Source organism: Musca vetustissima, unplaced genomic scaffold (genome assembly GCF_032173495.1).
Source record: "Musca vetustissima isolate MV318-11 ecotype Yass unplaced genomic scaffold, APGP_CSIRO_Mvet_v1 utg75646, whole genome shotgun sequence".
Lineage (NCBI taxonomy): Eukaryota > Metazoa > Arthropoda > Insecta > Diptera > Muscidae > Musca > Musca vetustissima.
In genome coordinates, this window is record NW_026887754.1 from 1 (window position 1) to 72,089 (window position 72,089).

The 72,089-nt window shown below is 34.0% G+C and overlaps 3 protein-coding genes across 3 annotated transcripts; all 3 read left to right on the plus strand.

Annotated features, from left to right (window-relative positions):
* Positions 1 to 1,105: 1,105 nt before the first annotated feature.
* On the plus strand, positions 1,106 to 2,081 carry LOC133335459 (uncharacterized). The gene has a single exon (XM_061543733.1). It carries the CDS (start codon positions 1,115 to 1,117, stop codon positions 1,979 to 1,981), a length of 867 nt encoding a protein of 288 aa, XP_061399717.1. The 5' UTR covers positions 1,106 to 1,114; the 3' UTR covers positions 1,982 to 2,081.
* Positions 2,082 to 27,166: 25,085 nt separating this feature from the next.
* On the plus strand, positions 27,167 to 28,077 carry LOC133335462 (uncharacterized). The gene is made up of 2 exons (XM_061543736.1): positions 27,167 to 27,661; positions 27,718 to 28,077. The coding sequence occupies exons 1-2, from the start codon at positions 27,167 to 27,169 to the stop codon at positions 28,075 to 28,077; spliced, it is 855 nt and encodes a 284-aa protein (XP_061399720.1).
* Positions 28,078 to 50,496: 22,419 nt separating this feature from the next.
* LOC133335461 (uncharacterized) lies at positions 50,497 to 71,471 on the plus strand. The gene is made up of 3 exons (XM_061543735.1): positions 50,497 to 50,643; positions 54,280 to 54,535; positions 71,179 to 71,471. The coding sequence occupies exons 1-3, from the start codon at positions 50,500 to 50,502 to the stop codon at positions 71,469 to 71,471; spliced, it is 693 nt and encodes a 230-aa protein (XP_061399719.1). The 5' UTR covers positions 50,497 to 50,499.
* The last annotated feature ends 618 nt before the right edge of the window (positions 71,472 to 72,089 follow it).

Genomic DNA, 72,089 nt, shown 5'->3' on the forward strand with positions numbered 1-72,089 from the left:
ACAACAATAACAACGCAAAAAAAAAGAAAAAGTTACAAAGAAAGCTATGAACATTTAAGGAAGATTGCTGGTCTTGAAGTCTGAATTCATTTTTATGGATGAAACCCAAAAAAAAAAAAAAAAAAAAAAAAAAATGGAAAAGAAAAAAGTGCGAGCACATCTATACAAACACTTGTAAAAGCCAACTAACTAAACAGTAATAACAACCTGAAGCCATTGAAAGTTGATAATGTTACATGAATTTGTTGCACTTAAGTTTTGAAGAAAACCATAACAACAACAACGGCAATGGCAACCCGAAATGAAAATAAACAGTTTTAGCGAAAGCATTTTTGTCGAACGGAATAAGAGAAGAGCCTAAAACTGGTTTTCCTAGTGAGATATTTTGCCAAAAAGTCAATATCACAAAACCATCAGCAACAAACAACAACAAAGACACATGAGTGTGTGAGTGTGCGAGCGAGCGGTAGCAGCAACGGCAGCATTAAAATTCCCCCCAAAAGAGAAGATTGAGCCAAAACGAAAGACTTAAGTTACAAACGCGAATACGTTAAGCTGGCGTTGCGTTACCGATGACTTTGACTTTGGTTTTAACGTGTTCGCTGTCGTTGTTGTTGCTGTTTCTGCTCACCAACACCATCTGCCTTTCCCATGGCAGAGAAATACCACTGCTGGGCTGCCGGGTTGGCTGGCTTAGCTGACTGCCATAGCTGCTTGCTTGGCTGAATGCATGAATGAAAGAAGAAAATGTTGTTGAGCAACTCTGGCTTGGCATGAAGCTGGCTAGCTGACTGTCTGGCTTTATGCTTATGGCCATGTTGAGCTCATTGCGTTAGGCTTTCGTATATAAATTGTTTAGACCATGGGGAAATTGTATCATTTCATCCTTACTCGTTCAAACGTTAACACAAGCGTTTCGGCCAACCAACCCCAAAAAGAAAGCTAGCGACGGTGTGTTTATCGTGTTTTACGACGAACGGTTACGAATCAGAGAAAGTGTCGTGTGGTGGTGTCATTTACAATTTCAAACAAAACAAGGACTATAACGAAAGAGTTTGCTTAAAAACCAAACGCAATTACACAAAAACAACAAAAAATAAATAAATAAAGAAAAATGGCTCACAAATTTGTTACAATCAGTGTTGTGTGTTTAATCTCACTGGCAGCAGCCCTACCCGCCGAAGAGACCCGTGGCCATGCCCGTAATGCTGTCGGCTCCGACAACGATATCGTGGATAGTATTTACAATGATTGTCTGCGCAAGGATTCCGTGTCTTGTGTGAAATACAAGCTGTTCAACTTTGTCGACAAGGTGTTGGGAGCTCGCGATCAATTCGCTTTGACCGAAGGTGTTACCGTTGTACGCTCTCCTGATGCTCCCGCCCAAGATGCTGCCGCCCGCTCCATCTCCGGCAACGAATCTTTCGAATCATTGGCCATGAACCGCATCACCAGCTTCTTGAACAGCCACACCATCAAGGTTGAATTGAACGGTGCCGATATTGTCAACGCTGTCAGCTCAACTGGCCGTGCCTTGGAAGATGTCAGCGAATCTTTGTTCGGTTCCGATGACCCCAACGCTCCCGAGGAAAGCCGTGGCAAGAAGAAGAAGGCCGCCAAAATCTTGGGCCCCATTGTTGCCTTGATTGCCTTGAAGGCTGCCGCTCTCTTGCCTTTGTTGTTGGGTGCTATTGCCTTGATCGCCGGTAAGGCCTTGTTGATCGGTAAAATTGCTTTGGTTCTCTCCGCCGTCATTGGTTTGAAAAAATTGTTGTCTCAAGAGAAACACGTTACCTATGAAGTTGTTGCCCATCCCCATCACAGTGCCAGTCACTCCGTCAGCCACGATTCCTATGGCAGTGGTTACAGTGCTGATGTTGGTTCATCCGGCTCTTATGGCAGCTCTGGTCATGGTGGTTGGGGCCGCTCCTTGGATGCCCAAGATTTGGCCTACAATGCCCAAAAGCCCAACAAAGCCTAAGCGTAGCAGAGGCCCACAACAGTCATCAGATTTTAAGAAAATTGTCACAACGCTAAGAAACCCAACGACAAATCTAAAGATGATAACGAACTTTGTGTAATACAAAACGAACAAACAAAAACAGAAAAAAAACTAAAACGATGACCAGGACGACTACAATGACCTACGATGACGCGACGTGATGAGAGAAGAGAAAGTTTTATGCCACCAATTAAATTAGCCAGCAGTGATCCAAAATCAAGGTGAAACGTAAGTGTTGCATTTATCAAAACAACATTGAGCTTAAATTTTGTTTTTAACACAATTTTTCAAGAGTCTTTGTTTGTTTGTGTGTGTGAATGTAGCACTGGTTTATCCTTGCATTGCTGGCGGATGATTTGACTGGTGGAGAAACTCATATCAAACTCCTCAGACCATAAAGAAACTAGACTTTTTATTACTTTACGCAACTTAAGTTAAAACTACAAACAAAAACGATTAATGTTTTTTTATAAATTCTATTTTTTGTCAATTTTGTTAATTTATTATATTTATTTAATTTATTTTATTTATTATAATTAAATCACCTCCAAGCCACATATACATATATAAAGAAAACAAAAGAAAAAACCATACAACGCATGCTTACTACAATGAGATCTAATAGATCTCCAAAAATAATCACAAAAAAAAATGAAGAAAATAGTACTGAAGATGATGACAAAGAAGCCAAGATGTATAGAAGAGAAGCCAAGCCAAGAGTCAAGAAGCCCCTGTCCACTTCGAGACAATCGATCGATATTAGTCGATGCGAATTGAAACTCGGAATCACATAGTTACAAAACAGATAAGTGTGTGCATTTTTCTCTCTATCTCTTTTATAATATTTATATAAGAGTTTTTATGTATTACATAATATATATGTGTATGTATTAGTTAATATGTGAAAACTTGAGTATTTATGAGAAGAGGAAAAAAACCGACAAAACAAAAACACATCAAGAAAATACTCAGTTCAATTTAGAAAAGGAGTAAAAACAAAATCAATTACATAGAAAAACTGAATAGAGAATGGCCTAACTGCAATGTTCGTTTTTCCTTGCCTTTAAGGAAAAGCGTGCATTGATTTTTCACTTTCCATAATACTACTTTCTCTTTTAACTATACTTTCACTTTCTCTTAAACTTGTTTACAATTTCTTATTCTCTCTATTTCTAACAGTGAACACTTTAAATTTCTCTACTCTTTTTCTATTTTCATATCTAAACTTGTTTCTTACACTTTTTAACTTTTTAATTCTATCTCATCGCCTATCTAACTCTATCTCTCATATATTTTCTCTTTATTCTATATTTCCTTTTTCTTTGTCATTTATTTATATATTTTTTTCATTACTATTTTTTCGTTTCATATTCTTTAACAACTATCTAGTCTTTTATTCTATCTTTCTATATTCTATTATTTTCTCCAATTCTTCTATTCTATCTTTCACTACTTTTCTTTTGTAATTATCTGTTATTTTAATTCTAGTCTTAATAATTATAACAATATTTTTTTGTTTTATAATTTCCATAGCTTTATTATCAAATTTCCAAACTCTTGCTTTCTTTCTATTCTCCAAAACTATCTCTCTTTCACAAATCCTTCCTTTCTCTCTCTATCTTGCTATTACTTATTCTTCCATAGTTTCTTTAACTATTTTCTATTCATTTCCATTTTTATTTTATAACTCTCTTTTCATTTCATTCTGCTTCTTCTTTTTCTAATTTTTTCATTTCTTGTATTATTTCTTTTTAGTTTTGTTTCCCCTGTGAAGCAAAACGCCATAACTTGCCATAGTTTCTCAGCTTCATAAGAACTAAATTACTCTCTAAGCCTATAATGCAGAGTTCAGCATTGCTCTCTTACTCATTTAGCAATGTGTGAGAGGAAAGCTTTCTTTTGCCAAACTCTGCTATACTCATTAGCTAAATCTATCTCTAAAACAAAACTAAATACTCTACAACAAAACTCTTTTGTTCTCGCTACTTTCTATCTCTTTCAACTATCACTTGCATTCAATATTTCTCATTTCTTTTTACTCTCATTCTCTTCTAAAATAACTCTTTTCAAACTGGCACTATTTTCCATTACTATCACTCTCTTACTGTGACTATCTCTTAACAACTTACCTTTGAATCTTCGCATCTCAGTCTCTTTTTCACCCCTTTCTCTTTCACAACTGATCCATAGCCGCTCAAACCTAAAAAAACACACAAAGACAAAAAAAGAAGTAAAACATTTTAATACAAAAGAAAGTTGTAACAATATTTGTTTTAAAATAGTTGTAATAATTTATTAATTATTATTTATTTGTGTAATAGTTTATAGTTCTACCAGATACAACCACAGAAAAAAACACACACACATGCATATTATTATTTATTGAATAAACAACAAAATACAATTCTTCTAACAATAGAATATCATAAGTTATCAATTTGTCATAAAATTGCATTTCATTCTAATATGAAAAAAATCATTACAAAAAAATTCACAAAAAACGAATAAAGTAATTTATTGTAAAAAAACATTTTTTAAAAAAGCATTTTTATTGGTAACACGCAAAGCAAAAAAATCTAAAAATATATATCAACTCCTAAAAATGATTACTTTGGAAGCAAGGTAGATATTTCCCAGATTATTATTGAAGAGGTTCATTTAAGCGCCAGATTTGGTGTCTTGAAAAAAGGTGTCTTGATCTCAGCAAGAGTCAATATTTACGCCTTTTTCAAAATATCGCAAAAAGGCTTTAAATATATTTTTGAAAAAAAACCATTAATATATTTTTAATAAAAATCAAAAATTTATGTATTATTTTTTTGTAAATAAAATGCCTCCCAACAATCCCCTCTAATTTTCATAAACAGACTTTCTGGAATTTTCTAGAAAAAAAACAAATATCTCATAAAATGTCGTAACATGATTTCGAAAGTGGCATTGCTCAACCATCACGTAATAAATATTTCATGGCTAATAAAATTTAAAAAAAGTTTATTTTTTACATAATACCCTCAGCAAAACCTTTTGATTTTTTGTGTTTTTGCTAATCATTGTTTATCATTAATAACAAAAACAACACAAAAAACTTCCACTTCCAAGTCATTAAAGTCAATTCATTAATAATTTCGTAAGCCAAACAAAAAAAAAAAAACGAAAACACAACACCTTTCATTTCATTTCCAATTAACAGAAAAATGCCAAAAAACGACTAAACAAATGAAGATAACCAAAACGATAGAGATTCACGAGGAGGACAGACTCCTCAAAGTGAAACTCGTTCATTCATTCAAAAAAACTTTTTTTAGGCATTAACCCAACCATCCATATACCAAAACGGCCGTCAATGGCTTTGCTTTTTGTGATGTTGACGGCGACGATGATGATATTTTGTGTCTCTCTCTCCTCGACCATGGCCATTAATGACAATAACGTTGACAGTGAAAGTAGTTTCTCACCTGGATTTCAAGTCAAGACCCCAACGGTCATAGAGGTTGATGGTCTTTACCAACCACCACCATCATAACCATTATCATCCGCATATTTTGTCTGCATGCTGTCCATCCATTCACTTGTTGTTCATTTGTTCGTTCCATAAATGTCAGCTGACAAAATGTAAAAAAAATCATTTACTTGTATTAATAATTGAAGCTGTTTCGCAGGGGATGGATGGTAGCACGGGATTAATAGAAGCAAATGGTTAGCTGTCACTAGTTCGTCTTGTTGTTTATGATTTGTGAATAAATTTAAGTTTGAAATTTGAAAATGAAATCGTGCCATCCAGTTTTATAATGAAAGTTTTATTTACATAGCAAACATACAGTGGCTCACATGTTAATATGTATGCTTGACAGATAATAAATTTTATATGAGGAGACATGTGGATTTCACTGATATATTATATATTATGCATGTCCGTCTGACCATGTTAAATTGTTAACTAAGTGCAGGTACCACTTATTATCCGAATTAGATGAAATTTGGCACAGGCCAAGGACGAACCCTATTGAAATTTTTGGAAAACGGTTTAGATTTAGATAAAGCTCCCATATATATTTTCGTCGATTTTTAGCAAATGGTGCACCAAAGAGTTAAATTAAGGTCGATTGACACCAAACTCTTTTTCTTGTATTTGACACCTAACATGTGTTAAGTTAAGGTATTAAATTGTGCCAATAATACTGCGTTTTGTAATTTATTATTTTGTGTTCTCGTTGTATAGTACATCTCCATTTTAAACATTATTAATATTGACCGAAGTTTCAGGTTAGCCCCAATATATGGCATTTTGGAGATTATTGACACGTTACTCAACCGGATTGGCTGTAATTTAGTATTTTAGGTTCTCAATGTATATCACATATTCGTACAAAAAAATTATAAACCCTTCTGCACAGATTCACATTCTACCCCACAAAAGCAATTTGTGGGCCAATTTGACCCAATAGGAAAAACATATCAGTACAATGGTAAACTCAAAATTTTGTTAGATATAAGATACATACAAATCGAAAGTTATTTTATACAAGATCATTTCATTCTTTTATTTGAATAAAAATATATCATTTCTGGCAATTAAGACACAAAACAGCATGTTGGTTGCAAATAAAATTTTTGCATTTATCGCAACGAAGTGAATGCTTGTTGGAGTTTTTTGTATGTGGACAAAAAAATCATTGCCTTTTATCAAATAAGCATGACTGTGTTTTGTATTACCGCCTCCTGTATCTTTTCCACGACTATTTTCGCAGAAGGACCATACGGCAATGTGCGGGGTTATCAAGGATGTGGCCAAGTCGGCGTTTAACATTTTTATTGCTGTTCCATTCGGGATTAAGTTCGGTCCATACAACATACGCGTTATATCCCGAAATATCGATTATATTCGAGAATCAGCCACCGGCCAGCGCATAGTTTGACGTTTACATGTGTAAGTTGCAACTAACTGGTCCAGCGGATGAACACCTGCTTTAGTAGCATTATAATGATGAATAATTTCGGGTTTCTTTTTCCTATCATCTCTAACTTCATCTAGAACACCGAGAAGAGTATTACCTTGGTGGTCAAATTGACCCACAGATTGTATAAGCGTACGTAAAATGTTTAAAATATAATAAAAAAAAGACTTTCCTTGTAAAATGTTTTAACGTTAATTCCTTCATAAGACCCTGACTGCGGATATGAAAAAGTTTGATAAACATGTAGGTAAAAAATAAAACGCTAAGCATCTATTAGGTAATCATCTTTTTCGGTATATTCAATGTCCTACCATAACATGAGCTTTCTCCTAGAAGCCCCCATTAATTTTACAAATTTTGAATGCCATCCTCATGGTGGATGGTATAAAAAGTTCGCCCGGGCTGAACTTAACATCGATTTAACTTGTTTAGTATAACCCCCATATAACGGTACCTCAAAATTGTTAGTATTTTAAAAAGTTTTGACTCGTTTTCTGCCGCATTGGTTATAATTTAGTATATTGAATTATAAATGAGTGTGAAATGTCACTAAAAATTCTCAATATTGATGCACTTTATAAGATAACCACATTGAATCAAATTTTACTATAGGGCTCAATGACGCTACCCTCTACATTCCGGTATTTTGGAGACTATAGGATCGTTTTATACCATATTTGCAAAAAATTATAAATTTAGGACAAAGTCTCTATATAAATATATAGCCATAGTTTCGGTATTTTGAAGAATATAGACACATTATCCCCTTTAATTTGATTTAATTTGGCGTCTCGGGTTTTGCAGTTTTTTTTTTTTTTTTTTTTTTTTTGCAAAAATGTGTCTACATAGGTGTATATTTGATCATAGTTCCCATGAAAAGGTTGCGCCCCATTTGCATACTTTTAGTCCATTTTTCCATTTGGTTTTACTAGCTGGCAATTTACAATAATATATATATGGAATTTACGACCTTTTTAAGATAGCATATATGCAAAATAAGATCATGTGTTTCGATAGGTAACATGTTATTTTTGGAATGCTCAGTTTAAAGCTCAATTTTCCAAGCCGAGTTTCTGCAAATGACATATTTCTGCAAAATGCAAAATTTCGACTATTTGCTGAAATTGGTGCCGACTATCAAAAAAGTCGGAAATTATCAGTATCCGCGTTATTTCCAATCGAAGTGACTAAAATATTCGAATTTCTTGCTACACTTTTCGACAAATCACACATATAACGATAACACTGAATTTTTGATGTTCTAACATTCTGGTCCTCTTTTAATATTTTATTGGCTATAATTTGGCATCACTTTTTCTTTGTCGGATATAAATCAAAATCAAAACGGTATATCTGTCCACATTTTCCTCTAGCTATAATTGTAAGTTGTTTACAGTTTTCAGTCAATATTTTTATTGCATAGACTTTCTCTTCACTAATAATCTCAATACTTATTAACGTTTTAGTATAGTTCATACATGAAGACACTTCCCCTTTTTATTTTTATTTTATTGTTTTAAGGTAGATTTCCCAAACTACCTAGATTTTGTTGAATTTTTTTTCCAATTTAGCCCAATTTGTTCATCTATTCCTCCCTGCATTGGTGTACCCCTTCTGTGGTTATTCTTAATATGACTTCTTCTAATTTCAAATCTTTATTGTACTTTAAAAACATGTACAATTTCTAACCAACATTGTCATCTTTTGATCAGATGTATGTTTATTATTGTTTGACCTACCGCAAATAGTTTTTTTGTTACAAAATTCTCTCTTGTTCTAATAAATCGTTCACCTATTCTTTTCATTCGTACCCATGTAAAAGCATTCACTCAGAGCCACTGTATATAATGCCAGTTCATTGCCTAGTTCACATAATATGCTATGTACATATAATGGTGTTAATTATCATTCATAATATTATTGTTGTTGCTTCTGGTTTCTTTTCGACAGCCAAGAAACCAACAAACAAACAAAAAACTATGTACACAGTATTATTGCTTTTGCACTGGCAGCACATCATTAATTTATTATTAATTTAAAACTTTTCTTTTTCGCTATCACAAATGTTACACGAATTTTCAAATTCGTCCGATTACGAGGAAATATTAAAAATAGAATTGTTTTACAAGTAGTTGAAGTAGATAAACATGTTCAAAATAGACAACGTAATGAATATTGACTGAAAGGTCTTAATTAATTTTGTATTATAAATTTGGTGTGGGTATTTATTTTCATTAGAAGAACACGTTTCTTTTTTATTTATGTGGGTCGGAACACAGAAAGTTTTATTGTAATTAATTTTGTAAAAATAAATCAAAACATTGATATTGTTAGGCAATTAAGAAAGAATGTAAATTTGAAATATATATATATAAATAAAAAGTATAGACAATAGAATATACTTTTCTGTGGAATTTCAGTAGAAATTAGGCAAAATTCTCGTTTTCATAATGGTAAAAATGTGTGATCATAGGGTAAAAGCAATTACCACCATTACACTTGAAGGATTTTTTTGTAAACTTTTTTGTTGAAACATTTACTAGAAATCGGACGAAAATGTATATGGGAGATTTATCTAAATCTGGACAGATTTTAAACAATATCAAAAGTTTCTTGAGCAAAGCAAATGAGCTGGGTCAAATTTTATCACATTTAGATCATAAATGCCATCTGTATTACAATTTTACATCAACAGGCAGACATAGGGGAGACTGGGGCACATTCGGCACTTTTTGTTTAGAGCTCTATATCTCAGTACTTATTCAACATATATAAAAACTTTATGGCTGATTATTGTCCTCCGACATTTAATAATAAAAACTAGTACCAAAAAAGGTTAAAAATTTTTACAGTTCTGTTAAAAAGTCAAATTCGCCGAATGTACCCCAACCCGGTGTAGCTTCGGCATTTGATGAGGCACATTCGGCACCATAGTCATAGCCTGGTAACTGTCATCGCTATCGGTCTGGTTGAAATTCAGCTCCTCTAAAGGCTCTATTTGGTTTAAATACGCGACACAATGTTTGAATTTTAGGGCTATATTTTGTAGCGGCGGACGTTGAAATCTCAAGGTCGCACGCACCATAAGAAATTGTTTTTTTCTATCGCATTTTCGTCAATACAAGCACATTTAGTCTTATATATGCAATTTCGAACCCTATTAAAGGATTATTTTGAAAGACAAACTCAAAAACATTTTAAAGAAATAATATTGCACTATCTGTATATGGCCGAATGTGCCCCGAATGTACTTTTTATAGATTTTTTTTTTCATTATACCCTTCACCACACTGTGGTACAGGGTATTATGTCTTTGTGCATATGTTTGTAACAGGCAAAAGGAAACGAGATAGACACATGGTTCCTTTTGAGATTATGCATAGAATCACTTTCTGAGTCGATTTACGCATGTCCGTCCGTCCGTCCGTCTGTAGATGTTAAATTGTAAACAAAGTACAGTACGCATTTATAATCCGATTTGGATGAAATTTGGCACAAGTCACTTATTTGGCCCAAGGACGAACACTATTGAAATTGGGAAAAATCGGTTCAGATTTAGATATATCTCCCATATATAGTTTCGTCCGATTTAAGGTAAATGCGGCACCAAGGTCCCTCTATATCTTTCGATTTGCATGAAATTTGGCACAGAGTACTGAATTAGGTCCATAATGATGTGTGCCAAGTTTCGAGAAAATCGGTTCAGATTTAGATATAGCTCCCATATATAGTTTCGTCCGATTTAAGGTGAATGGGGCACCAAAGTCCCTCTATATCTTTCGATTTGCATGAAATTTGGCACAGAGTACTGAATTATGTCCAGAATGAGTCTGCCAATTTTCGTGAAAATCGGTCCAGATGTAGATATAGGTCCCATATATAGTTTCGTCCGATTTCATGTAAATGGTGCACCAAAGTCCCTCTATATCTTTCGATTTGCATGAAATTTGGCACAGAGTACTGAATTAGGTCCATAATGGTGTGTGCCAAGTTTCGAGAAAATCGGTTCAGATTTAGATATAGCTCCCATATATAGTTTCGTCCGATTTAAGGTTAATGGTTCACCAAAGTCCCTATATATCCTTAGATTTGCATGAAATTTGGCACAGCGTACTGAATTAAGTCTAGAATGATGTCTGCCAAGTTTCGTGAAAATCGGTCCAGATTTAGATATAGGTCCCATATATAGTTTCGTCCGATTTCATGTAAATGGTGCACCAAAGTCTCTATATATGTTTCGATTTGTACGAAATTTGGCATAACGTACTGAATTGAGCCTAGAATGATGTCTGCCAAGTTTCATGAAAATCGGCCCAGATTTTGATATAGCTCCCATATAGTTTCGTCCGATTTCATGTAAATGGTGCACCAAAGTCCCTATATATCTTTCCATTTGTACGAAATATGGCATGACGTATTGAATTGAGCGTAGAGCGATGTCTGCCAAGTTTCGTGAAAATCGGTTCAGATCTATATATTTTTTTTTTGTCCGATTTAATTTAAATAATGTGCAAAAGTTCTTATGTTGCATAGCGTACTGAATTTAGTCTAGAATTTTGTGTGCCAAGTTTCGTAAAATTCGGTTGGGATTTAGATGTAGCTGATATGAAGTAATTGACGAACCAAGAAACCAATATATGGCTGATAGGAATTAAACGTACCGAAATTAGTATAACTTAACCTGTGACAAGTTTCGTTGAAATCGTTTCATATTTGGGTATAGCTTCTATATATACTTTCGTCCGATTTTAAGTAAATTGTACATCAAACTCCTTATGTTTGTCAGATTGACATCAAATTTTGCACAACGTACAAAATTGAGACTAGAATAATGTAGTTACGTTTTCTAGAAGCACAGACATAGCCCAACGGATGACATATTGATATTTGTTTGAAGTCGATTTTCATACTTTTGACCCAAACGAATGACATTTTTATGGATAGATCTAGTCCGATTCACATTTAGATAAATATCACATATTTTATTTCATTCAATTTCATGTTAATAATGCTATTGAATATACCCATACTGGTGAAGGGTATCATATAGTCGTCCGACTTTACTACTTTCCTTACTGGTTTTTTCTATCAGTCTTGTAAAAAAATATATTTTTAAATATTTCTATAATACACATCGTAATTAACCACTTTTTAATAATATTGTCGTAAAATTTGAAAAGTTTTATACACGAAATATTTACGAAATGGAAGGGAAATATTACAAAAACATGTGTAAAAATACAAAAACCCGTGCATCTAAATAAGTTTATTAGCTAGAAAATTCCAACTTTGTGACAGATATTTATTTCGATATTCGATACCTATGTATCGAAACTAGTGATTTACGGTGAGAGCTTCATATCGAAAACGCGATTGCCGAAGGTGTCCCAGTCTCCCCTACTCTGCCTGACTTTGGTCTTATATTTACTAGTTTTATTTTAAAATATAAAACCAACTTTACCGCAACACAAAATTCATCAACATAGAAAAACGCCATTAAACACAATTGTCAAAATACTCACATGTTCAACGATAATTAACAAATTAACATACAACACCTTTCATTACACATTGTTTGTAATTTGTAATGTACATGTGTAAGTTGCCTGTTAATTGTCCGTGTAAATTTAAACTCAAAATAAACAAAACAAAAAATTAAAGTTTTTATTTCACTTAACACCCATTAGAGAGGTAAGTAAACAAATAACTTAATTTACAACCACAACAACAGCAACAAATTACACGCATGAGAAGATAAACAACTCAGGCAGAAGAAACAATGGTGGAAATCAAATACTGTGACATTTCAACTAATTGTTAAGAGTTTTCATTTCGATTTTGGTGTTTTTCCAAAACCACAAAGAGTTTTTTGTTGCCACCGGCTTCAACCTAGCGGCAACAGGCACTGCCAATAATGTCATTACATGGTAAAATGACATTTAAATTAATTGCAATTTGTTTGCTCTATAAACCACGTGCAACAAAAGGGTTTTCATTAAAAGCCTGCGAAAATTGCAAAAAAAGTTTTAAAAAATAATTGAAACTGTATTATTTGTTTAAACTCAATCCTAAATTGCCCATTTCTACTATCCCACGATCACTCAATCAATACGATACGAGTCTGTAATCGCAATTATAAAATGATGTAGCTAATTACTATTGTTTGCTCTAACTCCAACATACAAGTTACCATACTCGCCTTGTCATTATTTGGTTTTAATTTAGTAACCGGTTCCGTGGCATCAGAACTATCATAATCAGAACACCAATCGATTAAATACAACGGAATTGAAAATTAATCAAATTACTAAACATAAACTAAGCCATCCATCGATGTGCCGGTCATATGACATCAGGTAGTTGTGTTTAGAGACGGTAGCACTGTGGCATTTGTAATGATGGTTGCCTCACAGGTGGAGAATTCATTGCCCAGAACATTGCACCACTTTCATATTTAACTTGATTCGTGTTCTTGTTGTTGTTGCTATTGCTGGATTTGTTTGGATGGATGTTCTGCTGACATAGTTTTATGCACTCGTGCATAAAGCTGCCAATGCACTTGCATGGATTTGTTTTATTAACTTGTGTGGCATTTGTAAGAATAATTTAAGAGTTGCCAAAGTGTAGGGAATTAGGGTATAGTCAGTAGAGTTCATAGATAGAAACACGTTAAGGGACGTTCCAGAGTACTTCTTCAGATTGAAGGTCATTGAGCCGTCTTCTTCCGATGAGGGTTCTTCTATACATAATGAAACAATTCTGAGGAGTCTTCTGCAGATAGAAGTCCGTTGAAAGGTCTTAATAGAGTCAATGTGATTGAAATTTTCTATGGATAGAAGGCTGTTGAGGAGTCTTCTGAAGTAACGTTAAGAGAAGATATTCATATTTTCTATGAGTTGGCGAAGGGCGTTTGTATGCCATCTTAAGAGATTTACTATAGGTAAAAACCTGTTGAGGCGCCTTCTTTCGATTTAATATCATTGAAGATCCTTCTACACACAGAAGGCTGTTAAAGGTTTTCCCTAGACATAATATCGTAGATAAATTGTCTATATCAACATTGCTGGCTTAACTTGTAATGGCAACAAGTCCATTTTGCTAAAAATTTGGATTTTCATACAATTAAGTATAATAGGGGAAAATACATCGATTTAAAATATAAAACCAGTAAGGAAAGCAGTAAAGTCGGGCGGGGCCGACTATATGATACCCTTCACCACTTTGGGTATATTCAACAGATGAATGCTAACAGACGTCGAGTTCTGCAACCTATACTAAATTTTTCATTTGTTCAGATATAGGGTTGCTTCTTACAATGGGACAAAATTACCAAAACTCGAGAGAAAATATATATAGAAGCTCTATCCAAATCTGAACCGATTTCAAAACTTTAGTACGTTGTGCAAAATTTGTGTCATTTGTGTAGAAGCTATATCAAAATCTGAACCGATTTCAATGCGAATTGCAGAGATTAACTTATATTAACTACAGTTTATTGTGCAAAATTGTGTGGCAATCGGACAAACTTTGGGTCTTTAGTGCACAATTTAATAAAATCGGAAGAAAAAAATATATAGGAGCTATATCTAAATCTGAACCGATTTTCAGGAAACTTAACACACATCATTCTAGACCTAATTCATTACGCTATGCCAAATTTCGGGCAAATCAAAAGATATATAGGGACTTTGGTACGCCATTTACCTTAAATCGGACGAAGATATATATGGGAGCTATATCTAAATCTGAACCGGTTTTCAGGAAACTTAACACACATCATTCTAGACCTAATTCATTACGCTATGCCAAATTTCGTGCAAATCGAAAGATATATAGGGACTTTGGTACACTATTTACCTTAAATAGGACGAAAATATATATGGGAGCTATATCTAAATCTGGACCGATTATTCCCAATTTCAATAGGGTTCGTCCTTGGGCTAATTTAGTGACCTTTGCCAAATTTCATCCAAATCGGATCATAAATGCGACCTGTACTTTGTTAACAAAATTACATAACTCGACTCCAAAAGTGATTCTATGCATATTTTCAAAAGGAAGCATGGGTCTGTCTCGTTTATGTTTGCCTGTTACAAACATATGCACAAAGATATAATACCCTGTACCACAGTGTGGTGAAGGTTATAACAATGAGGGGAGCAGCATAGTCGGACGAGGCCGACCATACGATACCCTACACAACTACCACGGAACTCTAACTTTCTGTGGATGTTAATTCCGAACCTAGGCAATATTTCGTAATATTTGCACCCTCTTGCCCGATTAGAGGTCAACAGCATCTCATCCTTACACTGACAATCCAAATATTACTAATATTCAGTACAGCCCTTCTAATTACTTGCGCAGATTCCCTTCACCGTGAGTTGTGTTGTGATGTTCGGCTTATAATTGTTGCCTATACATCAACTCAAAAAAAAAAATAAATAAATAAAAAATAAATAAATAAATAAAAAAAATAAGTTTCGGTCCCCTTTATCCGAAAATTTGTATCTGATCATCACCGAAAATTATAGGCCTTGTCCTTCAACACATCTGGAATCTCATGGAAAATGTCAAAGCGATCAGCGCTATATTTCCGCCTTCTAGTGTGGTAATGGGTTACAAAATAATATCTCAGTACGTAAGCACATGTAAATATTTAATTGTAACTCTCACATCTGAGTACATAGGGCCATATAATTGGTATCAATTTAAAGCCAACCACTCCTCTTTGATATACTATCAAATCCTCGGGTCTATGTCCTTCAGGGGCAAATATATATGCCATAGAATAAACATTTTGTAATTTTTCACACAAAAGTGGGGATCCATTTGACCCGCTAAATATTTAGCAATCTTTATCAAAACATACACGCTTATTCTTTATCCCGATCCAGTTCTCCGCACAAAATTTCACGATGTTCGGGCTATAATTGTGGTCTGTAGAGCGATCAGAAAAACGGACAAAAATTAAGTATTTGGGTTACAAACTCTTGGGGCTGCACAAAGCTATAATACCCTGACAACATAGTTGCGTAGGGTAAAAATATAGTTATTGTTGTTTTTTATTGAGGAGATCTAGATCACACGTCGCTGGATTAAGATCATGTATAAGCTCAAAGTCCACTTTTTTTGAATTTTGGACACGATTTTCTGTCGGCTTGACTGTAATTTGGTATATTTAGGTATTTTAGCACACCTTCCAACAAAAATATTGGTCCACATTTTAGGTTACCCCATATAATGTTATCCCAAATATTCGGAATTTTGGAAGGTTTGGGCAGGTTTTTCAAGCGAATTTTATATTTGGTACTCTCATTGGGTACAAAATCTCCAAACCAAAAATTATCAATATTGGCCCAATTTTCGGAGTAGCCCTCATATTACGTTAGCCCCATTATTCGGTATTTTGGGATTTTTTTTTGTACGTTTATCAATCGAATTGGTTCTAATTTTATATTGTGGGTTCTCATTAGGAGTCGAAGGAGGAGTCATTGGAAGCAACAAGCAATTATCGATATCTGTCCGCGATTTAGTATAGCTCCCATATAACTGTACTGCCAATTTTTGACAATTTGCGGATTTCGGTATGTACAAGATCCTACCCCAAATTTCCAATAGCGTGTAGTTTGATATTTCATTTTATTTTGGCGATATTTCACCATGGCATAACACCCATTTAAAAGTCCCGATCGATTTTAAGTATTTGACCTCATGGTGGAGAGTATAAAAAGTTTCGTCTCAGGCGAACTTAACAATGTTTTTATTGATATTTTTGAAAAAAAAATATATTATTCCAAAATAATCTTTACTCTTTTATTTTTTTCATTTTGCCTTTACACAAATACAATACAAAAACAAATTGCATTTACAGATATAAAATACTTTTATTAACAAAAAGTTTGAATGTTTTTTGTCTCTCCTGAAAAATTGTTAAAAAGGGACAAGTTAAGCCAGCGGTATGCTTTACTCAAATCCATTTAAAATTTCGAGATTTTCTTCTCAAAAAAGTTTAGAAATGTTTATCAGCTCTAGTAAGGGTTAGGAATTCGTGAAAATAACTGTATATGGTGATAATATTGTAATAAAGAAACGTTTTCGACGTTTACACCTTTTTGACAGTCGAAAACCTAAAACTTCGTCAAACGGATCATCCCAGATTGTCATCCATCATAGTCTATTTGGAAGTATCTACATAAATTGTTACCCAGTACCCTGGCAACTCTAAATAATTTTCCTTATTACCATTGCATTGGTTGCATGCTAACAATCCGATAGCAACTAGCATACGCCACATACATACGATGATGATGATGACGACGACGTAGTTGATGATATTGACTTTGATATTGTAGTAAATGTTTTATTGTGTTTGGCAGTCGACAGTCAGTAAATGTTGGCAGAATTTACTTGGTATTATGTGCCAAGTGCATCATCGTCGTCATCATCCACAGACGTGCTGGGTAAGTGACAGTGAAAATATTTTTTCTTTGGAAATAGTTGCGAGCTGTTACTTTTCAATTCGAACATGAGTTGCAGGCAATTTGTTTTTGCAAACAGTAAAAAAAAACTATATTTTTTTCGGTTGGTATGTCTCTGGCTTAGTAGAGCATATCTGGAATGAATCGTGTCAATTAGTTTCGTTTGAACGTAGGATTCATTGTCAATGTTGCTGTTATATTCCAATATGAAAACAACAAAACTATTTAGTTTGTTAACAACAATTTTATTAATTGACTATAATAACTAAAGCAATGGCGTTTACTGAAAATAAAAAGTAAAAACGGAGGCAAATGCGCACATTTTAATCCTTGTTATATCTTCAAATACCGTGACGTTGATCAAAGCTTTTATTTGAAACAGGGCATTTGAATTGTCACCTAACTGTGTTACAGTGTAGTATGTCCTAATGTATATTGTATAAAAAGTATAGTGAGTACTTAATATTTTTTTAGTACTTCAATAAACAATTCTAGAAGGATATTACTTAAATATTGTTGCCATATAAAGGAACAGATTGATCGTAGTGATGGTGAAGGGTTTCCTTCTTTACTGATTTTTTTTGCTAAACTCAGACTACTTCCACATATTTTCAAAACAACTAAGTTAAATATAGCTTAGAGAATAAAGGTATGTAAACTTCGTCCCGCTATGCTTAATAAAATGCATTGTGTCTTGTTGTTGATCCCCTTAAATAAAAAAATCCATATTTGAGAACGTATGAACAAAAGCTTCTTAATGTATCGATAATTTCCTTGATGAATATACCTCTCATCATTCCTCTTAAAATCGAGTAGAGCAGGGAATTTTAAACAATTTATACCCTACACAACTATGTTGTCAGGGTATTATAACTTTGTGCCGCCCCAAAAGTTTGTTGGCCCCAGACCCACCTTTAAGTATACCGATCGTCATATCTCGACTAGCTGAGTCGATCGAGACATGTGTGTCCGTCCGTCCGTCTGTCCATTATAATTTGTAAACACGATACAGGCCACAGTTATAAACCAAACTTCACGAAATTTTGCATGTAGGTTTGGTTCTGCCCAATAAAGACCCCTATTGTTTCTGGTAAAGATCGGTTAATATTTAGGGGATGAAATGGACAAAATATTTAATTTTTGTCGGTTTTTCTGGTCGCTCTAGAGGCCGCAATTATGGTCCGAATAAGGGAATTGGGCCAAAGAATAAGCATTCCCGTTTTCATAAAGATCGGTCAATATTAAGCGGATTAAATGAAAACCGACTTTTCTGTGAAAAATGACAAAATTTGAATTCTATGGCGTATATGTTTACTCCTGAAGGACATAGACCCGAAGAGTTGATAGTATATCCAAGAGGAGTGGTTGACCTTTGAATTGATACCAATTATATTGTCGTATGTACTCGGATGTGGGTGTTACACGTATATATTCAAAGTTCTTACGTATTCAGATATTATTTAATAAACCATTACCGCACTAGAGGGCTGAAATATAGCGCAGATTAATTTGAAATGTTTCATGAAGTTTCAGTTATGGTCAAGGACATCGCCCATAAATTTTAGATTATGATCAGATAATAATTTTGGGATGAAGTGTACCGAAAACTTAATTTTTTGTGTCTTTTTCGAGTCGATCTATAGGCCACAATTGAATGCCGAACATCACAAAACATCCCTCGGTGAAGTGAATCGGCCAAAAGGGTGAAAATATCGCGAAATATTTCCCATGCTCAGAATATAGAACCACACTGGTTTTAGTGTTAGTTTCAGAATTGAAAAAAAAAAAACAATCTGTAAGAACCCTTTCATTTATAAGCATTTCATTTATAAGTGCCCCGAAGTTCTTGTTGTCTGACATGAATAGTTATGACACATGATTACATGTTGGACCATGTTAAATGATCACTGAGAATATATCTAGTAGTACTTAATGTTTACCTTACGAGGTAACCAAGTTTAGCAATGTGTTTTTTGTAGTAGAGTACTAAATGACCCCAAAATTTCTCGCATTTTCCCTATACTAATAAATGATTAAATTAATAAATGACTTAAAACCAAAAAAATTTATAATTTCTTTGTCTCTGAATATCTTCATTTATCTATATTATTCGTACCTTTTTCAATAGACGAATTAACAGCAATTCAAAATATTTTTATGTCGTTATATACTGAATATGTGCACCGGCAACAAAAATACGTATGTTATTTATAAACGGTAAGTACTGTACACTATGTCGGGTTTGTGTCTTAAGTCTTTTCTTTTGTTTGTTCTTATTTCGATACGCCAAAAAATATGCAACAAATAATAACTTAACTTGTAATACAGCTATGAAAGATCATTTAATTATCTGGTTATATTTGTGTGCAATACGTCATGAAGAAAATTAAAAAAACAACAGGTAAACCTGTCGTTAAGCTTGGGTCGATTTTGTGTAAGTGGTGCATTAAAGCCCCTATATATCTTTCGATTTCCACGAAATTTGGCGTAGAGTATTGAATTAAGTCCAGAATGACGTGTGTTAAGTTTCGTAAAAATCGGCTCAGATTTAGACATAGCACCCATATACATTTTCGACCGACTGTATATAAATGCTGCACTAAAATACATTAAATATTTCTCCGATAGCGATAAAACTTTGCACAGCGTACTTTTCCACCCAGTGGGAAACACAAATACCTAATTATAGCTGATTAGTTACAAACATGAATAAAAGCCTTAAAATACCGAATTTTCGGGGTACCACTATATGGGGGATACCGTAAAAAATGACCGATATATCTCATTTTCAATATCAAACATCCCAGAAGTAACATTAATATAAGTTCAGAATTTCTATCTTCAATATTGCGAGCATTAGTTTTTTTACAGGAGTGTAGTTACGTATGTTTGTATTAACAAAAAAACATACTATTGTAGTCCGTTGAAATTTCTTTAATTAGATCGTTGTTTTTGACTTCTAAATTTTTGTGTGAACATGTAGTTTGATTAGACGATCAAAAGTTTTCTGTAGCTACGTCCGTTTGCCTTTAAGATGACGATGTTATTCTAAATTGTCTGCTACCAATTTATATACACTAAGGAAAACGGGAATATAATTACACTGAAAAAATAAGCGGAACCATTATACAGTGGCTATTACGAAACAAGGACAAATCTTGAAAATTATCTGCGAAGAATTTTTGCTGCAACATTATACAGGAATGTCAAATACCGAAAATAAAGCTAGTCTATCCCTATCAGTGTTGCCAATTTAGCACTTTTAGTGCTAGATTTAGCACTTTTTAAACTCGTTTAGCACCAAAAAAAGTGATCTAGCACCTAGCACTTTTTTAGCATTCTTTTATTTTTCAGTAATTTTTTATAATTTTGTTTCATCCCAACAAATTTTCCCGTTTTTCCATTTCATATTGACGCATTAAAATTCCCCTATGTTTCACGCGATGAATTTGATTTCCCAATGTTAAAAAGGGACAGTAGATTTGTAAACAGGTACTTCATATGGTAACTATGATATTGTCTGCTAGTAGATTGTTTATTTGAAAAAAAAAACAAACAAATAAAGCGGTCCATTGGATGAGAGCGATGTTAAAAACATGAACATGAATTATGTTGGAATTTTCTGAAAACAAGTTTTTTATTCACCGGCAATCCCGAATGCCAAGTTATAACCACTTAAGAGTACCGAACAGGACCAAAATAGAAAAATTCCGGCAAACATATATTTTTATACCCTTCAACACACTATGGTACAGGGTATTATGTCATTGTGCATATGGAAACGAGATAGACATACGGTTCCTTTTGAGAATATGCATCGAATAACTTTTTAAGCCGATTTATGCATGTCCGTACGTCTGTCTGTCCATGTTAAATTGTAAACAAAGTACAAGTCGCATTTTTGATTCGAATTGGATTAAATTTGGCACAGCTCATTTATTTGGGGAAATCGGTTCAGCTTTAGATATAGCTCCCATATATAATTTCGTTCGATTTAATGTAAATGTTGCATTTAATTACAGTGAAAAAAAAAATAAGCGGAACCATTATAAAGTGGCTATTACGAAACAAGGACAAATCTTGAAAATTATCTGCGAACAATTTTTGCTTCAACATTATACAGGAATGCCAAATACCGAAAATAAAGCTAGTCTATCCCTATATCAAACAATGGACTTCATAACATGGTAAATTGCCGCTGTGGGGATATTAATATGTGAGTGCATGTATGACATAACTCCCAGTCAATACCTACATCGAAATTTTCCGGCAAAACTGTTTATCACTCCCATGATCCCGGAATGCCAAATTAAAGGTACTGTGGTGTCAAAGTGAGACTAAATTTATTAGAATATCGAATATGAAACATGAACTTAATATGGGCTATGTCCAAATATGGAGTCAACCAAGCGTTTGTGTAGACTTCACATTTCTGCACTTAATCGTAATAATTACTCGGTATTAGCGTCATCTAGTATGATCATGAAATTTGCCTCATCGAAATATAAAATTAAGATCCCATGTTTCATTGGGCCTAAACAGTTTCTGACAATTTTGAGTCAATTTTTAAATGTCCGTTTTTCCGGCTGGTATCAATCATTTTCCCCCAAACTTTCGATGATGAGCCAGAAGGAGTATACCGATATTTACGCCTTCTGGTACCTAACCCACAAAATGGTTTAAATATTGCTGAAAATCTGATAATACCGTGCGATCGCGATCGCAGCAATATTTTAACCAATCCTATATAATGTAGGAATATGGGAATCATCGGTACAGTCCATCTGGGATCTAATGGTGCACCAAACTCCCAAAGTTTTTCCGATTACGACAAAATATAGCACAGCGTACTGAATTAAGTACAGATTTATGTCTGTGAAGTTTTGTTGTAATCAGTTCTATATATATATATATATATAGTTTTGTCCGATTTGATATAAATGGAGCACAAAATTTTGGATATAGTACATACATTGTTCTAGAATGACATCTGGTTCTATATATACCCTACACAACTATGTTGTCAGGATATTATAGCTTTGTGCAGCCCCAAGAGTTTGTAACGCCGCGAAATATTGGTCCTAGACCCACATTTAAGTATACCGATCGTCATATCTCGGCTAGCTGAGTCGATCTAGACATGTGTGTCCGTCCGTCCGTCTGTCCATTATAATTTGTAAACACGATACAGGCCACAGTTATGGACCAATCTTCACGAAATTTTGCATGTAGGATGGATTCTGGCCAATGAAGATCCCTATTGTTTTTTGTAAAGATCGGTTAATATTTAGGGAATGAAATGGACCAAAAAGTTTGTTTTTGCCAGATTTTCTGGTCGCTCCAGAGGCCGCAATTATTACCCAAACATCACGATTTTTTACATGAAGAAGAGATGGGGCCAAAGAAAAAATCATGCATGATTTGATAAAGATCGGTCAATATTTATTCCATGGAGTATATAGTTGATATAAAGGTTGACCTTTAAATTGATATGATGGAAGTGGGAGATACACTTAAATATTTACAGGTACTTCTGTATTCAGATATTATTTAGTAACCTATTTTCACACCAGAGGGCGAAATTGTAGCGCTGAAATATTCCATGAGGTACCAGTTGTGGTCAAAGAAAACGTCTATAATTTTCGATGACAATGAGATAATAATATTGGGATGGAGTGGACCGAAAACTTAACTTCTTGTGTTTTTTTCGAGTCGGTCTATAGGCCACAATTGAAGTCCGAACATCACAACCCAAACTACGTTGAAGGGAATCTGGACAAGTAATTAGAAGAGCTGTACTGAATATTAGTAATATTTGTTGACCTCTAGTCGGTCAAGAGGGTGCAAATATCGCGAAATATTGGCCATGCTCAGAATATAGAACCACAAAATGTTAGATTTAGATATGCTCGGCCCGTCCGACTATACTGCTCCGCTCACTGGTTTTAAATTTATATATACCTCCCGATTTGATCAATATTGTTCGCCAAATACTTAAAGTTGCTCTGAATGCGATGCAGTTTTGCACAACGTTCCAAATTGAGCCTAGGACTGTGTGTATTAGTTTGTGTTGAAATCATTTTTATTATAGATTTGGATGTATCTTGTTTGCTTTAATTAGTCCAGATTTACATCCCATGTCTTCTCAATTAAGATGAAATTTAGCATTGATAGTCGAATGACATATGCATTGAGTTTTCGAAGTCGGCGAACCAATATACACGGATCGCAACTTTAATATGACCTGATTTCAAACATGCTACTTCTTTAACAATACAAATTTTAGGAACATCTCTTGTAAACTTTTTACATACTAGGAATCCTAGGATAATAGGTATTTATGAGATATATCGATCCACGTAATGACACCACCTATATTCGGTATCATGGGCATATTTGAATGTCCTCGTTAAGGGTGGATCGACTTAATGACATCTTTAGGCCTCTCTACACAATTTTGATTTGTATGTGCATAATTTCGTGGAATGATGGAGCATCTTTGTAAAATGCTTCAGTTGAATTCACTTATGAATTTTGATTTGTCAAAGAATCAATTATTTTCCCTTCATATGTCCCTAAAATAGCATGGGAAATAAAAAGACATCTCTGATTTTTTCACTTAATATGTAAAAGTTTCTCCTAAGAATTTACAAACAAAAAAAAAAACCATTCACAAACTTGTAACACCCCAATTCGTTTCTGTGTGAGAAAACACATTGAGAAAAAACTTTTTCCGAAACTAGAATTTTTTCGTATATTATTTATTTTATTTTATTATTTTTTTTTTTTTTTTGCTTTTTCATTTTAACAGAAAACTAGAACAAACTTTTCATTATTTATTGAAGGCCTTCATCAGAATTTCTTCTTTTTTTTCATTATAAGTTTCTGTTTTTTTCTCCAGAGAGAGATTTTCATTTGTGATGATGATCTGATTAAAAACAATAATGAACCAAACATTTGGTAAACACGCAAGGCGTAAACGAACGTTTAGAGTTGTGCTGATGCGGCTTTTGTTGTTATTGTGGAAGTTGGTTGGCTATGTCTTCTTTAGCATTGTAGGCTGCTTACATTGGCACCAGACATGAAAGTGCATCAGCTTGGAACAAATAAAGAAAAAGTGCATAATTATTGAACAGATCATTATGAGCAGCAGCAGCACATCTTTACATCGTTTTTAGCAACTTAAAAGTGGGGGTAGATACACCACAGCTTGTTAATTTTGAGAAAAAATTTTGTTTGGTTGGGCATTTTGTGGGTAAATAGGTTTGTGTAGATGTTATTTTTAGTGTATTCCAACAATCTGTTGAAATTTGATGGAAAAAATAAACTACACTGAAAAAATATATATAAAATATATAAAACGGTATAGTCGGATGAAGCCAACGGTCTCATATACATCACTGAAGTTACAGTTTCTGTAATGCTAACACCCAAGCCTTAGCACAATGAAAGTGATACTAAACAATATCTAAATATATCTGTAGTCAATAAATATAAGGGTAATAAATTTAAGGATAAAATGGCCTTTGTTTATTTAGTTATTTATTTTATTTTGTTATGTGTTTTGCGATGGTGACCTATTAGGTATATTAGGCTTTTCAGTTGTTTTAAGGGCTATTTTGATTTAATTCGAACCTACACTAATTCAAGAATGTCCCAATAAATTTGAAAATCTCAAAAATTTTTTAAGATATAGCCGATTTATTGTGCATCAAGTGACGGCAAGAGGGCTTCTTAAACTTTCATCTCAATTGTGGACACTGACCTCGCCGCGGTGTCACCTGGGGTAACTATTTTCATCATTCGTTGAAATGGGTTAAGGCGTCGGGTTAGTTGCCCACTCTCGGAAAACTCCTCTTATTATGAAAAAGCAGAAAAAGAAAGCCAAACCCCCTAATGTTGACGACCCCCGCAAACGTATAAAGGACCACGATCTGCGAATCTGCACTTGGAATGTTTCGCTTTGGTAGATGTACTCAAAAAGTACAAAGCCGGCATTATTACCTACCAAGAAATGTGATGGAAAGGAGCAGGCGTAAGTAAATCAGTCCGTTACGCATTTTATTATAGCTGCCATGAAATGAGACATGAGTTTGGCTATGAAGAAACATCAGACAGTGTCATGAGGTTGATTGACTTCGCGGCACCAAAAAACATGGTAGTTAAGAGCACAAGATCAAGCAAGCATCCCGATATACATATATATATATATATATATATCAATTTGATCATTTTATGATAGACGGAAGGCATTCATCCAGTGTTTTAAACGTTCGATCGATCCGGGGAGCGAATATCCATTCGGTCCACTACCTTGTAGCAGCCAAGGTTCATACTGTTGTTAATGTAGCAGCAAAAATGCGATCTAACACTCCCAGACTCCCCAGAACCAATAAGAGATGACAGTATAGAGTGTATACCACCTACCCAAAATCTTGCCAGAATAGAAATCAATCGGCTGAAGAATAATAAAGCAGCAGGTCAGGAGCATTGACCAGCTGATTAGTACATTTTGGCTATAGGAATGCATGCCCAATGATGGGAACCTTAGCATCCTGTGTCCCATACACAAAAAAAGGAGACAAGATGATATGTGCAACTTTAGAGAAATAGGTCTTCCTTCCATCGCAAATAATGTGCTATTCAGCGTGCTGTGTAACGACTGAAGGCAATGGTCAATGTCATTAGTGGACCATACTAATGTGGCTTCAGACCTAGCAAATCCAACATTGACCAGATTGCAGCATTCGACAGCGCTATCCGCAGGATAACTTTAAATGGCACAAGGTTAGCAATTAAAATCGGAAAGGAATAATCGGAGTCCTTTAATACCGAACGAGGATTCTGACTTTTGCTGGTAACTCCTTCACTTTGTTTGCGCCTATTACAGGTTTTTGATGTGATATGTTTTAGTCAGTCAAATCGAACGAGTGGAAGATCGACTAAACTGTCTGAATGGTCCAAGGACACGAATTCATAATAGTTCACTAAAGTCCCATATCGATTGAGATGAAGTTTTTTTTTAAATACAATTCTTGACAATTTCAATATTTATTTCATGATTAAAAAATGTCTATGACGTAGTTCCTTTTTATATTCCAGTCAATTTCTTTAAGTGTTGATTGCATGCTAAATGATTTAGACTACAACAAATGTTTAATGTGTTGCTTAGTTTTTAAACCTATCAAAAGAAAATTGTTAATTTATTTAATATGTTTTTGTTGTTCTTTATTTGTTTTTTACTTTATATTTGATTTTAATGAAAAAATTTTTCCACAGATTTTTACAAAACAAACTAACAGAGAAACATAAGATAAACGCCATCACACAAAAGAAGGTGATTATGATCAATTTACAACTACACCAACGCCGACAAACTACAATTAAAACTTTTCAGAAAAAAAAAAACATAAATTTGATGAAAATGAAAAGAAAAACTTAGTGGTTTCCTAAAGGCAGTATAAAAAACATGAGCTACTAAATTAACAGATCAGTTCATAAGAATACGTCACGTTGTAACCAAAGAAAAGCCTAGACAATTCAGTTCAGCTTTTAAAACGGATTATTGTGTGTAAAGTGGAAAAAAGGATAAACGTACTACGGTTTAGAAATTGAATAATTTTGTTTGCCTTAAATGATCCCCTTAAGGATCATTTGAATTACCCGTGAAAAAAAGACCTACAAACATTATCACCATAAATACATAAAATCAATAACAGTGCAACAACATGCTTAAATACATCTGGCATGTGGCAGTCGTAACAATAATTTTCTGTTGGCTTCAGACACCGGTTGTGGCACGTAGTGCTTCCAGCTCATCTTCACACACAACACAACATGCAAACAGCATTGCTGACGACCCGGAGGGTCAATCGCAGGCAGCAACATCGACGAGCGGTACATCAAATACAGCAAATGTCTGGAAGGATCTTTCAATGGTTTATCGGCTGTATCAGCAATGTGCGGCTGAAAATCTATCCGTCTGCCTCAAAGTTAAACTGCTAACCGGTCTGGAGAAAGTTCAACGTTCAGCTAAGAAATTGAAAATAATGGAAGGTATACAATTTGTAAAGGCCGACGATTCAGAGGAGCCGACTAAACCGATACTCACTGAAGCTGAACTGGAGGCAAATTTACCAAGAGCTTTGGATGCCAAGGAGCAGGTTTTAACGAATTTGATTGTTAAAAATATTGCCGGTTTTCTGCAGCGCCATACGTTACAGGCAAGACAAACGAACTAAAAAATAACATTATTTTCATATAAAATTTCCATCCCTAGATAAGATTCCCCGATGTCCGACCTGACGACTCCATTTTGGGCAACACTGTCGAAAGTCGTAAGAAAAAGGATAAAAAGGGTGGCGGCGCCTACATAATGATTCCATTGCTATTGGGTGGCACATTCGTCCCCATTGCCTATGGTGCCTTGGCTATGCTTGCTGGTAAAGCTTTAATTGTTTCAAAATTAGCTTTAGTTTTGGCTTCGATTATTGGCATCAAGAAATTGCTTAGCGGTGGTGGCAAAGAATCCTCACATGAAGTCGTAGTTTCATCCGGTGGTCACTCCGGATGGGGCCGTGACTTCGATTTAGCCTACAGTGCTTGGAAACCATATAAGGATTCGAAAAAGACAGTATAAAATGTGGATGTGTTTCTTTTAGCAAAAATTTGCAAAAATCTTTACAGTCATTTATATTAATTCCATGCAAAAAAAGAAAGAAAAAAAATAACCAAAGTCAATTGGAATAACTTACTTGCTAAGTCCCTAAAATAGTGTGTGTTTAGTTGTTAAGTTAAAATAAAGTTCTGTTTTATTTATTTATTTAGTTTTAAGAAAGAAAAGATCAATAAACAGCAAATGTTTTTAAAGCAGTCGGTTGATATATACTGGTATATAAAGTGAAAATGATATAGTAACTAAGAAGAGCAAATTTTATGAAATTCGTACTACAAAATTACAATCTGAAATTCCAAAATTTGGGTACACTACTAAATCAAGGAGTTTGCACCATTGTAAAGAGGCCATACAACTCAATATTTAAAATACATATTATTCATTTTCCAGGGTGGAAAGGTTTTATGGATTTTAAATAGGATGCATAAAAGTCGACTTATATTGACAATTTGTTTGCAATGATCTTTTCCACTTTTAATAACCTAGCAAAGAACTTTTCTAATCTTTTAGAACCAACTTCTGTTGAAAAAAAAACGGATTTGAACGCTTATCCCTTTTTTGAGGATGGGAAATCAGTTTGACATAAAAAAAATCATTTTATATTGAGTAAAGCAGTTCCTTTCATTATTGGGAAATAGAAATACCGCGTTGAAACAAATTTTATTGAGAAAGGGATAGGACGGTACAGATCGGAATAGGACGGTGGCGATACCTCCCTTTCATTCCATAGTGATATTAATACAAATACTAAAATAAAAAAATAAAGCGCCGTTAGTTCGGTTGGACCGAAATTAGTATACCCTCCACCATTTCTGGCATTAAAAATACCTAAAATCAATTAGAATATTTCTTTGAAAGATGTTTCATGGTAAATTAATGACAGGAGGAATCTAAATACCACCCTACATACACTTAGATTAGAAAATTGAGTCGCATTTGACGTATATTTTTCGAATGGGATTATATTAAAAATGTAGGGTTTTTCTATCGGAGTCATGAATTTTGCAAACTCTGAGGTTTCTACAAGAATCTTTAAGGGCTGTTTCAATTAACGACAATTAGAGGGGTACCGTTGTATAGGGACTAACCAGATCATGGACCTATATTGGTAATTGGAAGTTTTTTGGAGTCTGTACCAAATCGTTGGCTGATATTGTTAATTTTCGATAGGAAGATTATCGCTCAATGGGAACCCAGAATATCAAACTACAACCAATTCGGTTGAAAGCCTGCCAAAACCTAAATAAGTGCGGGTACTGTTATAGGGAAGCTTCAATATTGATAATATTTGGTAAGAATATCTTCTACACAATGATAAAACCAGTCGGTGGAGCAGTATAATCGGACGGGGACGAACTTAAGATATCCTACATAAATACCACTGAGCTGAGGATATATATTCAGAGTCTGGGTAATATTTCGCTATATTTGCACTCTGTTGATCGATTCGAGGCCAACAGCTCATCTGTGACATCTTTTCCGACTCAGTTTTTTTTCTGAAGTAAGAAATTACTCCATAAGATTCAAATTTTGTTATTTTACACAAAAAAGTTTTTGTTCATTTGATTCGCTAAGTATTGACGGTTCATTATCATGATCTCCATTCCAATTAGTTGGTCAAATCGCCTTCCCCATGGAAAATTTGTGACGTTCAGCTTATAATTGTGGCGTCCCGAGCGACTACATAACAACACAAAAAATAAAGTTTTCGGTCCATTTCATTCCCGAAATATCATCTGATCATCATTGAAAATTATAGGCGTCGTCCTTGACCATGACTGGAACCTATTGCAATATAGCCATAAGCGCAACAATTCAGCCCTCTAGTATGGTAACTGTAATAATATATCATATCAGAATACAAATTCACCTTTAAGAATTTAAGGGAAACTCCCAAATCATAGCAAATAGGAAGATATAATTAGTACATATTAATTTTAAGGTCGACCACTCCTCTTGAATATACAGTGAACTCTCGATAATGTGAACAAACTGACATTTTCACACCAAGTCTGGGTCCACCCAAGTCTGGGCTTCACCAAAACAGTCATGGTTATTCTATTATCAGATTCTTTCTCTGTTTAAAATTTTGTTATGTTATTTTGTCATAATTGTCGCCTCTTGAGCGACCCAAAAAATATACATAAATAATGCAATTTCATCCCTTAAATATTAACCGATCATTTCCAAAAACAATAGGGGTCTTCTTTGACCAAAACCTGTCATAAATGCAAGATTTCGTGTCGATTGGTCCATAACTGTGTTCACAATTTATAAAGGACAGATGGACGGACACACATGTCTAAATCGACTCAGCTAGTGACGATCGATATATTAAAAGATGGTTCAAGGACAAATATTTAAAACATAGTTTTACAAAGAAGGTTTTAAGTTTTAATCACACCTTGGTTACTACGGAAAGTCTGATAACAAAAAAATACAGACATACTAACCATTTCATTTCATTCTATGAACAAATAATGAAATATATTGACACAAGCAGAAACAGTTATGTTAAAATTTATTAACACAATTTAATATTTTTAAAAATTACAAAAGCGATGAGATGTCAAATATATCGCCTTCAATTTGACTGCGAATTTGCAATGCTGTGTATGAAGCAATGAGATGTGTTTTCCTTGTATGTATGTAAATATCATAATGAACACGTAACAAAATTAATTTGCTACATGACGAACACGTTCATAAGAAAAAAATGTGATAGCTTGATGTCTATTAAACGATCTAACAATATAAAGTAAAAGTAATTTTTTACCTAATAACTATTAAACATTAAAAGAAGAGTATTTGCCGTTTACAGTTATGGGTATAAAAAGAGCACATCTTTGAAAAACAGAACAACTAGATAGTGTGTTTAAAAAAATAAGTGTCTTAATAGAAATGCAATTTTACAGAAGAATATGGTGTTAAATCTCCAAAATAACAAAAAAAACGGCTTGAATTTTATAAGGGAGGTATGTCAAAACATGTACCTATATTCATAATTATTACCTCCTATATCACCTTGTCTGGGTATTATTGCTTTGCATGTAGGATCGGTTCTGGTGAAGTAAGACCCCTATTGCTTTTAGTAATGATCGTTTAATATTTGGGGAATGAAATTGACCAACAACTTGATTTTTGTCTGTTCTTTGACGCTAAAGAGGTCACAATTGTGATTCGGACATCACGAAATTTTAAATAGAGTAAGTGGTATGACCATGGAAGAAGAATGACTGTTTGGATGAAGATCTGCCAATTTTTAGCGGTTAGAAGGGACACAGATTTTTTTATTGTGAAAATTGACAAAATTTGTATTCTATGGCGTGAAGGAAATACACCCCAGAAGTTGATAGTATATTGAAGAGGAGTTGTTTACATTTAAATTGATATCAATTATCCTCATGTATGTACACGGATGTTGGAGTTTTATTTATATATTTACAGGTGTCTACGTATTTTGATATTGTTTACTATTACCATTACCACAATAGAATGCGGAAATGTGGCGCTAATGGCTTGGAAATTTAGCATGAGGTTCTGGCAATTGTTAAGAACGGCCCAAATAATTTTTATGATGATCAAATGATATTTTGGGGATAAAATTGGGCTGTTTTTTTTTTTTTTGACGTCAAAAACCTGGAGTACCGAATTATAGATCCTTTGGTGTGAAAGTCGCCAAAAACCGCCAAAAATTGGGACCTATGTAAAAAATGGGGGTTATTTTCTGCCCTGTAGGTCATGTCAAAAAATTGACATATAGAGATTATGTTCTGCGCATATGTCAGTCACCAAAATCCCGAAAAACAAATTAGAGCATTTTCGTTTGGAAAATGTGGCTAAAATTATGGAGGCTATGTTAAATCATGGACATGTATTGATACATTTCTGCACAGATGTGTGTTAGCCTCAAAAAATCCGTCTCAACACATTAATGACTATTCAATAGGAAAATGTGCCTAAAACCTTCGAAATACCGAAAATTGAGCTGTACCGTTATTAGGGTGCTATATCAAAATGTAGACCGATATACCGGTAGGAGAAATAGCAATGTCAGTGCAAAACTTCAACTATTGTTCAAGTTAAAATATTGATCTATCTATCACGATTTCACCAGACAGACATACATACATTATTTTTATACCCTTCACCACACTGTTGTACAGGGTATTATGTCTTTGTGCGTTTGGTTGTAACAGGCAAAAGGAATCGAGATAGACCCATGGTTCCTTTTGAGAATATGCATAGAATCACATTCTGAGTCGATTTATGCATGTCCGTCTGTCCGTCCGTCCATGTATTTTTATGAGCAAAGTACAGGTCGCATTCATGATCCGAATTGGATGAAATTTGGTTCAGATTTAGATATAGCTCCCATATATATTTTCGTCCGATATTAGGTAAATGGTGCACTAATGTCCCTGAAAATAATTAGATTTTCAAGAATTTTGGAATAGCGTACTAAATTAAGTCGATAATGATGTGTGCTATATTTAAATATAGCTCCCACATATAGTTTCGCCCGATTTTTGGTAAATGGTGCACCAAAGTCCCTGAAAATCATTAGATTTGCACGAATTTTGGCATAGCGTACTGAATTAAGTCTATAATGATGTGTGCTAAATTTCGGGAAAATCGGTTCAGATTTAGATGTATCTCCCATATATAGTTTCGCCCGATTTTATGTAAATGGTGCACCAAAGTCCCTATATATCTTTCGATTTGCACGAAATTTGGCATACCTTACTCTATTAAGTCTAGAATAATGTGTGCTAAGTTTCGTGAAAATCGGTTCAGATTGAGATATAACTACCATATATAGTTTTGTCCGATTTTATGTAAATGGTGCACCAAAGTCCCTATATATATTTCGATTTGCGCGAAATTTGGCATAGCGTACTGAATTGAGTCTACAATGAGTTTTGCTAAGATGCGTAAAAATCGGTTCTGATTTAGATATAGCTCTCATATATATTTTCCCCAATGTTTGTACGATTGGCATACAATTTTGTTGAAAACGGTTTAGATTTAGATATAGCACCCATATGTATGTTCGTTAGAGTATTTACCTAAACTTGCACCGGTTGACACAAAACGTATCATAAAATCGATTTACAAAATTTGTCCCATTGTACGCAAAAGACTCTAAACTTGCCCGAATGAAATGAAATTTAGCATAGGTTCCAGAAACATCACATATTCAAGTTTATTCAATTTCATGTCAATGTTCTTTTGAAAAGGCGGAGTCTGTTAGGAGACATAAGTAGAATATACTTAAAGTGGTGAAGGGTATCATATAGCCGGCCCAGTCCGACTTTACTAATTTACCTTTCTTTAATATTGTAGCATTGCAAATATTTTTTAAAACATTTTATTCAAAGAAAGTCGATTCATAAAATTTTGATGGGCGTGGGTTTAATGCAATGTGCAGTGTTATGTAAACAGCATTAACGACAATAAAAAATTATGTTTTCTTTTATACCACGATAATCGCTGATACCGATGACGGCGACTAGCTTTTTTTGAATACCTGATTAAAGCTATAAATTTAAACATCACTATGTTTCACTTGTTCGAAGTGCATGTAAAGGTTATGTTCATGCCAACACTTTTTTAAGAAATATTTCTTCATAACTCGATAATAGCAAAGATAATTATTTATTTATGCATTAAGGAATTTGACAGTTTCACTTTAGTTCATTGTCATTGGCGGTGGTGTAGTCGTCGCGGTCGTCCATCGTCATTGAAAAATCAATTAACACGTATGACTTTCGGTTGCCACCGTTACACTCAACTGGCGTTAACGGTGAAAGATGTAAGAGCAACACAGAGCTTCCTCATTATCGAGACAGCATTAAAAGCCACACTTTTCATGTTCGGAAGATTCTTTAGACATAATGTCACTTGCTGTGATTATGACATGTACGTACATATGTATGTATGCATTTGCGTACCTTATTATTCATTCATGAATGAATGAATTCACTTTTCGTATTTCATAACACAACTAAAGTTGTAATTAAACCATAATCCAGAATATTACATATTTTCCACATGAAGTTCTATGAGAAACTATCAGGGAATGTGAAATTATACGGTTTGAGGTTGTCATAATAAAGTTTTAATAACAAGTGTGCTTAATCTGAGCATAATAACAAACATAGGAAACTTTGTCGTGAAACAAAAGTATATATTATATATTTTTTAATAAAAGTTGTAGAATAATATTAGGTTGGGGAAAAATAAATCTTTTTGATTTTTTTTAATATTTTAAAACAGTTTTATGATGGATTTTTAGCTCCTGGGCAACGTTACGACTGCTAACATTCCGGTCAACTTCGATCATTTTTCCGATTTAATCGAAATTTTCGACGACTGGCCTATTTGTTTGAGGTGCATCTTTAACATTCCTGAACGGAATCTACGAAACCAAAATTGAATATAATTGGCTGTTACAGTATCGGAACCATAAACACCACTCACAATTTTGGCCGCTTGACCTGGATTTTCGCCTTTGTCAAAAGCGAAAAACAGCAAAATATTTTTTATATTGGGCAACTCTTTCAATTGGCTGATCTTTTTATATTGGGTTCTAATTCTACAAAAAAATTATAAATATCGGCACATCTTTGGTTACAGCTCCGCATAGATATTTTGGTTGTTCTCGGCGCATTTCTCAATAGAAGCTTTACAAAGTGTCTATGATTTGACATTTTAGGATGTTGGTCTGTGAAATGAAATATGGCACAGTTCATTTATTTGGTCCAAGGACAGTACCTATTGAAATTGGAAAATATCGGTTAAGACTTAGATATTTCTCCCATATATATTTTCGTCCGATTTTAATTAAATGGTGCACTAATAACTCGAAGTTAGGCCGATTGGCACACAATTTTGGAGAAAGTACTGAAGTTAGTATAACCTAACGTGCCTGTTCTATATATCACACACATATTCGTATTTTTATTACAAGGTCAGAAATATAAATAGTGACCCTATTATAACAAAGGGTATATGCATATGTCTGAAAGTGTATATCAATGGGAAAATAGGTCTAAACTCTTCAATTTAGGTCGGCAGTAAGATAAATCACGTCTTGGGTTTATTTTATAAGATTTAACGCGGGGTCCTGAAATCTTCAATATAGTTCCTATATAGGCCAATATTGGTCTTCGGTTTGATAATTCACGCTTGCTATTATTTCATTAAGATTTAAAGCATATTTGTTCCTATCCATGAGTATTTCGAACCCATTACGTAGTCCTGAAATCAGTTGCCATTACAACACACAATGTATTTTTTATTAGATTCCTAACGACCAAAAATCGCTTTAAAAAAGTTTTGGTATTTCCGTTTTGTGGAAAGTTATGATTTTTTTCTATCAAACAACACAATTTGTCACCTCAAAACGTTTGGTGTTGGAATTTTTAGCACGCACGTTTCTGGCAAATGTAATGGTTTCAACTAACGTTGGTTTTTCAACACACTCCGATCATATTGCATTTTATGTTCATGTAATAAATACGTACGTATACTTTATACATACAGATGTATGTATAAATATGTATATATAAAATATGTACATTGTACAACTGTGTTTTGAATATCGTTGACATGCATATATGCTGGTTGCTATCTTTGGTTTGTTTATAATCACCATTATGATAGTGGTCATAATGCAGTTGGGAACATTTCAAAAATTGTACATTAGATCGTATTGACAAAATTGGAGATTTGCAAAATGAAATGCACAAAAATTTTGGAAATTTAAATGCAGATGGTAATCGTATTATTCATTACGTATATATGACATGTATGTGTTTTATCGAAATATTGACCATATGTGAAGGGAGAAACGAAACTCAGGTTGAAAATTTGGGCGATGACCCTGAAACACTGAAATAAATATTCTGTGAAGAAGAAGAAGCTGTGAATATCTATAAAGGGACTATAATTAGGGTTATTCCCGAAGATCGACCGACCGGGCTACACCAAAACTTGGACCATTATTTCCGAATAAGTTGAAAAACGTAACCAAATTCCCAAAATACTGAATAATGTGGGGTGGTGTACCGTAATATAAGGACTATCCTGAAACTTGTGCCATATAAACACTTTGTTTGAGATATTGAAAAGCGTGACCGATATCCCCAAACTACTCAATAATTTGGTAAAAATGGAAGGAGGTTGAATGAACAATCGTATCCGAAATATCCCGAAAATTACTGACCTTTAATGTGGGCATAAATATGTGGTGTACCGTAATATAAGGACTATCCTGAAACTTGTGCCATATAAACACACACAGAAATTGAAAAGCGTGACCGATATCCCCAAACTACTCAATAATGGGGTAAAAATGCAAGGAGGTTGAATGAACAATTGGGCGATGATCTTGAATATACCGAAAATTACCATTGACATTTATATTGAGAGCTATGTAGAGATAATGATTTATATTAAAACCAGTAAGGAAATTACTAAAGTCGGACTGGGTCGACTATATGATACCCTTCACCACTTTGGGTATATTCTACATATGTATCATAACATATGTAGAATATATCTGAACCTAATTTAGTACGCTATGCCAAATTTCGTGCAAATCGAAAGATATATACGGACTTTGGTGCACAATTTACCTTAAATCGGACAAAAATATATACGGGAGCTATATCTAAATCTGAACCGATTTTCAAGAAATTTTACACACACCTTTCTAGACTTAATTCAATACGCTATGCCAAATTTCGTGCAAATCGAAAGATATATAGGGACTTTGGTGCACCATTTACATAAAATCGGACGAAAATATATATGGGAGCTATATCTAAATCTGGACCGATTTTCAGGAAACTTTAGACACATTATTCTAGACATAATTCATTACACTGTGCCAAATTTCGTGAAAATCGAAAGATATTTAGAGACTTTGGCACACCATTTACATTAAATCGGACGGAAATATATATATGGAAGCTATATCTAACTCTGAACCGATTTTCAGGAAACTTAACACACATCATTCTATACCTAATTCATTACGCTGTGCCAAATTTCGTGCAAATCGAAAGATATATAGGGACTTTGGTACACCATTTACATAAAATCGGATGAAAATATATATGGGAGCTATATCTAAATCTGAACCGATTGTCAGGAAACTCAACACACATCATTCTATACCTAATTCATTTCGTGCAAATCGAAAGATATATAGGGACTTTGGTGCACCATTTGCATTAAATCGGACGGAAATATATATGGGAGCTATATCTAAATCTGAACCGATTTTTCCCAATTTCAATAGGGTTCGTCCTTGGGCCGAATAAGTGACCTATGCCAAATTTCATCCAAATCGGATCATAAATGCAACCTGTACATTGTTCACAAAAATACATGGACGGACAGACGGACGGACGGACATGCGTAAATCGACTCAGAAAGTGATTCTATCCATATTCTCAAAAGAAACTTGTGTTTATCTTGTTTCCTTTTGCCTGTTACAGACATATGCACAAAGACATAATACCCTGTACCATTGTGTGGTGAAGGCTATTAAAATATGCTGTGAAGAAGTTGTCTAATTCGCATTCCGGGACCATGGCAGGTAAGGTCTTGGAATGCGAATTAGAGCCACTTCGTAATGCTAAATATCATTTGGAAAATGCATCTAGATTAATGGAAATACTTATAAAGGGACTATAATGAGAGCTATTCCCGAAGGTCGACCGTGAACAATTATGGTCGATTCAGTTGAAAAATGTTACCGAAATCCACAAAACATCGGATAATGGGGGTGGCTCATTAATTTGCCTAAGGACGAACCATATTGACAATGGGAAACATCGGTTCGGATTTAGATAAAGCTCCCATATAAAGTTTCCTCCGATTTTAAGTAAATAGTGCACCAAAGACCCAAAGTTTAGCCGATTGGCACAACATTTTGCACAATGTACTGAAGTGACTATAATACAAGGTGTGTCAAGTTGTATAGAAATTGGTCCGATCTTAAGTAAATGTGCACCAAAGACGCAAAGTTAGACAGTTACCACATGTACAACGTGCTGTAGTTATTTTAACCTAAAAAGTGAAAAGTTTTCTTGAAATCCTTTCAGATTTAGATATAACTCACATATATAGTTTCGTCCGATTTTAAGTAAATGGTGCGCTAGACACATCATATTTTTCAGATTAACACGAAATTTTGCACAACGTACAAAATTGAGCATAGAATTAGGTATTTGCATTTTGTAAAAATGCTCACATAGCCCATATATATTTTGGTCCGACTTCATATTATTTGGACTCCAAATAATCAACGGGTGTCCAATTAATATATTTTTTTAAATCTATTTATATAATTTTGCCTCATTGCAAAAAAAAAACGACTCTATATCTGTCCAAATGAAAAATTTAGTATAGGTTGCAGAATGACATGTTTATGGGCCAAATCGGTTTACATTTAGATATTTTAGCTCATCCATACGACGTCTGTTAGGATGCATCGGCCCCGTCCGACTTTACTACATTCCTTACTGGTTATTTTTCTCTTCTATGACTTTGAATTGAATACATGTCTACTGCGCACCCCTACTCCATTTTTATGGGAGTTTTATTTTGCGGGACGTGTCAATCGAGTTATTACATTATTATATCCACCGAAGTCATTGGTGGATGTTTTTGAAACAATATTTAGAAACCGTAAAATACGAAAATGATTCCGCCTGTAAAAGAATGGAGTATGACGAATGTAGGATGTCTACACATCCGGAAACATATTTTTTATACGAAATTTTATCTTAGTCTACGAAATTGTAATAAAAAAATACTGCCTCAAAGTAGAAAAAAAGGTTGTGAAAGTATTTCCATGAAATAAAGACATCTGTTTTTCTAGAAAGTAAAAGTAACCCATCACCCGGAATATTTGACGTGAATACATAAGTACCCAGTTGTGGTGGTGTGGTGCATGAAATTTCACTAAGATGTCATTACGGTTGTTCTAGATACATGTTCAACGAAAACAAACATACTCCATGGATGTGTACGTGTTTGACATCCCATAACAGTCGTATGCATATGTAAGGGTGATGAATGCGGTGGGATGTCGCAAAGTGTCATGATGAAATATTAAGAAGTGTATGTGAATGCATGTGGGAAAAAGAAGTAAAGGAAAAAAAATAAGGAAATAATATTCAAGTACATTCGTACACAATTTAAAAAATACATTTATCAAAATTTATATAAATAGAATTTTGATAATAAATTGGTTTCTTGGTGATTTGTCGACGATTGACCCAATTGCCTAAATGCAAATTGGCATAATAACAATAGAAATGGCTATACATATATACATATAAATAAAACCCAAATTAAAACGATATACAGTGGCTTTTATAAACAAAAATATGTGGCCAAGAAGACTCCGTGTGAATGTTAAACAATGTGAAATCTTCAAAGAATATTTTACACTCTAATCCCAATTTAAAAGCATAGCAATTAGGTTCACTTTTCAAAGTTTGCATGAAAAATTCCACTTCGTTTTTAGCAGACTCTCTTATGATTAGGTCTCGGGATAAAATGACAAACTAAATATGTACGTGTACATAATGCATAAACATTTTTTTCTGTTTGGATTTAAAATATTTATATATATTTTTCTTAAACTTGATTCACTCTCTCCCACATTGTGTGTGTCCACCAGCACAACCACCTAACTGTTTTGGAAGTGCGCAGCATGGAGACAGAGTCACATAGCAGAGCACATTCATCATCACGTGTCTGCAATACTTAATCAGGTGCGTCAACAATTTACGCTTCTTTTTTTCGTTGAGTGATAGTGTTGTTGCCATTTCTCTTTTTACGCTTTTACGGTTTCATTATTACGCTGTGACAGCATTAGCAGCAAAATAACATAAAACAGCTTAAGTGACTGACTGACTGCTACTCCCATATGCCGGCGTCACCACAACCTCGACCACCACCAACCATACGTTCCCAACTCCCAAGTTGCTGTCAGTAGTCGTGGTAACTGCAAGTAGTTATAGAAATGTTCCACAAAAGCCAACATAACCAGACCTGCTTACCAATATTGTTGTTAATGAAAGATATATATGATCACACCGACACACGCACATACTCACATCTAGTGATTGATAGATGACAATGTATTAGACCCCAATATGTTGTATCTTTTTTTATTTATTGATTACAACCAGCTACACTGCCTGCCACCGTTGTCATTTTCATCATCATTTTATTAAGAGGCGTTGTCAGCACTATGGTGTAGGTCTGCGAATACAAGTTTTTTGTCTCATAAATTATTGCATATATTTTGTTTTTTTATATAACGGTGAGATTAATTTTGATGTTCAAAGCTGAGGATAAAACGAAAGCTGAGGATAAAAAGGATAAGATTTAATCTTAAAAAAAAAAAAACACTAAAAAATATAAAAGCTAATGTTATATATGGGTAATCTGGGCTAGTCGTACTGTAGCCCTCGGTTATTTAAGGAAAATATTTTTATAAAATTTGCTGACCTATAAGCGCATTATAATATGGGGTGTATATTAAATTTGTCATTTTGTTTTCAACCTCAAAATATTCTTGATCAGAATGAAATACGATGTCGATCAGGAAGTGTCGTTCTGACGAATTTTATGAGGTTGACTGTCAAAAAGTTGTAAGTCATGTCCGTTTGTTGAAATCGCAATATTTAGGAAAGAGCTTAAAAGTTTTGCACATACATTTCTACTAGTCTGTATGGTATTGAAAATGCGTATGTCATGTTTTGGAATATTTGGCACTTTTGGCACGTTTATTCACCGAATTGGATTTTGGTTCTCATTGGGTGTCAAACCTTCTCATTAAAAATGATCAGTATTGGTCCAAGTTTCGGGGTAGGTCCAACATTCTGTATGCTGGGCATGTTCTTCAACCAAATTGGCTTATATTTTATATTTTGGATTCTAATTGAATAGAAAATTTCCCTTCGATTTTTTTAATAATGACCCAAGTTTTGGAGTAGCCCTTATTTAACGATATTCCCTTTATTCGGACTCGAAATTGTATTTTATTTGATATTTTGTACTCTCGTAAATGATAAGAAAAAATGTCCACGTTTTGGTGTATGTATAACAAAAAATGTTTGGTTCTTATTGGGTAGCAAATCGTTCATTCTAAAATTCACCAATATCGGTCTATGAGTTTAGAGGGTAAATTTTCGAGTATAGCCCTTATTATATGGTCCAACCCCTTTTTAGTTGTTTTAATGGTCCAATATGATTTTATCAGTCGAAATCGCTTTATTTTGGCACGAAGAAGTGGCTTTAACCTAATATTTCTAGATTTTGCTGAGTAGAAAACTTCTTCACATAACATGTTGCAATATAGACATGTCGTGTCTATTGTTTGTTATTGCGGTTTTTCCTGACAATAATTTACCATAGCATATCTCCCATATACATTTCAGATATATAATGTACAGACTTTTAAATATATTGCCTGACCTATAACAGTGGATTTTTTAAATATATTTTTTAAGCACTATCCTACCTAGAATCGTGGAGTTTTAAAGACAGCATATCCGTCCATATGTTGAAATTACGAATGAGCTCATAATATTTAAGACAGAGCTTACAAATTTTGCATTTTTTTAGTATTAACAATGTGATATTTTGAATTTATAGATCCACAATTGATAGCTCCAATATAAAGGTAACCTCCATTATTCGGCATTTTGGTGGATTTGTTACAAGTTTTTTTTTATATTGCCATACTTCATTTATTTTTTTAATTTTCATTGGGTAGAAACAATTATAAATATTGATCCAATTGTGATGATAGCCCCCTTTACAGGACCCGCCCCATTTTTAGGTGTTTTGGGGATTTTTTCACGTATTAAATCGAATTGGTTCTAGTTTCAAATCATCCTACCCGCCAATTATGAATATTCCAAATGATTACTGATATTTTTAATTCCCACCTCATGGTAGGGAATATAAAATGTTCGGCACTTTCGAATTTAATGACGTTTTCAACAGAATCATCTGCAATTTAGTATTTTGGGTTCTCAGTGGGTGAAAAATCTTAATACTAAAAATGATCAATATTAGTCGACTTTTTAGGGTAGCTCCTAAATATTCGCTATTTTGAAGCGAATATTCTATTTTGCATGTCAGACTGTCTAGCATTTATAATACGAATAATATTAAATTTGGCACAGCTCACTTATTTGTCCCAAGCTGTTTGAAGATGGAGAAAATCGGTTCAGATTTAGATTTAGCTCCCCTGTATATTTCGTCCGATTTTATGTAAATGATGCACCAAACTACCAAGGTGGGCCCAATTGGCACAACATGTTGCATAACGTACTGAGGCTAATAAAGGGTGATTTTTTTGAGGTTAGGATTTTCATGCATTAGTATTTGACAGATCACGTGGGATTTCAGACATGGTGTCAAAGAGAAAGATGCTCAGTATGCTTTGACATTTCATCATGAATAGACTTACTAACGAGCAACGCTTGCAAATCATTGAATTTTATTACCAAAATCAGTGTTCGGTTCGAAATGTGTTTCGCGCTTTACGTCCGCTTTATCGACAAATTTTGTTCAGCGATGAGGCTCATTTCTGGTTGAATGGCTACGTAAATAAGCAAAATTGCCGCATTTGGAGTGAAGAGCAACCAGAAGCCGTTCAAGAACTGCCTATGCATCCCGAAAAATGCACTGTTTGGTGTGGTTTGTACGCTGGTGGAATCATTGGACCGTATTTTTTCAAAGATGCTGTTGGACGCAACGTTACGTTGAATGGCGATCGCTATCGTTCGATGCTAACAAACTTTTTGTTGCCAAAAATGGAAGAACTGAACTTGGTTGACATGTGGTTTCAACAAGATGGCGCTACATGCCACACAGCTCGCGATTCTATGGCCATTTTGAGGGAAAACTTCGGAGAACAATTCATCTCAAGAAATGGACCGGTAAGTTGGCCACCAAGATCATGCGATTTGACGCCTTTAGACTATTTTTTGTGGGGCTACGTCAAGTCTAAAGTCTACAGAAATAAGCCAGCAACTATTCCAGCTTTGGAAGACAACATTTCCGAAGAAATTCGGGCTATTCCGGCCGAAATGCTCGAAAAAGTTGCCCAAAATTGGACTTTCCGAATGGACCACCTAAGACGCAGCCGCGGTCAACATTTAAATGAAATTATCTTCAAAAAGTAAATGTCATGCACCAATCTAACGTTTCAAATAAAGAACCGATGAGATTTTGCAAATATTATGCGTTTTTTTTTTAAAAAAAAAGTTATCAAGCTCTTAACAAATCACTCTTTACAACATAACAAGTGACAAGTTTCGTTGACATCGCTTTTATGTAAATAGTGCACCAAAGATCCAAAGTAAGGCCGATTGCCATAACATTTACAGAAGTTTGTGTAGTCTAAGTTTTGTTGAATTCGGTTCAGATTTGGCTGTAGCTCCCATATATGTTTTCTTCCGATTTTAAGTAAATGATGCACCAAGGACCCAAAATATCGCCGATATACACAAAACACACTGAAATTAATATAAGCTAACTTTTGACCATTTTCGTTGAAATTGGTTTAGATTTAGATATATCATTTATATATATTTTCATCCGATTTATGGAAATGGTGCACCAAACCCCTCATTTTTGTCAGATTGACATAAAATTTTGAACAACGTACAGAATTGAGCATGAAATGACGTAAATGCGTTTCGTAGAAATGCAGGCATAGCCTATATATAAATAATATTTTCTACCGACTTCATGTTAATTGGGTTCGAAATAACGGCTGTCCGATACCAAATGAGTATAGGTTGCAGAATGACATATTCGACGTCTGTTAGGATGTACCTCTTGAATATACCCATAGTGATGAAGGTCCGACTTTACTACTTTCCTTACCGGTTTTTAATATAGATCCATGTTTTAAGCAGCCCTCATAACAAGGTAGCGCCCTATTGTCAATATTTTAAAGGTTTACCCATTTATATAGGTTGATGTTTTATATAGGTTTTTCGGGTTAGTAAGATTTAACAGAATTTTGTCATCGAAGTGGCTTTATTTTGGCGTTTTGGATTTCAGTTAAAAAAAAAAAAACAATGTCCACTTTAATTTCCAGTGTACTCAAGTTCTTACGTACAATATTTTTTGAGAACCTACTACCACGTAATGCAATAACATAGTCCTTACATAAAGGTCCTGGCCTAATCATATAATTTTGAATACTCACCACTTGGTGGAAGTCATAAAACATTCGGCCCGTCCAAAAGTAACGATGTTTTTATAATCCATATAAATGATTTTATTCGATACACTGTGCGACAAGATTTTTCGTATATGTATACTGAATTTATTGAACTACAAGCATTTAGTGACTCTTATGAGCACCATTTTTGTAGAATATTGCGAGGATGAAAAATCGCATCTAGTATTAATTGGAGTCTGGTTCAATAAATAAAGGAAGAAAAGCAAACACAGGGTATCCTCATTAGTAATTTTCCACCCCCACCAGACCATGGTCTCGATTTTGTCTCACAGTGTTATTCAAATGTATAACCTACATTTCTATGTCTACTAATACTTTCTATGGACACTATAAAAAGTTGAAACGGTAATCAGTTTTTACTTTTCAAATAACATGTTTCCAATTGGTAGCGATTTTAAAGATTTCTAAACATATATTGCCAAACCAGAAGAGGAAATAAGCAACAATCAAATTTACGAAATACATAATTTCGCTAACATAGAAATAAAACAGCATTAATATTTCTTTTCAACGTGCTTATGTGTACATCACCATATGCCAGAGAATTCCTAGAAGAGAGCAAAATTGTATGAGAAATCGAAATTGCTTTGAAAAAAAAAGAAAGAGTAATTGGATAACGTTCAATAGCAATTGTAGTTTGTCAAATGATTTAATGGCAATAAAATCAATGTACGCAAACAAATGCTCGAAAGTGGCGCAGAGATTGAAAGAAAATCAAAAGCATTGACGCAGAATGAAATGAAATTGCAACTTATTTAAATTCTGAACCAGAGTTTTTCTTTTTCATTATTAAAGACAATGCTAATGTTTCGATTACTCCGACCCATTATACCAAAAGAGTGGCTGTAAGTGTTTGTATGTCGGATTGGTTGCTTGTTTGTTGCCTACCAATATACCCACTTTGAATGATAATGATGGCTCTTTACTACCGTATTAAGCCAATGAAGAATGTTGTTGCTGCAACAAATATGTAGACGAAGTCACACAGAAGCATAGCTGCGGCGTAGCTGTAGCAGAGCATTGTGAAACAAAGTAGAAAAAGTAAAAAAAAAAATAACAATTAAATAATTATTAGATATTACAAATTATGAATTGATATTTTTCCATATAACGACAAATTGAAATGCAATATTTTTTGTGATCGCGGTAACTTTTAAAGTCCATCGAAGAACATAATTTTCCCTTTCGATAAATCTCAGCTATAATAATTTTAAAGACGTTTTAATAAATGTGATCGGTAAATGCAAGTTAAAAATATCCCAAAATGTGGAATCACAGCGAATCATACAGGATAATTTGACTAGAATTTTATATGAGTTACATCAAATTATTATTGAGATTCCTACTCAATGAGAATAGAGTCGTTCAATTTAGCTGGAGTTTGAATCTCAGTCTAAGTTGAAATAAAATTATTCGACACCAGACATATCCCAATGTGTGTGAGAGTTTTTTTTTTAATTTTTGATAAGTTTTGAATTAAAAACAAGCATAAATCCACATCTCAGCGATCAAGGTGTTCTGTATTATCTTCAGAAAAGGTATTTTATCAATCTACTTTGGATTAAAATGCGACTAGGGCTTTTTTCAGCTAAAATCAATTAGTGCCGCTATATTTGGAGATATTAAAATTAGGTTATATAGTAAAAGCATCGAAGCTAATGATCGAATTAGAATTTATATAAAAAATCAGATATTAAAATATTTTATTTTGGGGCTATACCAAAATAGTTGACGCACAAAGGGAACCCAAAATATCATTTTCTATCCAATTCGGTTGAAAAACTTGCCCTAAATCCTGAAAAGTGGAATGTACAGTGGGTCAATATGGTTATTTGTTTGCAGGCATTTTTAAGAAAATGAGCACGCAAAATATAAAATTTTGGCTAAACAACAAACAAATATATATATGGGCTGAAAGAGAACCTTGTACACATCATTCCGTACTTTTTTTACATTATGTCCCTGCAGAAAAACTAAATCCACTATATTTAACGCTAGATTTACGGACTGAACCAAATTGGTTCATTTCAAATGTAATCAGCTAAATGTTGATCATTTTTGGATGAGGTTCCAGAAGTTGTGGTCTTATTATATCTATATTCGAGCTTGATATAGGCCTGGAGGAAATATTACGATGTGCAATGAATGGATTATATCGGTAACTCCTTTCGCACTAACCAGCTTGACAGGATTTACTATACATTTTAGCCTTAAGACTATGTTTATATTTATACAAGTAAAAAATATCAGTCGGCGTTGCCGACAATTATATACCCTCAACCTTTGGTTTGAAAATTTCAATTTGCAAAGGCTCCAGATGATTTTGTCCTATAAAGCCCTTCTTAGAAGTGAATGTAGGGTTGGAAAAATATTACGATTTGCTTAGTTTGGATCCAAGCAGACATTTTATTATCTTGAAATTGGATTACCAAATTTTCAAAAAGTTGACATTTATGGGGAAAGGTACCAGAAGGAGTGGACCAAATCTTCCAGCATAATACAGCAGGGTTGCTCTGCCCTTTTACTTTTTCGTGAAATCAAACCACACGTATTCTCTGTAGTGGGAGAGTAACATACAAATACCAATTCAAATAATATGATCTTCTTTACAACTTGAAGTAAGATTGAAAGAAATATTACATTTTGTATAATTGGCATCAAATAGGACATTCCACATCATTGTTATTGAATTAACACTAGAACGCCGAAGGCAGTCATTTTGACCGCTTTCCAATTTCAAGTAAAAAAGCAAGTGTGCATTTAGTGACACTTTTTTTTAAAAATTTGGAGACTTTTTGTATCTCATAGAATTACGGTTATTATAAAAAATCACCAAATTTAAAATAAATGTGTCATTAAATGCACAGTTGCTTTTGTACTTGAAATTGGAAAGCGGTCAAAATGACCGCCTTCGGCGTTCTAGTGTTAACAAATTTTCATAATGTTGACCAATTGTGGGGGATGTACCAGGGACTGGACCCTTTTCTTTGGTTTCTATCTAGGCTAGGTAAAAATATTGCGATGAACAACATTTGAATGAAATTTGGATATTTCATTCGTTTCATTTAAGATTTACAAAGTTTCAAAATTTTTACACTTTGTGGGGAAGTACTAGGAGTGGACCGATAAGTCCCATCTTCCAAAAATAAAAAGACCTGGTTAAAATATTAGGCTTTGCAAAGTATAATTGCAGTCGGATGCTCGCTTCGCGTTTAGTGGAGGATTTACCAGAAGGATTAGGGTTTCCCCATCTTCATTTGAGTTTAAATCGGACATCGGATTTATATTATTTTGGTGCTTTATGGAAGAGGTACTAAAAGAAGAGACCAATGGGTCCAATTCCGTATTTACTCTAGGCATGGTAAAGATAATAGGTGGTGCATAGTTTATTTCAAATTGAATAGTCCGTAAGTCCGTATGATATTATAAAATTAAATTGCAGCAAAAATATGACCATTTTGTGGGGGAGGTACTAACAAAAGTATACCGGGGGTATACTTACAGAAGTAGACCGAACTTGGTTTCAGTTTAAAAGAAATATTACGATGTGCAAAGTTTGAATTAAATGGATTATTCCATTCGAAAGTTATCGTTCATACCAGACATACCGAAGGATATTTGTAAATCGAATCAATATTGTCTGAAACACATTTGGTCCATGGGGGTCTAAAACCAATATTTCTATGAGTCACATATTAGCTTTAGCAAAGTGTATGTACCCACATTAGACATAAGGTTAAGAGTATAAATATCGCAGGTAACATAAATTTGATATTATTTATTATGACCTACATGTCCCTCAACAAAAAAATTTTAATATTAGATCGAGGAAAAAAGACCATTATTATTTTTATAATTTGTTTTGCCATATTAAAGGTAACTTCATAATGCCTCAAAGAAGTCCTGCTCTCTACATATTTGCAAAAAAAACTCTAGTAGTCGATTTTCACAATCCTCCCTAGATACCAATTTTTTATCATTAAATAAATGTTGCAATGCAGAAAAAAATATGATAATCGCATGGTGTCAAGTCCGGACTGTATGACGGATGCATTAAAACTTCCCAACCAAGCACCCGAAGTTTCTTGCATTGTCCTGGTGGAACACGCCTCCTCTCCTGTTTGCCACTTATGGCCGTTTCTGGTCAATTCCTATCTTTAAACGGTCCAGTTGTTGACAATAGAGATTAGAATTTAGGATTTGTCCAACTCATAATAAATTATCTACTTCCTGTCCCACCAAATGAATAGAAGAACCTTCCTGGCCGTTAGTCCTGGTTTGGTCACCGTTTGAGGAGCTTCACCGCTCTTTGACTACGATCGTTTTCGCACAGGGTTATCGTATGGGATCCATTCACATATCTCATTCCGTTTGGTCAAGGCTTCGCAGATGGAAATTCGATCCATCTTATTTTTTTGTTATGTTAATTGGTGTGACACCCAAACATCGAGCTTCTTTTTTAATCTAGTTTTGTGTAAATGGTTTAAAACTGTTTTATGGCCGATTTTTAGCTCCTGGGCGATGTTACGACTGCTTCGATCATGGATATACCACATTTCCATCACTTACTCTAACCCTATATTCAAAATTCATTATATATTTTAAACAATGTTCAGTGATTGGAAAACTAGGGATCTTACGCGGATACTGTCCGCGGAGTGAAAGCACTTCTGTATTGTTTTTGGTGCATTTACACACTAATTTATTAATATTAAAAGTGTTTCTTAAGAACAAAATATTACAATATGACTTAACCTATCTTAGACTAATGTGTAAAAGAGAGAGAGAGAGAGAGAGAGAGAGTGAATCTGCCATAACACATGGAGTGGACACACACAATTCTTTATCTCACATGTGGCAAGCACGCTACACATGCTTATCAGTCTGTAGTGAAGATTACTCCCCGTAATCTCACCCAAACATACCACATGTGGCAATAGAAAACTCCTATCTTATTATTGTGTACAAATATTCAACCAAAATAATCTCTTATCTTAATGGACTGTAGACAAAAATAGATCCCTGTTTAACTAAATGCTCTCTCTTCTACACAAGAGACCCGCAGCAAGACATTCACTATATTTATTATTTAAAACCATGTTCGCTACGTGAACAGTGATTCAGAGACTCCTTAGATAACTAACATTGGATGATAAAGGCAATTAAGGTAGATAAAAAAACTATATATGTCACAAAAATCCACACCAAATTCCATTCGTATTTAATCGTAACTCAAAACACTGTGACAATAAATAGCAGCAGCTAACTGCTAAATGTTACTGCAACTGTAAACAAATGTTTGCTCTCTTGGCCACGGCAGAGATGGCAATGCCAAGGTAATACCGAGTATGGAAATTGTTTATTGTCGTTGATGGTGTGCATGTGTCTTTCGTTGCTTTCTCAACGATGTCAACAGCAACAACCAGCCACAATACAAACAACACTCACCATAGACAACATGCTAACATGTCGACAACAACGCTGGCGATGATGGTGGTGGCTTGTAATACAAACTATGTATTGGCCAACAACAAGTTTACAGTGTGACAAACAAGTATTTTTGCAGTGACTTTTGTGGCACAGTTTCGTTTACACTTAGCTAACTATTTATCTACTGCTTTCTTTGGGAGCGACTGCTGCGTCTGCCGCTTCAACTACGGCTGCCATCATCATTGGTGTCGATGTCGTTGCCGTTGACGCTGCTTTTGTGCGCTATATTATTGTTTTTGTCGTGCGTATGACTTGAGTTTGTATGTTGGGAATAAAACTCGATCAACGAGCGTTTTCTAGTCACAGTTTACCGGTTGCCTTCTGACCGATCAATCGATCGCTGTAAGTGGATTATTATTAATTTTTTTGTTTGTTTTGTCATTTTTAATAAGGAAAAAATTAAATTAATACCGAAACGGACTAATAGTGCTCATTTAAAAAAATAAATATAAAAAAAAACTTAATTAATAAGAAAAAATAATTGAACCCACAACTACGATAAAAAACTAAAGGATATCTGTGGATTACCGTTATCATCATAAGCGTATCAAAAAATAAATTTTTAATTTTCTTTTAATTCAAGATAACAATCAATCATGTTCAAATTTGTGTGTTTATTTGCCCTGGTGGCAACATCTGTCGCTGCCACCCACTCAGCCTCCGAGGCCGATAGTTTGCTGACAAGTGCTTTAAAAATGGTTAAAGAATGTGGTGATCGATCAGTGGTATTGTGCCTTAAGGTAAGCAGTGTTGTTAATAATATAAACGTACAAAAATATACATATACGTATGCAAAATTGTAAAATGAGCTTGTGTAAAGGATAATCCATCGTAATGACAGCTAATGTGGCAAATGTGCATAAATGAATTGTAATTTACAAGGACGTTGTGTGCTTTAAGAATGGAAAATATTAAACGAAAGGCGAACTGTAATTAATGTTGAAGGATGTTGCAGTAATTATATTAAATTTGCGACTTTAAAACACAATTGGAAAATATTTAGTTATAGGGTTATTATATTCATCACACGATCAAGAATCCTAAAGATGAATATTTGCCATGCATATTCCAATATACAAAGCCTGAGAACACGCATCCTGAATTATTTTTTGGGAATATTTATACCCTACACAACTATGTTGTCAGGGTATTATAGCTTTGTGCAGCCCCAAATGTTTGTAACGCCGCGAAATATTGGTCCTAGACCCACCTTTAAGTATACCGATCGTCATATCTCGACTAGCTGAGTCGATCTAGACATGTGTGTCCGTCCGTCCGTCCGTCCGTCTGTCCATTATATTTTGTAAACACGATACAGGCCACAGTTATGGACCAATCTTCACGAAATTTTGCATGTAGGATGGGTTCTGGCCAATGAAGACCCCTATTGTTTTTGGAAAAGATCGGTTAATATTTAGGGGATGAAATGGACCAAATACTAAATTTTTGTCGGTTTTTCTGGTCGCTCCAGAGGCCGCAATTATGGCCCAAACACCGCGAAATTTTGCATGGAGAAGGGGATCGGGCCAGAGAATAAGCATGTATGTTTTGATAAAGATCGGTCAATATTTAGCGGGTCAAATGGACCCTGACTTTTGTGTGAAAAATGGCAAAATTTGTATTCTATGGCATATATATTTACTCCTGGAGGATGTAGACCCCAGGAGTTGATAGCATATCCAAGAGGAGTGGTTGACCTTTAAATTGATACCAAATATAGTGATGTATCTACTCAGATGTGGGAGTTACAGTCAAATATTTACAGGTGATTACGTATTCAGATATTATTTAGTAACCCATTACCACATTAGAGGGAGAAATATCGCGCTGATGGCTTTGAAATTTTTCATGAAGTTCCATTTATAGTCAAGAACAACGCCTACAATTTTCGGTGATGATCAGGATACAATTTTGGGATGAAATGGACGGAAAACATAATTTTTTGTGTGTTTTCGAGTACAGTATAATCCGAAAATCACAACACAACCCACCGTGAAGGTAATCTGGACAAGTAATTAGAAGGACTGTACTGAATATTCGAAAAAAGTAAGAAAGAGGTGTTGTTGACCTCTAATCGGACAACAGGGGGCAAATATCACGAAATACTACTCAGACTCAGAATAAACATCCTCAGAAAGTTAGAGTTCGTGGTAGTTGTGTAGGGTATCGTATGGTCGGCCCCGTCCGACTATACTGCTCCGCTCACTGGTTTTTTTTTGTTTTTGTTTTTTTTTAATTCAAAAAATTGTATTCAGATCATAGAGATCGCATTTATAAATGTATGATGTCAATGAAATTTTATTAATTTGAATAGTATTTATTTAGTTCCTTGAATAGTTTTTGTTTCACAGACCATTGGTATAGGAGAACATATATATTCAGAAAATAATATCGTTTCTAAACAAGTAACAATTTTTTCCGACAAATATATACCCTCAGCCTATGTAGTACAATTATCCTGCCATTTGTATGCTTTGTTTGTTTGCTAAGGTTGGAATTATTATCTAGTAACTGTCAAGCATTTTTATTCAAACTTGTGCCAGTTGATGAAGTGAGGGAGGTACCACACAGGATGGGCATGGCTATAAAGTCAATAAACTAAGTCTCTTGTTGGCATAAATACTGAGGTCGGTCAAATTTTCACCGCCCAGGTTTCCCAATACGCTTTATATTTTGCATATATTTTTATCAAAGAGTTGACAATCTGGGGAGGTACCTTATAGACCACATCATCAAGTTTAATGTATTGGTATGGATGAAATCGATGATTTTCTCTGACTACATCATGAATTTTTGCGACAAGATCGTCCGTTCAAGAAGGAATAGGATACGTCAAGTTGGCTCAAATATGAGAGTTTTCCTCACGATTTTCTCTGACTACAATGGTGTGGTCCATCATGAATTTTTACGACAAGATCGTACGTTCAAGAAGGAATAGGATAGGTTGATTAGAGGTGTGGTTTATATCGCCACATGCCCATTTATAGGATATACAATTAAGCTAGTGAAAAGACCTGCTGTGGCACTATAAAAAGGAACTAAAGTTAGTAAAACCCCATCTTGGGATTTTGTCTCTCTGAGATTCTGGAAATGTCGTGTTCTTAATGAAGTCTTCACAACACCTAGGTATATTATTTCGTGGATTGAGTTCGAAGGATCGAACGATCTACACAGTTGCATAGGAAATTTGCCAACGTTTCGCTGTCTTCTCCACACGCTCTGCACCAGCTGCTTTCCACGCACTCAATTTTACCTACAGATTGAGATATCCTGTAAAAATACCTGTCAGTCTGCTAGGAATGAGAAATACAACCTTGAAGATATTCGCCGTTCACCCGAAGCAATTCGTCAGAAACGCATGTAGTTTTGGAAAAACCCATCAGGCACCAGGTCACATATCGATGCTCGTGGCCAATGCCTAAACCACAATATACACCCACTTGGACTTGACCCTCACTGATTTGTTTCTCTTCCCAAAACTTAAGATTAAAGGGGAAGTCTTCTTACTACGATACCGGAAAAATAGTTCAAAGCCTGGTTTAGGAGTGTTTCGAGAATTTAGAGGGGGTTATTTCAACTTGGACAAGATAAATTAATAAACTATTCATGTTTTGTTCAGATCTTCTTTTTGATTGGACCTCTTATATGGAATCTTTATTTTTTGTATAGGTTCGCAATGTTCATCAACTGGATCCAAACTTTAAACCAAAGGACAATTTTAAATTGCAGTCAGAGGACAATATCATTGTCGCTCTCTTGCCTTTAAGCTATTCTGTATCGTATAATTATGCTAGAATCACGGGGATTTTAGATCGAGGTTACGATGTAGACCTTTGGGAAACAAATTACCATCTAGTCTTTTAGCTGTACTTTCGGAAAGATTATCAAATACTTCCTGTCGACATGGATATATGGAAACTCAATTTATTCTATATGTCGATTTAAGCTCTCAATAGGATTAAATGTTCGAAAATGGAAATTTTATTCAAAGGACAATATAATGGCGATTATCAAACATCATGGGTGATTAACGCTTGGTTTTAAGAGTAATGGTAGAAAGTTGTCCTTAGACTTTAAATGACAATATCCTAACTGTCTTCCAAAAATCGAGGTTAGTTTTGTGATCTGGCGCAACTTTTTAAATATGAAGATATTATATAATCAAATATCAGTAACATTCGGAAATTGAAATATTGAATTTAGGGCCAACATTTAGCACCTATTATTTACATTGAAGTTCGAATAATTTTTATAAAAATCAAATAAATTTGTAAAAAAAATCGTTCCATTCAATATTTCTACCAAAGTTAAATAATTTTTTTTTTTCTTTTTTCATTAATGAAATTTTAATTTCCAATATTATTTTTAAATTCCAGGAACGTGCCCTCCACTATTTCGACACAGAAAACGGTGATGTTAAACTTACCGAAGGTATTTCATTAGTGAAAACCGATGACATTCCCGTTGGAAGATCATTGAATGAAATTACCCTGCCCGAAGAAAATGAAGCACGTGAAAATGAGGTCGATACATTATTGGTGGAACGTATTGCACGTTTCTTTGGCACACATACTCTGCAATTCAAGGTTCCCAAAGACTCCATTCAGGATATGCAACGTGCTTTGGAAGAATGTAAGTAAAAGAAAACCACGAAAAGAAAGAACAACAACATGTTTAAACGTCATTGGTGTTGAACAATTTATATGCAATTAAAACAAGTGATATCGAGATGAGGAAAACAACAACAACGACGCTCAATTGAAAATTCAGTTTTACGCATGAGAGGAATAGTATTGGAACAACTTCACAGGAATTTGTTTTAGCTTTGGGATATGGGAAACACACACACGCGAACATAGAATCGACAAGAGGACGCATAACTAGACAGACATATTTCCTACTAACCTCAACACAAATTCTTCTTTATATAAATCAAACGTTTGTTTGGCCTTGGAAGTAGGTTAAAAACGGAAAATCGAACAGTACGATACGGTAGTATTCTCATCTGAATCCTGTTTTGTGTGTTTTCATAGTTTTACAAGACCAGGTGTCTCTAGTAGGAGAGGAAACACACACACGGCTCCGACAAATGTTGACAACCTGTATTGTAGAGACAGACAAAACTCAATCTTTCCACCAACAGATGCTGAGTATCTTCTCTCGTTGTTGTTGTTGGTGGTGTTTCTTTCAGTTTTAAAGTTTTTTGAGGTCAGTGTAACGGATAAAATAATTTCTTGCTTTCATCTCAACAACAAGTTTTCAGCGAAACACTTTTGAGTAACAAGAAAGATGTTGAAGAGCAACGACAACAAAAAAAAATTACAACTACGTACGCTTTCATCTGGTTTTATGGCATTAATTAGCACTGCGTTCAATTAAAAAACGTTTTTTATGAAAAAAAGTGTCGTCTAGTTTTTAATTGAAAAATGTTATACGCACATACACACACACACTTGGACACATAATTATGTTATGATCGCTATATATTTTTGGCCAATAGAAAGTCGGTTTCTGAATTATTTATTGATTGGGGAATAAATTGTAAAGTACATTTTTAGTAAGTAGCTGATAATGAGGTTATAATGGGCAAATTATTATACCCTACACAACTATGTTGTCAGGGTATTATAGCTTTGTGCAGCCCCAAAAGTTTGTAACGCCGCGAAATATTGGTCCTAGACCCACCTTTAAGTATACCGATCGTCATATCTCGACTAGCTGAGTTGATCTAGACATGTGTGTCCGTCCGTCCTTCCGCCTGTCCATTATAATTTGTAAACACGATACAGGCCACAGTTATGGACCAATCTTCACGAAATTTTGCATGTAGGATGGGTTCTGGCCAATGAAGACCCCTATTGTTTTTCGAAAAGATCGGTTAATATTTAGGGGATGAAATGGACCAAAAACTAAATTTTTGTCTGATTTTCTGGTCGCTCCAGACGCCACAATTATTGCCCAAACACCGCGAATTTTTGCATGGAGAAGGGGATCGGGTCAAAGAATAAGCATGCCTGTTTTGATAAAGATCGGTCAATATTTAGCGGGTCAAATGGACCCTAACTTTTACAGGTACCTTTACAGGTACTTACGTATTCATATATTATTTAGTAACCTATTACCACACTGGAGGGCGGAAATATAGCGCTGATCGCTTTGAAATGTTCCATGAGGTTCCAGTTATGGTCAAGGACAACGCCTAAAATGTTAGGTGATGATCAGATAATAACTTTTCGGATGAAGTGGACCGAAAATTTAATTATTTGTACTTTTCGAGTCGAAAGCCGAACATCACAACACAACCCACGGCGAAGGGAATCTGGACAAGTAATTAGAGGGGCTGTACTGATTATTAATAACATTTTCTGACCTCTAGCCAGTCAAAAGTGTGCAAAGATCGCGAAATATTGCCAAATCTCAGAATATAGAACCACAAAAAGTTAGATTTTCATGGAAGTATGGTCGGCCCCGTCCGACTATACTGCTCCGCTCACTGGTTTTTTATTGTATTTAAATAAAATTAATTAGTGCTTTTAATACGGGATATTAAAAATTGTGGTTCGATAATTTTGTAAAGGGAAAATGTTGATTATAGCCCAGAGATTTTTTTTACCGTTTCGTAAGTTACTTATGTTCAAATGTCGATTGTTTTTAATGTGTTAATTGGTACATGTCATGTTATATATGTTGGAAATGTCAGCCACTTTGCATTGACAGTTCGTTTAAATTATTAACAGAATATAAGTTAAATTTCAATATTACAGTTTTAATGAAGACCTAGAAGATGACCCAAAAAGCACGTAAATTTCAGTTAAATCTGAAGGTTTTGCTGCAATGGCGTTGTGTATGATGAATTTTAGCCACAAGGTGGAAAGTTCAACACTTCCTTGAACTTTTACGCCATTTGATCGAAGTAATTCTTCAGAAACGCATAAAAGTGTGGAAACCCCAATAATGGATTTTGCACGATCCATTATTGGGGTATTGGTTATATTAGCTCACATCCATGATTGTGCTTGATATTTTTGCCAAAAACAAACACGTATGTATTCATCATTCTTCCCAAAACTGAGGAAACCGAGTTGAGAAAAGAGTTGTTTATTACTGTAAAGGGATATATGAAAAAAAGAAAAAACTTCGTTAATTTCGGTCGGGCAACATTTTTTATACCCTCCACCAAGTGGTGTGCATTCGAAATTCCTTAAATCGGTCGGGACCTTTATATATATGGACTATGTTTTTATTGTTCATGTTCAGGAAAAATAGTATTCCACATTACAGGCACTCAGGTTGGAAAACTGGGGTAGGAAGTTCGAAATTATACGGGTCATTTGTATGGGAGCTTTTAAGAAAAAAAACAAGTAAGGAAAGTAGTAAAGTCGGACTGGGCCGACTATATGATACCCTTCACCACTTTGGATATATTCTACATATGTATCCTAACAGACGACGCGTTTTTGTTATATATCTATATCTGAACCGATTTCATGGAAACTTGCCAAAGAATAATATATATATTACTTCAGTACGTTGTGTCAATCGGCCTAGTTATGGATCTTTTCACAAAGCTTAGCAACATCATTTTGGAGTTAATTCAGTACCCAACAAAATTCGTGCAAATCGAAAGGTACATAGGGACTTTGGTACACCAGTTACATAAAATCGGACGAAAATGTACATGTGAGCTAAATCTAAATCTGAACCGATTCTTACGAAACTTAACACACATTATTCTAGACCTAATTTATTACGCTGTGCCAAATTTCGTTCAAATCGATATATTAATAGGGACTTTGGTGCACAAATTACATAAAATCGGAAGAAAATATATATGAGAGCTATATCTAAATCTGAACCAATTTTCACGAAACTTTGCACACATCATTCTAGACTTAATTCAGTACGCTGTGCCAAAATTCGTGCAAATGAAAAGATTTCCAGGGACTTTGGTGCACCAATTACCTAAAATCGGGAGAAACTATATATGGGAGCTATATCTAAATTTGAACCGATTTTCATGAAACTTAGCACACTTCACTGTAGACTTAATTTAGTACGCTATGACAAATTTCGTGGAAATCGAAAGATATATAGGGACTTTGGTAAACAATTTACCTTAAATCGGACGCAAATATATATGGGAGCTATATCTAAATCTGAACCGATTTTCCCCAATTTCAATTGGTTTCGTCCTTGGGTCAAACAAATGAGCTGTGCCAAATTTCATCCAATTCGGGTCATAAATAGACGTGTACTTTATTTACAATTTAACATGGACAGACGGACGGACATACATACATCGACTCAGAAAGTGATTCTATGCATATTTTCAAAAGGAACCATGGGTCTATCTCGATTATTTTCGCCTGTTACAAACATATGCAGAAAGACATAATACCCTGTACCACAGTTTGGTGATACTTGCTTGATACTGGCGCAATGAATCGACTACATCTTCAAGAGTAGTTAGGATTTTCACTTGAAATTTTAAGGAGACTTTCCTGAGAAGTTAAAGGTCTAAATTAAATAAAAATAAAACAGTCGTTTTTTTAACGAGAATGGAGGGGTTGTCCCTTATTGGCTTTTAGATTGATATGCATAATGGAAACATAGTGGAAGTTGTTTGGGTTCTGTAGTTGTATTTTTCCAACATGAATGAAGATGTGGGTAATAGTTTAGCTTTTGTTTCCCTTGAATTAAATCAGACTCTCAATCTTCATTCTTTGAAATTAGAGACGTCAATTTTGTATGCACAATTCTTAATTTATTTTTTGAGTTTGTGTATAGATGAATAAATTAGAAACGAATGAAGCTTTTTGCCTGAGAAGATCTTTCCACCAATTTTGTACTTCATATTTGTTTTTCTACTATACCCAAAAATTGTGATACTATTTGTATATATTTACATTTAGTTTTCAACAATTACGTTCATTGTTTTAATTAATTTAAAGTATTTTGGGCGAAAATTTGTTTTAACATTTTTCATTAACATCCCTTCACACATCAAACATTCCGTTTGTGTATGTATTTGTACATCTGACTATAAACGTTGCGGAATTATATTAAATAAAATTTAATTATATAATTGCATTTTACAAACATTTTGTGGAAATTGTAACAATCTACCAATTATGCACACTTATATTAACCCTAACGATGCATAACTCAGAAAATAATAATTAGATGTAATATATTTCAATGTAGTACTTACATGCATATACATGAGATATTCTAATTTTGCATTTTACCTGAAAATAGAAAATGTAGAAAATAATTATTAATTTTCCACAGAAAATAAAATCAAATAAGAACAATGTTTGAGAAATTTTATAAAAAAAATGTTTAGTACAACTTTAACATATTCACTCTTCTAATATACGACCTAATATACCCATGTTCATGTGCTTAACCCAAAACTTGGAATTTAAAAGCTTCAATAGCAATGTTACGGGTTATACGTAACATTGATGGAACAACATCAATGTTACGTTTTAAGCGAAGTGTGAGAGCTGCAATTCTAATGCGGCACAACGATTCGTTCGCTCATGTTCGGTTTTTTAATTCCTCCGAAGACATCAGGCAAACAAACCTTGTTGTACAACTCTGAATTGGTGTAGCCCCCATATAATGGTACCTCCAATTATTCGGTATTTTAGACACGTTTTCTAACCGAATTGGCTGTAAATTGACATTTTGGGGTATGGATTTTCATTGCATAGCACATTTTCGTACCAAAAATTATTAATATTGACAAAAGTTTCAGGTTCTTTCCAATACTCGGTGTTTGGGCAATTATAAACAGATTTTCTAACCGAATTGACTGTAATTTAGTATTCTCATTGATTAATACACAACTGTACCAAAAAGTATTAATATGGACCCAGGTTACCGGATATCCCCCATATAACGGTACTCTACAATATTCGGTATTTTGGGGATTTTGAACACTTTTCCCTACCGAACTGAATAAGATATATCCGTACCAAGAATTATTAACATTGACACACGTTTCAGGATAGCCACCACATAACGGTGGCCCCCAATATTCGGTATTTTGAAAGTTTTGCACAGTTTTCCAACCGAATTGGCTGGAAATTATGTTTGTCATTGGCTGCCAAATCCCACGACCAAAAACTATCAATATTGATCTTCGTTTTGTTATAGCCGCATATAACGGTAGCGTCACTATTAGATATTTTTACAATTTCAATCATCTTTTTCTCACGTATTTTTCGGTGTGTTCAAGGGTTCCTAAGAGCCCCTATTAATTTCACATATTTTGATTGTCATCCTTATGATGGAGGTTATAAAAAGTTCGACCGGTTCGAATTTAACATCGTTTTTACTTGTTTCAAAACGTCTTTTACGGTCAATGTTCAAGTTTATCAAGGCACTCTTGTATGATAATCCACATCAAAAGCAGTGAAAAAATTTCACTAGTTATTTCCATGTTCTCGTCAAACTGATTTTTCCTGTCTTACGTTAAACCGTACCGAGAACGTTTATACTCCAAATTTGCAGGCATCCCAATGTCACCAGGCAATACATAGGGTTTCAAATTTTACACAGACATTGGCAATACACCTCAAACTCTGATGTAACTAGAACTTCTAGAAACAAATATTTGAAATAAAAAATCAAAAGATAGAAATTCGCCTTGACGACTTCGGCGGGCTTTAATGAAAAAATCCAGTATACACCCTTTTCAGATGTTATTCAAAACGTTTCAATTGCAATTCGAGAATTTCATTAGCAATTCGAAACTTCAATTTGCAATTCATAACATTTCATTTGTATTTTGAGAATGTAATTGGTAATTCACAACATTTCATTTGTAATTTTAAACATTTCAGATGTAATTTAAATAATTCCATCTAAAATTTAAAAAATTTCATTTGTATATTTCGTATATTCTTATATTTCCATGTGAAAATCGTAGAGTTTCATTTGATATTCAAAGAAATCCACTTAAAATTCAAAGAATTGAATTTGAAATTTATAACATTTCACTTGTAATTCATAATATTTCAGTTGTAATTCTTAACAATTCATTTCAAATTCATACATATCCTTTGTGTATTACCATTAATATTTTTCGATTTTAAAATGAAATGTTATGAATAACAAATGTTTTGTATTTCAAATCAAATGTTATGAATTTCAAATGAAATTCTTTGAATTTCAAAAGGAACTTTATTAATTTCATGTGGAATTTTATGACTTTCAAATGAAATCTTAGGTATTTCAAATGGAATTCTATGAATTTCGAAAGCTCTTCTATGAATTACAAATGAAATTCTCGAATTACAACTGACATGTTATGAATTGCAAATGGAATTCTCGAATTGCAAATTATATGTTTTGAATTACAAATGAAATTCTCGAATTACATTTGATATGTTTTGAATAACATGTGAAAAAGGTGTATTTTGATCGTATGTGAGGCAATATCGATTTATAATGTCATTTATAAAATCAAATTTGTTGTAAACGGAATAAAAACATTTTTGAAAAGATATATATTTCAAATGGTATATAACATTCTCATAATTTGTTTTCCAATACACTTCGGATGTAACAATTCCTTAAAATTTTACTGGGAAGTAGTTATAAAAGAGGTATTAAAAATATATTGGTCTGGTAAAATACCTTTGGTAATGGTGCATGAAGCAATGAAACGTATTTCTTCCTTTCAGAATTATTTATTAATATTTTTGACAATGGGGTCCCACTCAGTTCTTCCTATTTAACACATAACACAACAGCAAAATTCATTTATATTAATTTATGGCGTAAGAAAAATATTAACTAATTAAAGTATAAAATATTACACAATTTCAACAATAAATTAATTAATGAAATCTTAGGCCATCTAGACCATAACATGTCATAATAACAAAGATTCACCATTTATTATAAAATAACAAAAAAACCAACGCACTTGACAAACACACCATTTGTTATGCATGGAAAATATCTATTAACATTTTTGAACTTGAAGTCATAAAATTCAATGCGAGTAATAAATGAAAAATGTGTTTGCTAACTTTCTTTTATAACGCCTGGTCGTCCATTTACCTAAAAACTTATTTCCATTCTCCTGTCAAAAATATTTAAAGGCGAAATTCATATCACGGTTACTGGTGCCATACTAAAAAATAAAACTTTTTTAAATAAAAGTTTAACTTTTGTTGTTGTTGTTGTTGTTGGGTACTTTTAAATAAATGATAATAAATACAATTATTTTTTGCATGTTTATCTATCACTGTGGGGGCGGTCGGTCGGTATACCATTAACGCTTCCATGGTAGATGTATTTTCATTGTTAACCAAACAACAGTTTTTTTTTCAAAACATCTTAACATGTTGCTACAGCCTCCACTACTAACTATTATTGCTTTTAACCAAGATATCCAAAAAACTTTCAATGTCAATTATTATATTTGTTTTTCGTATTCCCAGGGGAAATTCAATGTGTGATTGGGCGGTTCGGTCGGCCTATCCATTTCAAAAAGTCGTATTTTTGTTAGTTGACTTTGTTTCTAGATTCTATAAATTGCCCATAGGCAATAATCAATCATTTTACGTTCTCTCGAAATTCGTAGATAAACCAGTAAGGAAAGTAGTAAAGTCGGACGGGGCCGACTATATGATACCCTTCACCACTGTGGGTATATTAAACAGATGAATCCTAACAGACGTCGCATTATTGAAGAACCATTAACATGAAATTAAACATGTCATTCTGCAACCTATACTAAATTTTGGTCAGGTATAGAGTTGCTTCTTACGATGGGACAAAATAATGTAAATAAATTTAAAGCGAAATATCGAAATATAGGTTACACTTATTTCAGTATGGTTTTTGCATTCGGCCACATTTTGAGTTCTTTATTTACTTATAAATCCAAATTTACTTATAAATCCAAAATCGGACGAAAATATATATGGGAGCTATATCTAAATCTGAACCGATTTTCACGAAATTTAACACACATCGTTCTAGACTTAGTTCAGTATGCTATGCGAAATTTCGTGCAAATCGAAGGATATATAGGGACATTGTTGCACCATTTACATAAAATCGGACGAAAATATATATGGGAGCTATATCTAAATCTTAACCTATTTTCACGAAATTTAACACACATCGTTCCAGACATAATTCAGTACGCTATCCCAAATTTCGTGCAAATCGAAGGATATATAGGGACATTGATGCACTATTTACCTAAAATCGGACGAAAATATATATGGGAGCTATATCTAAATCTGAACCGATTTTCACGAAATTTTACACACATCGTTCTAGACTTAATTCCGTACGCTAATATAAAGATATATAGCGACTTTGGTGCACCATTTACATGAAATCGGACGAAACTATATATGGGAGCTATATAGAAATCTGGACCGATTTTCTCGAAACTTGGCAGACATCTCTCTAGGCTTAATTCAGTACGTTATGCCAAATTTCGTGCAAATCGAAAGATATATAGGGACTTTGGTGCACCATTTACATGAAATCGGACGAAACTATATATGGAAACTACATCTAAATCTGGACCGATTTTCACGAAACTTGGCAGACATAATTCTAGACCTAAATGATTAGGCTGTACCAAATTTCGTGCAAATCGAAAGATATATAGGGACTGTTTACATTAAATCGGTTAAATATATATATGGGAGCTATATCTAAATCTGAACCGATTTTTCCCAATTTCAATAGGGTTCGTCCTTGGGCCGAATAAGTGACCTATGCCAAGTTTCATCCAATTCGGATCATAAATGCGACCTGTACTTTGTTTACAATTTAACATGCACAGACAGACAGACGGACGGACGGACGGACATGCATAAATCGACTTAGAAAGTGATTCTATGCATATTCTCAAAAGGAACCATGTGTCTATCTCGTTTCCTTTTGCCTGTTACAAACATATGCACAAAGACATAATACCCTGTACCACAGTGTGGTGAAGGGTATAAAAATGATTGCAACAACAACACATTTGCGACAGAGGCAAAAAAACGTAAAACAAATAGAAAAGTTTTTCTTGTTTACATGACTCAAAGAAGAATAGAAAAGAAAACTTAGGCAACTGGGATAGAATGAAAACTTTCCAAACTTAAAATGCAATTTAGTTACAAAACAAATGGATATGTGTGTGTTTATTGGTTTGTGATGGATGTATAACATTTCTCAAATAATGATGATTTTATCTTTGAAAGGATTAATGTTTTGGATTGATAATTTAATTATGTCAAAATCTAGTAACCCCTTTTTTCCAATAATTGGATTTATATTGCGATGTATAAGTTTAGAACTTTTTTGACATATTAGCTACTGAAAATGTAATATTGTAAGAAAATGCATTTATATACAATGGATTGAAATAAACTTAATCAAGTGACTTTATTTGGACTAATGATTATAGGAAATTGGATAATTCGTTATCTACCAGAAAATTAAAATAAAAAGGCATAAACAAGTTTTGTCGAAGAAATTCCAAGTTTTTGAGGAGTTTACCACATTAACATGATTATAGTTGGAACGATGTTCATTATACAATTACAGCAAGATAAAACATGTATTCTTCAACTGTGGTATTGCTATCCTCCATAGATTTACAGACAATTAAGGATTTTTGATTTGGCTTGAAATTTTTCATATAATCTCCGTTGCGGATTTTATCTGAAATATAGAAGACTAAAACATTTTAGATTTATTCCAAGAAAATCAGCTTAGTTATGCTATAATCCTAAGGCAATCTATAGACATAATGGCGAATTATCATTGGGCAGAAAAAAATGCTTCTCCAAAATTTATCCATCTCTCAAATGTTTATCCATCGTGAGTTACTATTAAAGTACTGAAAAAGCTCAAGGCAACATTTCTGTATATTCTGATTTAAATTAATGGCATTTAATGGCTACATTTTTAATTTCCCAAGAATTAAATTATTTTTCATATGCTCAAACTAAGAAACGAAATTTTGAACTGACATTGCTATTGTTCCTAGGATCTTTGGTATTGCAAATGGGGTATATCGGAACACTTTTTGGTATAGCTCCCATTTAAAGGTACCACACAATTTTCAGTATTTTTAGATTTGTTGACGCATTTTCTAACCGAAAGGGCAGCAATTTGGCGCACCAGGATTTTTGGAGGCTGAAATACACCTATGCAGACAAAGGTCAATTGGAATCTTTATACCCTTCACCACACTGTGGTACAGGGTATTATGTCTTTGTGCATATGTTTGTAACAGGCAAAAGGAAACGAGATAGACACATGGTTCCTTTTGAGAATATGCATAGAATCACTTTCTAAGTCGATTTATGCATGTCCGTCCGTCCGTCCGTCTGTTTGCCTGTCTGTGCATGTTAAATTGTAAACAAAGTACAGGTCGCATTTATGATCCGAATTGGATGAAATTTGGCATAGGTCACTTATTCGGCCCAAGGACGAACCCTATTGAAATTGGGAAAAATCGGTTCAGATTTAGATATAGCTCCCATATATATTTAACCGATTTAATGTAAACAGTCCCTATATATCTTTCGATTTGCACGAAATTTGGTACAGCCTAATCATTTAGGTCTAGATTATGTCTGCCAAGTTTCGTGAAAATCGGTCCAGATTTAGATATAGCTTCCATATATAATTTCGTCGGATTTCATGTAAATGGTGCACCAAAGTCCCTATATATCTTTCGATTTGCACGAAATTTGGCATAACGTACTGAATTAAGCCTAGAGAGATGTCTGCCAAGTTTCGAGAAAATCGGTCCAGATTTCTATATAGCTCCCATATATAGTTTCGTCCGATTTCATGTAAATGGTGCCCCAAAGTCCCAATATATCTTTCGATTTGCACGAAATTTGGCATAACGTACTGAATTAAGCCTAGAGTGATGTCTGCCAAGTTTCGAGAAAATCGGTCCAGATTTAGATATAGCTCCCATATATAGTTTCGTCCAATTTCATGTAAATGGTGCACCAAAGTCGCTATATATCTTTCGATTTGCACGAAATTTGGCATAACGTACTGAATTAGGTCCAGAATGATGTGTGTTAAATTTCCTGAAAATCGGTTCAGGTTTAGATATAGCTCCCATACATATTTTCGTCCGATTTTAGGTAAATATTGCACCAAAGTCCCTATATATCGTTAGATTTGCACGAAATTTGGCATAGCGTACGGAATTAAGTCTAGAACGATGTGTGTAAAATTTCGTGAAAATCGGTTCAGATTTAGATATAGCTCCCATATATATTTTCGTCCGATTTTAGGTAAATAGTGCATCAATGTCCCTATATATCCTTCGATTTGCACGAAATTTGGGATAGCGTACTGAATTATGTCTGGAACGATGTGTGTTAAATTTCGTGAAAATAGGTTCAGATTTAGATATAGCTCCCATATATATTTTCGTCCGATTTTATGTAAATGGTGCAACAATGTCCCTATATATCCTTCGATTTGCACGAAATTTCGCATAGCATACTGAACTAAGTCTAGAACGATGTGTGTTAAATTTCGTGAAAATCGGTTCAGATTTAGATATAGCTCCCATATATATTTTCGTCCGATTTTGGATTTATAAGTAAATTTGGATTTATAAGTAAATAAAGAACTCAAAATGTGGCCGAATGCAAAAACCATACTGCAATAAGTGTAACCTATATTTCGATATTTCGCTTTAAATTTTTTACATTATTTTGTCCCATCGTAAGAAGCAACTCTATACCTGACCAAAATTTAGTATAGGTTGCAGAATGACATGTTTAATTTCATGTTAATGGTTCTTCAATAATGCGACGACTGTTAGGATTCATCTGTTTAATATACCCACAGTGGTGAAGGGTATCATATAGTCGGCCCCGTCCGACTTTACTACTTTCCTTACTGGTTTTATTTTGGATTCTGGCAAACATCTGCCCATAACATTAACATCATATGCCCAAATTTTTCCACCCGAAAACTATCTTATATGACATTTCAAATTTTATGAAGGCCGTCATACATTTGAACAGAAAATGATCATTACAGGTCCATGTTTTTTAAATAGCCACATATAAAGGACACTTTGAGGTTTTTTTTGCCACATTTTCTAACCGTAAAATATCTAGTTTGACAATTCGGGTTTTAGAGGCTTTCATATGTCTGTGCAGTAAATTTGTGCATTTTCGACACTTGAGTTTTGTTGTCGCATATTTCAACACAAAAGCTCTACTTTAGCATATCCGGGTTTTGTAGGCTGGCATACATATACGCAGTAAATGATCATTGCAGGTTAATGTTTTAACATAGCCCCAATGTATAAGAGTCCTTCTCAATTGTCGATATTTTGAGATTTTTAGTCGCAGACAATTTACAATGCCATAGTCTCCTAGAATAATCCCGACTTTTTAAAGAAATGTTGTATGGTGGAGAGTATAAAAGGTTCGGGCGGGATAAACTTCACAACGTAAATATTTGATAATAAGTAAAAAGCTTGAGTATTTGTAGCCTCCTCAATTCGCGCTCCTAGGAGAAAACTCATGTTATAATAGGACCTTGAATATACCGAAATGTCTTGAAAAAAAAAATGATTACCTAATAGGGGGCTATCGTTTTATGGGGTTATACCAAAACGGAGGTCATTATTGATAATTTTGGGTAGTGAAATAATTTTTAGTACATTGGTGTGGGTGTACCGTTATATGAGGCCACACTCAAACTCGGTTCAAGGATGTGTTATAAAATGAGAACCCAAAATACAAAAATTACACCAATTTGATTGAAAAACTTATCCAAAATTCCAAAAATTGGGGTTATATGGGGGCTACCCTGAAACTTGAATTAATATAAATAACTTCAGGCACGGATATGTGTTATTCAATGAGAACCCAATACACCAAATTCGGTTCGAAAACGTGCCCAAAATCCACAAAATATCGAATATGGAGGGTACCGTTATATGGAGGCTTAATCATAATGTCGACCGATATATCTAATTTCCTATACCAATCATCCCAGGAGTACCTGTAATGTCTGTACAAAACATCAGAGCTCTATCTTAAATATTGTGATGGTTTCTTTATAAATATCGGTCGATCTTTGGGTGCAGATCTCATATGAAGGTCCAGCCGTTTTTGGGTATTATTTGCTATATTTCAGCATTATGAAGTGACTGACTTCGGCAGGAAAACAAATTCTAAAAAAAATATTTCAATATAAATCCATTGTTCTATATAAATACCATACAAAGGTTAAGGTAACTCAATTCTCCAAACTATTGTATAATAATTCGTCCTCTCCTGGCAGCAAATTACCATCACAGAGCTCAAATCTATTTAAAAATTCGTCAGGCCTAACTTGACGATGTTTAAAATGTTTGGTTAATTTATCAATAAACATCTTACAAGATTTTATGTTTGGAACCATTTGACCTCTTTGTTCTTTGTGCTATGTTGTCCTTTCAATATTAATATAATTATTTATTGAAAATTACATAATCGTCTTCCAGTCACCCACCACTAATTATAGCATTAGAAATGTTATCCAATTGTTTCCCTGAATACAATATTATTATGAAATTATCCAATTTTCTCATTCACCTTGATAATCCAATAATACAAGACTTCTTTTTTGTTTTCGACGATTATTATAATTAGTCTTTATTATTAGCTAATTACCACAATTGGCAAAGTTCTACAAACGGTTGTTTGTAATACGCATTTAAATGTGGGCCAACGTTAATGCTACACACAACTACCCCAATCAGCGTACACCCACAATAACTAAATTTTATTAGGCTGATTTATTATTCCGTTGTAGGTTAATAACCGAACCAGACGGTTCAATACATTGTTATTAAATATTTAAATGGAACAGTGGCACACAGTTATTATTTGGTTTACTAATTATGACAGAATAATTGGTATTTATTTTTGGGGGCGGGCGTGATTTAAGAATGCAAACAAACACTTTTTGATATTCATTATGGATTGGATTGCTAATTTTGATAATCAGAATTAAGTTTTTATTGGCTGATTAAATTGGTCATCACAAAGTTATGGAATTATGTGTGCATGACGGCCGGAATGAAAATGTGAATGCAAACGACAATTGGCTAAAAAAGAGAATAGAAATTGTCTATTGGAATTTTGAAAATCTAACTATATTATTCGTCATGGCGATGACGTTGAAGGCAAATGGAAAAATACAATGAAGATAATAATAAATATGAAAAGGAGTAGAAGAAGATCTCCCCAATTCTCGCTTCTCAGGGTTTAAGGAGCCTCGGTCTCAAAAAATTGATTTCTTATTTTTACCCAATATGCACTTATAACTTCTTAAGAATCTCTCGTTATAATTTCAACTGAAAATCTCAAAAACTCTTGAAGATATGGCATCAAGCGACAGCAGAAGTGCTTCTCAAACTTTAAACGCGTTTTTCGCGAAACAGTGTTTATACCCTTCACCACACCACACCACCGCACTGTCGTACAGGGTATTAAGTCTTTGTACATATGTTTGTAACAGGCAAAAGGAAACGAGATAGACACATGGTTCCTTTTAAGAATATGCATAGAATCACTTTTTAAATCGATTTATGCATGTCCGTCCGTCCGTCTGTCTGTCTGTCCATGTTAAATTGTAAACAAAGTACAGTTCGCATTTATTATCCGATTTGGATGAATTTTGGCACAGCTCACTTACTTGGCCCAAGGACGAACCCTATTGAAATTGGGAAAAATCGGTACAGATTTAGATATAGCTCCCATATATATTTTCGTCCGATTTAAGGTAAATGGGGTACCAAAGTACCTATATATGTTTCGATTTGCACGAAATTTGGCACAGCGTACTGAATTAGGTCTAGAAAGATGTGTGTTAAGTTTCCTGAAAATCGGTCCAGATTTAGATATAGCTCCCATATATATTTTCGTCCGATTTAATATAAATGGTCCAACAAATACCCTATATATCTTTCGATTTGCACGAAATTTGGCATAGCGTACTGAATCAGGTCTAGAAAGACGTTGGCATATTGTAATGAATTAGGTCTAGAATGATGTGTGTAAAGTTTCCTGAAAATCGGTTCAGCTTTAGATATAGCTCCCATATATAATTTCGTTCGATTTAATGTAAATGTTGCACCAAAGTCCCTATATATTTTTCGGTTTGCACTAGATTTGGTATAGCGTAATGAATTAGGTCTAGAATTATGTGTGTTAAGTTTCGTTAAAATCAGTTCAGATTTGGATAGAGCTCCTATATATATTTCCTCCCGATATTAAGTACATAATGCATATAACTTAACCAGTGACAAGTTTCAATGAAATCGGTTTAGATTTCGATATAGCTTCTATATATATATATATATATATATATATTTACATAGGGTATCATATAGTCGACCACCTCCGACTTTACTACTTTCCTTACTGGTTTTACGATTGGCGGCGACGATAACTGAAAAACAATTAATAATGGATATGGAGTCTTTCTAATTGTGTTTGAGTTTTGAGATTCCGATGTAATCGTCAATCATGCAAACAGCAATCAAAACAAAATAATATTTTGTCAATTTATTTTCTTCTTCTACAAGTCTTTAACATAATGTATGCTCATTTGCTAGCCGGTCAAAGCTCCTCTAAATTTTAAATCGAGAATGGGTGGGGTCCCCAAATCTGCAATTATGTTCTATACTGGATATGCAGAATTACAAGAAAATTTCCTATTTTACGACATAAAAGCTTGAGAATAGTTCAAGAGCATCTATAACATCTACGCACAATTATTAATACGTTTTTAAAGCAAATTGTATATTTCGAGTTGTTATTCGATTTTTATATAGAACCTACCTAAAATATTTTTAGTCCAAATGTTCTTCTTCCTGTATTTAATATGCTACAAAATATACTATCCTCCTCATACTCCATATTTTATACTACTATACTATCCTCTACTCATATTTCTTTCCACTTTAACAATATCACTATCCAGCAAAACTAAAGTTTTGCGAAAGAAATATTAAATTTTGTTCAATGTTTTCAGAAAGTGTACAAAAATGTTATCACATCATAAAGTTACGAAAAAAAATTTGAAATTCAATGTCATAGAAAATGTAAACAATTCGCAGGAAATGCCACTGGCTATCATAATTTATTTATATTTATTTTTTGTCTTTTCTATTTTTATATTTTCTTTACGAATTGTGTTTTTTTTACTTAAATGCTAATTTTTCTTTTGCATTTTTTTTGCTCCCATCATTACAGCCCGTGGCAAAAAGAAGGAAAAGAAGAAGTACTTGTTGCCCCTATTGTTGCTCTTCAAATTGAAAATGGCCGCATTATTGCCCTTGGCAATTGGTTTCTTGGCTTTGTTGTCGTTCAAGGCTTTGGTCATTGGTAAAATCGCATTGATTTTGTCCTCCATCATTGGTCTGAAGAAATTGTTGGAGAAGAAGGAAAACTATGAAGTAGTGTCTCATCCTCATTACGACGAGCACAGTTATGGACGTGCGTTACGTGATGCCCAAAATTTGGCCTACAGTGCTTACAAGAAATAAATTGACACTGACAGCAGTAAAGCGGGCGACAGCATAGTACAATCAATGATGGGCTAGCAAAAAAAAAAACTGGAATTCTTGGAAAATATTTTATTGTGTTTTTTTTTTTTTTTTTTGAATATTTTCCCAGATATTCGTCACATTGGTATATTTATTTAATATTTATTTTTTTAATGTCTAAGAGCCTCTGGGAGTGCAATACATCCTGATAATTTATTTATTTATTAAAACGTTTACATTTTTTGTATTTATTTATTGATTTAATTTTAATAATTTATTATTGATGTGCATGTAATTTAAAAGAATTTTGTAGGAAAACTGAAAATCAAAAGAAGAAAAAAAATAATAGCCATGTTTTTTTATAGCGCTGAAAACTCTTTAGCATGTCTAGCTAGGAACAAAGCGTCAGAATATAAATGTTAAACAAAATAAAAAAAATAACGAAATAGTAACAATTGTTTGTTGTATCAATAGTTTTTAAGTTTCTACCAAATGAAGAATATAAATGAAAACTCTTTGAAACTCAATAGCAAATGAACACACAAACTCACATACACATACTTGTTTAATTTTATTTCTACGCTTCATCTACAATCTGACTTGGTTCACACACTCACT

Bases quoted from the DNA above. Each gene is read 5' to 3' on its own strand.
- LOC133335459 (XM_061543733.1), top strand. From the start codon at position 1,115: ATGGCTCACAAATTTGTTACAATCAGTGTTGTGTGTTTAATCTCACTG.
- LOC133335462 (XM_061543736.1), top strand. From the start codon at position 27,167: ATGCTTAAATACATCTGGCATGTGGCAGTCGTAACAATAATTTTCTGT. The intron at 27,662-27,717 runs GCAAGACAAACG...TTCCATCCCTAG, and splicing joins TGCAGCGCCATACGTTACAG to ATAAGATTCCCCGATGTCCG.
- LOC133335461 (XM_061543735.1), top strand. From the start codon at position 50,500: ATGTTCAAATTTGTGTGTTTATTTGCCCTGGTGGCAACATCTGTCGCT. The intron at 50,644-54,279 runs GTAAGCAGTGTT...TTTAAATTCCAG, and splicing joins CAGTGGTATTGTGCCTTAAG to GAACGTGCCCTCCACTATTT. The intron at 54,536-71,178 runs GTAAGTAAAAGA...CCATCATTACAG, and splicing joins GCAACGTGCTTTGGAAGAAT to CCCGTGGCAAAAAGAAGGAA.